This window comes from Triticum dicoccoides, chromosome 4B (assembly GCF_002162155.2).
Source record: "Triticum dicoccoides isolate Atlit2015 ecotype Zavitan chromosome 4B, WEW_v2.0, whole genome shotgun sequence".
NCBI classification, from domain to species: domain Eukaryota; kingdom Viridiplantae; phylum Streptophyta; class Magnoliopsida; order Poales; family Poaceae; genus Triticum; species Triticum dicoccoides.
This window is the reverse complement of record NC_041387.1, coordinates 341537962-341610050: the sequence shown is the minus strand read 5'-3', so window position 1 is coordinate 341610050 and position 72089 is coordinate 341537962. Positions and strand designations below refer to the sequence as shown.

At 45.2% G+C, this 72089-nt stretch overlaps 1 long non-coding RNA gene and 3 other non-coding genes across 4 annotated transcripts in view; 1 reads left to right on the top strand and 3 right to left on the bottom strand.

Moving 5' to 3' along the window:
- Window positions 1-4007, top strand: part of LOC119296113 — a 4560-nt gene extending 553 nt beyond the window's left edge. The window contains exons 3-4 of the long non-coding RNA XR_005144859.1: window positions 1811-1908; window positions 3954-4007. This is a non-coding gene — a long non-coding RNA (uncharacterized LOC119296113). The remainder of the gene's footprint in view (window positions 1-1810; window positions 1909-3953) is intronic.
- A 24219-nt stretch (window positions 4008-28226) lies between these two features.
- LOC119296492 lies at window positions 28227-28305 on the bottom strand. Its single transcript, XR_005145253.1, has one exon. It is a non-coding gene; the product is annotated as a small nucleolar RNA Z199 (small nucleolar RNA).
- Window positions 28306-28479: 174 nt separating this feature from the next.
- On the bottom strand, window positions 28480-28564 carry LOC119296491. Its single transcript, XR_005145252.1, has one exon. It is a non-coding gene; the product is annotated as a small nucleolar RNA Z199 (small nucleolar RNA).
- An 84-nt stretch (window positions 28565-28648) lies between these two features.
- On the bottom strand, window positions 28649-28745 carry LOC119296507. Its single transcript, XR_005145263.1, has one exon. It is a non-coding gene; the product is annotated as a small nucleolar RNA R64/Z200 family (small nucleolar RNA).
- Window positions 28746-72089: the final 43344 nt, after the last annotated feature.

Genomic DNA, 72089 nt, shown 5'->3' with positions numbered 1-72089 from the left:
TGATCTCAGAACGTCAGATCAGGTGTCTGGTGGTCTGCTGTTATACTAGTACTAGTACCTTTGATGAACCAATACTAACCTGGTCCCGAGCTCCGAGGGGATGGAAGGATGCCAGCAACAAATAACGAACGTGTGCCTAGCAGTTTACCAAGTATCACTAGCATGTACGGTGCTCGCAGGCATGACAGCAATGGGGGTTATCTATACTTTTTTCATAATAATTCATCTTGCTGTATTAATTTCCTACTGTATAGTTTATTGAAGCGAGTTTCGTGTTTCTGGTCAGTTTAGTTGATCCGAGTATATCCCCCTTGGACCCAAACGCAGCTGATTAGCAACGCCTAAAGCCTCTTTTTTATTCCTTGGAATCAATAGGCCATTGACACGACACCTTGAGAGCTCACGGCTTCCTTCTTTATCCGTCGGATGGACTTGGAAAGCGGCGTGTAGCAGTTGCATTATTCCACTTGATTACTGGCCACCCTTTCCGTGTTATTTTCACTGTAGCCTTTCATGCTAGCTGATTCCAAATCACATGCTCCCAACCTATCAGTTTACTTTTGAGATTTTCCCCGTATGTATATTCCAATTCTACATGGAGTCTGCATCTTCCAACACATGGCCCGACACTGATTAGGAGAAGCTCCCTATTGTATTCTATATTGGGAGTCATTAATGTGACATGTAATTTGCTAGTACTTAGTTGCTACCTTGGCATCCCTCTAAAAATAAATAGATGGTATAGATGACACTTATTTTACTTAGAAGCACTCTCTACAGATAGTATTTCGTGTAGAAAGAACTCACAGACATGATCTATATTGACAACTTTAGTTTGGACAGAGATGAAGTAATCAATTTTGGACATGTGGATGGCATTCAAATATATCGGTTGCCAAACTGAATCAAGAAGGCCACAACACATAAAAATTGCAAACTATGGCAAGCAGTTTGTAATATCTGCTTATTTGGATGAACAAACCGGTGTGTCCACAATGCAAAATAATATCCCTGCAAGTCATCACAAACAAATATCATGTAAGTAAAACAAGTCTGCGTTGTAATGCTATGAATCCTGGAAACATCAGAAGGACACTCTTAGATTTCGTAAAAGGGACTTTTGAAAAACAATGAAATAAAGTTAGCAAGTTCTCTTATCTGCAAGTATAAACATGACAGAGGCATACACTAATTAGAGAACGTAATTAATTCAGTCTTTCAACTATATTTTTCGCCGAGGAGTCAAGGGTCCAGAGGTTGAGTGGTCGAGGGATAAGATTTTCTCTTCAGATAAGAAATACTGTACTGGAGTTCAGAAATCATATCTCTTCAGATAAGATTTTCAACATTTTCAACGGACTCTTGAATAGATGCGATCTTTGCTTGAGCAGCCATTAATTATACTACTAGATCTTGCTTGTCGTTCCGCCGCCACAGTATCTGTACAAGGACTGCTTAAAATGTCTGTAAACAAAGATATCTTGTATTTATGCTGCTATAACTGATGGTCACCAGTTTGCTCTGGTGGATTCTTCTATGCTTGCACTGTTAACTATCTTTAGAAAAATCTCATGTATATGTAGATTCTCATGGTACGAAATTTCTGATTATAGTTGTGCTTGTCAATTTGTATTCACACTAAATGTATCCTCTTGAATTTGTTGATACTGTTTCATTTGCATGCAACTAGCTACTGTCGGGCACAACACTAACAACGCCGAGTATTTAGACCCTAATTTGTATCTTTCTTTTACTATTTACATAGCATTCTGAAGTTGTTATCGCTGATGGAAAATGAAACTCTACGCAGGTGATGCTCCTGGGTGACTCCAGTCTGAGAAAGAGGGAAATGCAGGTCACGCTAGCTTGCAACCATTTTTGGGATGGATTCATCGATAGAATGCCGAGGTAAATGCGGTAACTGAACTGCTACTAAAAAAGAAACACAAGATGCTCGAGTTTTACACAATTTACAGTATTGCATGTTTCTCTATGTCCAACATTTCACTGTATGTAGCACTAAATGTAGGGCCTGTTTGGGTACAATGGCTATGCAAGCAGTGACAGTGGATTGGGTTGTTAATTCTTCGGGTTTAGGATTTATTCTGACTCTATTAGGATTTCAGTTATATTTGTTCCAATGTGGGTTAAAACTCCTTATTATTTCAGTAAAGTGCATGCCCTTGGTTTTCCCCATTGACCTTTGTTGCTCTGAATTTGGCCACCTGGGTAGTGTAGCAGTACTTGTTACATGCAGAGTGTTAGAAATCAGCACTAATTCTGAATTTTTTTCCATCATTGCTGCTTAGCACTCACATTTCTTCGCCGAAGGATAGAATATGGAGTAATAGAAGCTTTGGGAAAGGGCTGGAGCTCTAGGGCTTATGGTGGTTCTGCCTAGAAATTGTTACAAACAATCTTGTCCCAGAATTTAAACATAACTAAATCTAGGCTCTTCTCAAAAGGCTCTCACTGTTGATATATATTGACATTGTAGTTAACCTGTATCCTGCTTTGAGTAGTACACCTTGTATTGTTAGTATATATAATCACTCAATGGTTTTGAATTAAGTTATGCATTTTTTCTATTACACTCTAGCCAAATCTGATAAAAGAGAACGCTACAATAGCCATATCGAATAACTCTGACAAGGTGTAATGCAAGTTCCTTCCTGGAAGATGTTCTTTTGAGATTGATGTCTGGCAGGCATTATCTGTCTCTGCATGTTGCAGACTCCAATGTATATCTTGAGAAAGAAATTTGCTTGAATAACAAAGAAGTTTTCCATATGGCCATATGATGTTTATGGATTACTTCTAGCAAGCAATCAGAGCTTGGAACCACATGCTTATTCATTGTTATTGTTGGCCTAAAACTTAATATATAATTGCTACTCTGCTTCTGCACTTTTGAAAGCTTAGATTTGTTAATATGATTCAGTTTCTTAAATTAAAGCTGATTGTGGACATCTTTAGTGTCTCTGCCTTATTAGGAGTGTCATTTGATGATAACGTACTTGCATTCAAGTTTTTTCGATGGTAACACCTTCGTAATATTCCGAAGTTTTATATTATTATTCTTAAGATATTTGCAAGCCTGTCAAACTGTTTTCTCAAAATTCCTGCCATCTTGCAGTGATAATCCTCAAGCTGATAAGGATTCAAATTAGTTTTCCTTTTTTGCTGGCTAGTACAGTAACTTTGTGCATGTAACATGATTATACCACTTTCTGCTGTACAAGATAAGTACACGTCTGTGGCTTCCTCCAGTTCCCCACCTTCAGGCTTAAAGCCTGGAAGCAAATGTAACTTCCATATGACTTTTTTTTCTTGCTGAACAATTTGTAAGTCTAACTGGTTAAAAATGCACAGGCTTGGAAATATTCACGAATGTAGGTTCTTGTAGGTGTCCATGCTTAGAAAGATTTGTCAGTTTCAATTTTCTACTTCGTTGTATACTTGTCTAATACCCTGCAAATATACAACCTACTGTCTCTTAGATAACAAAAAGAAATGTGAGAGTTGATAGCAAATATTATGCTTTCGATTTTCTTTGCTTGATTATGTTGGCATGATTGGATGATTTGTTTCTTAATAGGGTCATGTAGCATCATGGAGTAGCTCTGATGACTTATTAGCATGTATTGTTAGTTTCAATGCTATGTAGCATCATGGAATGGTTCCGATAACTTGTTAGCATGTTCTGTTAGTTCTAGAGAAAAAGCAAAATCCCAGCTCATGATGTAATTGTTCAATTTTGTTCATAGTCGAGCATTGGATGATATTGTATTTGTCATGATGTACATGGTTCATGAACTATGCCAACCTGCAGCTTTGTTGTACTAGTGATAGTAGGATAATGCAAGTTTTGACAATCCATGTATATTTCCGCATCATAATAATCTTCTTCTTCTAGTCTTCTTCTTCTAACTTTCTTCTTTCCCATTTTACAGATTTGCTTAAGATCACGGAAGCTTGGGTTGATGGAGTGCTTGTATTTAGTTTTTGTTTTGACCTTGTGAAACTTGCTACCTATGGATGAAACTGTGTAATATTGATGAAACTATGTATATGTACGGATGAAACTTGCTACTATTGGTAACATGTGTTGGATATATATGTGTTCATGACTATTGGTAATATGTGTTGAATATGCTATATTGGTCATATAAATATATTTGTGCTTGATTTTCTGTGAAAAGGAACTGATATGCGAAAAATCAAAATTAAATGGGGCAATATAGTCACTAATTAAATGGGGCAATATAGTCACTTTGCCATTAGCTGGCAGATGGCAAAGAGGCCATGTGTCATCTACATGTAAAATTTGGGCTGGCCTATTTGGGCTCTTTGCCATCTGCCAGCAGATGGCAAAGCTCTTTGCCATCTGCTGGCAGACGGCAAAGTATGCCGTTAGCCTTCTAACCGGTAGGGTTTCAGACAAACTGTTTGCCATCTGCTGGCAAATGACAAAGCCTTTGTCATCCGCCGACCATGCCTTTGCCATCTGCCATGGTAGATGGCAAAGTGCCAGATTCCAGTAGTGACACGTGCATGCAAGTCGTTGTTGGGCTAGGCCCAAACAATGCATAGGCATGTGGCAAATGATAACTATCATAATGTTCTCTTTTACCACGCCTCCCGGCGGTAGTGCAGGTGTGGTGGGAGAGGTGGGATGAAACGACTGCAGCAGTAGTGCGTCTGGGTAGCGCATCCATGTCGAACAGTAAAGAGCCAGCCCCCGCGCCTTTCCCATAAAAAGGAATCCGTGAAGGCCGCTGCTCATTTACCTCCCCTTCTTTCCAATCTAGCAAGCCGCCATCATGTTCTTCCTTGCGCTAGTGCAGAGCACTTTTCCTCCATCCATCGCCTCTATGCCCTTGCTTATCCCCAACCTTCTCTTCTACGATCTCCATGGCACCTAAAAAAAGAGCCAAGACAAGTCGCAGAAAGTCGTCGACTTGGAGGCGTAGGCAAGGACAGAAGCCCTGGCGAACGCATGGAGGAACTATGCCGTCTTCACGCCAGTGGTCAACAAGATCACCTTGATAGAGCGGTATACATACATGTGGGGGAAGGAGATGATGGCTCACACTGCCCCCCATGTACTTCCCTGCTCCACCAAAGGAACAAAGATAAATACCCTTTCTTTACCGCGTATTTCTACTACGGGCTCTGCCCTCCATTCTCTGATTTCTTCAATGAGATCATGTATTCATACGAGGTCCATCTCTTAGATTTCACACCGAACGCCATGGCTTGCATGTCTATTTTCGCCCATATGTGCGAAAATTTTGTCGGGGTAGTCCCCAATGTAGCCATCTTCTGCCACTATTTCATTCCACACATTGAAGGAGATGCCCTTTCTGTAGTGTCACCTAGATTCCCAGGGCATGGAACAAGGACATTTATTCAGAGTGAAAACTACATCGGAAGTGGGATGAGTGGCGAGCGGATTGATGCTGGATAGAAGAGAATTATTTCCCGCCATTCTGTTTGCGTCGGAAAAAAAGGTGGTCCGAGGCGAGGATTGGAGCACTTTTGATACTAAAGACAAGAAGCTCACAATTGCCATCACCAGAATCAACTGTCTCAGAGCTGCTGCTCTCACAATTAAAATGGTGGTTGCTGACTTTCTTCGTCGCCGAATTGCCCCTCTGCATAACGAGGGGAGACTAGCCTGGGACTTCAAGAACGCTGCAGACATCATGAGGTCGCATACTGACCTAAACAAGAACTTGACGGTCCTGCAACACACAGCTCTCTGCCATCAATTGTTCAGAACCAATGGCAACTTCAAGTTTCAACAACCGTAGTTCCTTTGTGCAACAACTTTGTCTTGGGCGCGAACATACAATGATGCTAGATGCAATGCTCATGGTGTCGAAGGGAGTTGGGTTGAACCACCTACAGACCGTGTTCAGGAGTGGTTTGGTACTTTGGTGGAGAAAGTCGTCAGGGAAGAACCAGAGCTCGTCCGCGCCACTACTAACGAAGAGGTGGCATACATTGCCAATAGGGCAGAAGAGGCAGGACTAGCCGAAGAGGCTAGCGGCTCGGGATCTACGGCAGCTGATGTTGGTGAAGAAGAAGGGGTGCCAGAGAAAATTGTTGCAGACCAAGGCAAGGTTGCCGGAGAACAACGTGAGGTGGGTGCCATAACTCCTATTGAAGAGGACACGTCTCATGAACAGTTGTATAGGGAGCCCCCTGCTTCGGCAAAGAAACCCCACATCCTCCAAAAGGCCTTCTCCGGTGACCTATGCATCCACCTTCTTCAAGTGATGAACTTGTTCGCAAGAGGACTACCGGCAAGGCTGCGCAGCGGCAAGGTGTCTGACAGCAACCTGCATGGCACACAAGGCGCACAACCATGTGGGCAACTTGAGCAGTTGGATCTTCTTGACCCGCTGCTTCTGCTACAACCAAGCGTGCAAGAACTCCTAATCCACCTCCCTCCTCTTGCACATCACTTGGAGGGGAGTATGACCTCTCCGTCCTGAGCGAACGTTAGGAAGAAGAAGAGTAAGGACTCTTGTTTTCCTCCATCAATTCTTGATTCCTTGACTTGTTTATTTGATTTGTTTAGTCTTTATTTGCTTCCACAAATATTTAGAGACGTTTGCGTGGAGGGTGGCGAGGAGAGCGAAAACCACACTTGGCGATGAGCCGCCGGCAAGTGTCATGGCCGATCCAGAAGTTGTGATTATAATCCTCCAACACAGCCCCGAGCGCAGCCCCTAGCGTGAGGCCATTACTCATTTTCCACTGGCGAGTGTTGGTGTGGAAATCTTCACTACTAACATCAACGAGAATGTAGGAGAACTGTGGCGTGAAGGAGAATGCCAAAGGTAAATCTTGATGTGTCGTCTTCATCAACCACACTGCTCGGAGACGGCTCTCCGACAAGGGCCTCCCCCACAAGCCTATTCGCGTTGAAGAGGAGACGACAATCACAGTTGCCGACAGCCATGCAACGACAACTAATGTTGTCGTGGGACAAAATGTTCCCCTTCAACAGTCTCATGCGGGTAATCCACTTGGTTTTGAGTGCTTCTTTTTACTTCATTGCTTTTGTTTTCTTGAACTTGATCTTGAATTTTATTTTATTTCTCCTCCATCTTCAGATCCTCCCTCAACAAATGACATGAATGTTGGTGTTGACATCGAGGGGCTGGCATAGGATACCGTTGTCGATGACAGCATGATTTCCGCTGACGAGGCCAACAAGGCTACCGCTAACGAGGCCAGCAGGGCTTCCACTGATGAGGTCAGTAGGGATGTTCATGAAGAGGCCCCAAGAAAGCTGCTGAGGAAACCGACAATGAGATCATTGAGACCACTAACGACACTCCTGCAGTAGGAGCACTTGGTGCTGACCCGGTCATGAGCGTGTCTGCTACTGGCAAGGGAGTTGTCGATGACCACCCTTCGACGTCTGAAACAGCTCTGTAGAAGATATCTAAAGGTTGGCAAGAATTTATTCATTAGCATTCCAGGATCATCAAGCACTAGGGTTCCAACTGAAGGAGAAACTTTTGCTAATGAGGCCATCACCGCTGCTAACGGCTCGAGGTTGTTTATGATCCGCGCACCAGCAACAGAGGATCGAAAGAACAATATCTCCTCAAGACCATGGGCGACAATTTCAAGCAACTTCAAGTGCTTTTCCGCAGCCAAGCAGAGAGCTTGGATTCCAGGGCTGTTGTCATATGAGCGGTGATACGCCCATTTTGCATCATGCTTCTATATTGATATTTATTGCATTATGGGCTATTATTACACATTATAGCACAATACTTATTCCTTTTCTCTCTCACTTCGTTTGGATGTAGACACTCAATGGTTTGGCATTGTGTTGGCTCCAATACCTAATACTCAAGACATTGATATTGAGCTTCAATGCCAATATTAGTGTTTGGATGTTTAGGTATTGTATTGCAGTTTGCACATCTATGCCTAGAGGTAGGGTTGATGAAGTCGTGCAGCTCGCAGATGAAGGCGAGCATAGAGATAAGCGTGAGCACTAGCGCTTCGCCGCGAATATAGGCTTCCATGTGTGGCCTGCACCGGCACCGACTGCCGACATCTCCGCCACGTTCGCTCTAGATCGGCCCTCGCTCCTCGCCGCCAGCGTGGGAGCCGGCCGTTGTCTCCATGTGAGGATCAGCAGGCCTTTGGCCCTTAGTCCTCCAGTGTCGAGCACTGCTGCACCGGCGGAAGGAGCGGGGCCGCTGCACCCATCCCCGATTCCCCATCCAAGATGTTGCCTTCGGCCTCAATTTGACGGATAAGCTGTCGGCCTAGGATTCGCTTGGCGCCGCCTTCGATAGGAGAGAATGAGGAGTGCGGGAGACACACTGCCATGTGCCGCCGTCGAGGATCTGCTTCCGTTTACTCTAGCTAGCAAAGGGTTACGCGAGGCGAGCGAATACAGAGGGAAACAGATGGGTTCAGATCTGAATTGAGGATTGGTTCGCGCGAGTGTTATCGCTGGCCGAGAGATATTCAACTCGAATGCAACGCCCGAATGTCGTGACCATCCAAACAGCGATATTCGGGCTGCCGAATACCAAATCCTAATTCTGGGGCTCAATATATATATATCCAAACAGACTTTCTTATTTTACAAGGTTTACATGAAGAGGGAGAATGCCAACAATTGGAATTCTGGGCTAGAAAAGGAGCAAATATTAGAGACCTATTCTGCGCAACTCCAAAAGTCCTGAAACTTCACAAAGAATCATTTTGGAATTAATAAAAAATATTGGGCGAAGAAAACACCAGAGGGGGGGGCACCTACCATACACAAGGATGGAGGGCGCGCCCAACCCCCCTGGGTGTGCGCTCCTACCTTGTGGGCCACCTGGCAGGCCCCCGATGCCCATCTACTGCTATATGGTGTGTTTTGACCTGGAAAAAATAGGGGGGAAAGTTTTCGGGACGAAGCTCCGCCGTCTCGAGGCGGAACTTGGGAATAACCAAACTAGGGCCCTGCGGAGCTATTCTACAGGGGAAACTTCCCTCTGGGAGGGGGAAATCATCGCCATCGTCGTCACCAATGATCCTCTCATCAAGAGGGGGAAATCTCCATCAAAATCTTCACCTACACAATCTCCTCTCAAGCCATAGTTCATCTCTTGTAGCCGATCTCTGTCTCAAAACCTTAGATTGGTACATGTGGGTTGCTAGTAGTGTTGATTACTCCTTGTAGTTGATGCTAGTTGGTTTATTCGGTGGAAGATCGTATGTTCAGTACCTTATTGATAATTAATACTTCTCTGATTATGAACATGAATATGCTTTGTGAGTAGTTACCTTTGTTCCTAAGGACATGGGAGAAGTCTTGTTATAAGTAATCATGTGAATTTTGTATTCGTTCGATATTTTGATGAGATGTATATTGTCTTTCCTCTAGTGGTGTTATGTGAACATCGACTACATGACACTTCACCATGATTTGGGTCTAGGGGAAGGCATTGGGAAGTAATAAGTAGATGATGGGTTGCTAGAGTGACAAAAGCTTAAACCCTAGTTTATGCGTTGCTTTGTAAGGGGCTTATTTGGACCCATATGTTTCATGCTATGGTTAGATTTATCTTAATTCTTCTTTCATAGTTGCGGATGCTTGTGAGAGGGGTTAATCACAAGTGGTAGGCTTGTCCAACGAAGGACAACACCCAAGCACCGGTCCACCCACATATCAAATTATCAAAGTAACCAACGCGAATCATATGAGCATGATGAAAACTAACTTACAATAATTCTCATGTGTCCTCGGGGGCGCTTTGCTTTATATAAGAGTTCTTCCAGGATTGTCCTTTGCTACAAAAAGGATTGGGACCCCTTGCTGCACCATGTTTACTTTTGTTACTTGTTACCCGTTATAAATTATCTCATCATACAACTATCTGTCACCAATAATTTCAGTGCTTGCAGAGAATACCTTGTTGAAAACCGCTTGTCATTTCCTTCTACTCCTCGTTGGGTTCAACACTCTTACTTATAAAAAGGACTAAGATAGATCCCCTATACTTGTGGGTCATCAAGACTCTTTTCTGGCGCCGTTGCCGGGGAGTGAAGCGCCTTTGGTAAGTGGAACTTGCCCCCGTGAGTGTGCTGAAATTCACTGACACTTGTTACTATGGAAAATAATCTTTTGAGGGGTCTATTCGAGGTATCTTCACCCCGACCAGAAGAGAAAAGAGGTTCCCCTCAACCTACTAAACCTACTGAAAATATTTGTTATGAAATTCCTCCGGGTATGATAGAGAAACTGCTAGCTAATCCTTATGCAGGAGATGGAACATTACATCCTGATATGCACCTAATCTATGTCGATGAAGTTTGTGGATTATTTAAGCTTGCAGGTTTGCCCAAGGATGTTGTCAATAAGAAGGTCTTCCCTTTATCTTTGAAGGGAAAGCCATTGACATGGTATAGGCTCTGTGATGATATTGGATCATGGAACTACAACCGATCGAAATTGGAATTTCATCAGAAGTTTTTCTTATGCATCTGGTTCATCGTGATCAGAATTATATATATAATTTTTGGCCTCGTTAAGGAGAAAGTATCGCCCAAGTTTGGGGAGGATTAAGTCAATGTTATATTATTGCCCGAATCATGAGCTCTCAAGAGAAATTATTATTCAAAAATTATATGTGCGACTTTCTCATAATGATCAATCCATGCTCGATACTTCTTGTACTGGTTCTTTTATGAAGAAGGATATTGAATTCAAATGGGATTTATTGGAAAGAATTAAACTCAACTTTGAAGATTGGGAACTCTACGAAGGTAAGGAGTCAACTATAAACCTTAAGTTTGATTGTGTTAAATCTTTTATGGATACCGATGTTTTTCGTGCTTTTAGCACCAAATATGGACTTCACTCTCAGATAGTAGCTTCTTTTTGTGAATCATTTGCTACTCAAGGTGATCTACCTAGGAGAAGTGGTTTAAATATCATCCTCTCATTGAAGTGAAAGTATGATCCTATTGTAATGTTGATCCTGTTGTTCCTACTCGTTATATTGAGAAACCACCATTTCCTGTTAGAATAAAGGATCATGCTAAAGCTTCAATTGTGGTACGTAAATTAAAGTTGAACCTAGTATTGCTATGTTTAAAGATATCTTGGTTGATAATATTGATGGGCATGTTATTTATTTCTGTGATGAAGCTGCTAGACTCAATGAAGAAACATGAAGGAAAAAGGTTAAAAAAGAGTAAATGCACTTACTTCTCCCTATTAGGCTCAATAAACCACCTCTCGTCGCGGGTCGCCGGCATGGACGGGAGCTTTATACTACCATTCTTATAGACCTTCTTGCCCCCCTCAACCAGCTCGCCATCGCTGCAGCTATCGTCAGACAAGGTGTCCTCGGCACCATCAACATGGCCACTAGTCTCCGGAGTCATGTGGGACGAAGAATCTGGGACCCGAGTCTCCTGGGACGAAGACTGTGGGACCCGAGTCTCGTCGGACATAGGCTCAGGGGCCAGAGGCTCGTCAGCCCGAGGCTCATGGACCGGAGTCCGAGACGGGTCCATGTCTGACGGGTCCACCTGAGACGGAGCACTCCGATGGTCCAAAGAATCAGCTGGGGGTGGCGGCGAGGAAGGCACAACAGCCTTCCTACCTCTCCTGCCGCCACGTCCTCCTCTAGCTTGAAAGTGCTAGTTATCGACTAGACGGGGAGGGTGAATAGGTGATTTTTATCAACATCTTCAAAACGTGAAAGTTTCGAAGACAAACAATAGAAATGACCTAATTGATATGCAGCAGAAGATAAACTACAACAAGCAAGCCATAGTGAAGTATGCAATAGTGTTAACGTATGAAGACTAATAGCAACTAGGTAGTAAGGATCAGGATGGAAGATAGTATAAAGCCAATCAACAATAGTAGTCAAGCAATGAAGTCAAACAGATAAGACATATAAGCAATGACTTCACGAAGACAAACTCAAAGTAAAGGAGGGAAGGGATAGAACCAGTCACTTGTTGAAGACATAGGATTTGTTGGACCAGTTCCAGTTGTTGTGACAACTGTATGTCTGGTTAGGGAGGCTGAGGTTCAACTCAGAAGACCGCGTCTTCACCTTATTCCCCTTGAGCTAAGGACACACAGTCCTCGCCCAATCACTCTGGTAAGTCTTCAAGGTAGACTTCCAAACCTTCACAGACTTCGTTCACCGGGAATCCACAATGACTCTTGGATGCTCAGAACGCGACGCCTAACCGGCTGGAGGATACACAGTCCTCAAGTGTAATAAGTCTTCAGGTCACACAGACAGAAAGACTTCAGTGATGCCTAACACTCTTTGGCTCTGGGTGTTTGGGCTTTGTCCTCGCAAGGATTTCTCTCTCAAAGGCTTCGAGGTGGGTTGCTCTCAAAACGACAAAAGCCGTAAACTAACTCTGAGTAGCCACCAATTTATGGTGTAGGGGGTGGGCTATTTATAGCCACAAGGCAAGCCGACCTGATATGTCCGAAATGACCCTGGGTCACTAAGGAACTGACACGTGTTCCAATGGTCAAATTTCAAACACACACTGCAACTTTACTTGGGCTACAAACAAAGCTGACTCATCCAGCTCTGGATAAGATTTGCTCTCATTGTCTTCGCTCGAAGACATAGGATTTGGGTTGAGCATCACTTCAGTCACTCTGACTTAGTTCACTTGGACCCCACTTAACAGTACGGTGGTTCCTATGACTCAACAAAGAATAAAAGGAAACAACAAAACAACTCAGTCTTCGCGCTCCATAGTCTTCACTCAATGTCTTCTCATGTCATAGACTTTAGTGTGAATATCTTCACACACCACCATTGTCTTCAATGTCTTCATACATTTTTAGGGGTCATCTCCGGTAGGTAAACCGAATCTATGAGGGACACTACCTGCGTTATCCTGCGATTCTCACAAACGCATTAGTCCCTCAACCAACTTTGTCATCAATACTCCAAAACCAACTAGGGGTGGCACTAGATGCACTTACAATCTCCCCCTTTTTGGTGATTGATGACAAACTGGTTGAAGTTTTAAACGGGAAAGAAGTATGTGAAATTGTAAAGGATAACGTGTTGTCTTCATAAGTGGCAAGGGCTCCCCCTGAAGATGTGCATATAAATAATTTGCGTTTGGAATGCAAATGCACATGGCAGGTTGTACTTGTGGAGATCCTCTTCAACTTATGAAGATAATTCATCATGCATGAAATGATATAGCTAAGAGAATGACATGCACAATGAAAATGGACGTCTGCAGAATGATCTAAGTGCATCTACTCGTCCTCATGAGGAGTAGTTGAAGCAGCAGGGTTGTCATTGTCGTTTGGCGGTGCAGACAAACTCGGTGCAGTGTCGATGCGTGCAGAAGTAGGGGGCGGTGAAGTTGCATCGTCTTCATCATCGATCACATTGGCATTTATAGTTGCCGCGGAGGAAGAATAGTCAGAGTCTTCAAGAGATGGAGTTCTTCGTAGGACAACATTTGGTGGAGGAGTGGAGTCAAACTTGAATCTTTCAGTGAAGACATCATCTTGAAGATCAGCTTCATCACTGAGCAGGGTCAAACTCTTCCATGATCGCCGACGAGTTTCGTGAGTGACAAATGCATTCTTGGTGGCAAGGTTTCGAATGCGATTTACATCCACCAAGAGGCTTTGCATCTGACGCTTGAGCCAAAAATGATGCTTATGTTGCTTCTAATGCAAGGCCACAAGAAGTTCTTGGTCATTCAGGACCCGAGAGCGCTTCCGAGGACTTTGAGCAATTGTGCTCTCAGTAGCTTCAGTTGGCGCACGATGAGGTAGACGAGTATTTCCAGCCATCGGATAGACACGCGTGACAGCTTGGACTCCTTCCATAGGCTGAGTGAAGCTTTGATGTTCAGCATTTTGAAGACAAAGAGGCTTCTTGGTAGGTTTAGGGTATATGGCTTCAATTGACATATCAACCTCTGGTAGGAAGATCACATGATTGCGAGCAGATGGTTAATAGTTGACAGCAGAGTGTTGCTTGATGAGGCGCATGACCCATGGAGCATAAAACTTCAGTCCGAAAAGGTCAGATCTAGATACAGCCACTTTCCTGATGAAGAAACCTTGCGCATTGAAGCTGATGCCATTGAGGATGTAAAAGACCAATGTCTTCATGGCTCCTTCAAGTTTTGCAGCTGATGAATGTCCTTTGATCGGCCATAGAGTCCGCCTAATGATATGATATATGGTGCGCGACAGATACTCAAGGTCATCAACAAAGAACTCCTTTGGATATTCAGCATCACGTGGCAAAGGCTTCATCATGCTCAACATCTGGCTCATATTGGGTTCAGGCTTATGGAAGATGCTCTCTAGTGCATTGCGGTGGTTTTGACAACCAGGTTCATATAGCTCTCCGGGAGTGGATAGGCCTGTAAGCTCAATGATGTCAAGAGCTTTGGCTTCATGATGAACATTTCCTGTCATCCACTCGAGAACCCATGTCTTCGTATCTCTGTTATAACCGCAAATGTGGTGCGTAGCATAGAATGGAAGCAATAGCTCTTCATTCCAATGTTCTTTTCTGTCACAAAGCTGAGCAGACCAGCATCATGAAAGCAGTCAAGTGCTTCTTCTAAGCATGGTAGTCCAGCAATGGCTTCAGTGTCGAGGCGCATATGAGGGAAAATGCGCCCTTGATCATACAGAACACAGGAGTAATAGCTTCACTGCTGATGACTCCAGAACCGATCTGATGATATTCTTGGCTTTGTGTAGGGGTTCTTTGAGCTGTCAAAGAATGTGTTGTGGCTCTTGAAGCCATTTGCATTGAAACACCCGACAGATGTGGCAGTACCTGGAAACCTTGGCAGTCTTGGCTTTGGCTTCTGGACCTGAGGCCTATGCTCAATGTGAGACCAGAGACAGTAGGCGGAGGGACTAGAACGGGCCATCTTACTGTGATTAGCTCGCCATGGTTGTATGCTTGCTCAATTGTATAGGGCCTTGGTGGCGGAACAGGAGCAGTGGCAACAACAGTGGCTTCGGGCTGCACAACAGAAGCTTCAGGAGCATTGTCAGCATTGACTTCTGGTACAGTGCTTGGAACAGGCTCCATATTAGCTTCAGCCATGACTATGTCATTGGCTTCATTGGTGTTGGTGGTGGCAGCCTCAAGGTTTTCAACGTCCACTCGCTGAGCTGGAGGGTCAGGCACAGACACGTTCACTTCATGAACAGCTTCTTCAGGAATGGGGGGAGTAGGGACATGTTCTTCTTGTCGTTCGTCATCGGCTGATGCAGCCGGATTGTCTTCAGCAGCTGGTGCTTCAGACACGGAGACATTCACAGCAGGAGTGGCTTCTAAAAACACTTGACGTGCAACAGGTTGATGGTGCACTTCTCCTTCTGGAACGCTCGGAAGAGGGACTTGAGGCCTTGGTCCTTTGCGAAGCCTTTGTAATACAGGTGACACCTTTGGAGATGGAGTAGGCAGGTCCTCATCCTCTTCAACTTGCACGGATGGTGTGACTTGTTGTTGGGGAGTACTGGGGGAGTCTTGTTGTTGCGGGCGATCAGCCCATGAAGCATCCTGAGAAATTGGCGTCAGAGGACGACCAATGCTGATCATTTCGCTGTTCGTGAGAACAGGCGATGATACCACATTGTATTCAATTTGAGGAAGAACTTCATCATCTTCAACATTGTCATGGTGACCAATGTCTTCAGCAGTGATGGGATCAACTGCTGGAATCTCTTCAGCTTCAGGAGCCTTTGTGGAAGCAGGCTCATGAACAGTCATTCGAAGTTCTTGGGTTGCAGATGCAGGACGAACTACTGAGATGGGTTCAAAAACAAGGGGCTCTGTGGGAGCAGCCCGACTCTTCTTGGTCTTGCGCTTCTTCTTGGAGGGAGCAGCATCAGAAGCTTCTAAGGTTTTCCTTTTTCTGGCTTCAGCCTCTGCAGCCCTCGTCTTCTTTTGTTCTGAAGCGGTTGACGTGACTTTTGGCTTCGAGCCAGTCATGCTGCTTGGGAAGACAATGCGAGGTTCTGGCCTTGAAGGTGCAGATTGGATGGTCAATTCTTCTTCTTTGCAGCCATCCTGGGGTCGATGCCAGGACGACCAAGAGCCTTGCGCTTCTCAGCCTCATTGTAGACAAGCACACACTTGTCAGCCAGATTTTTCATGCGCTCTCTAGAGCCTCGAGCTTCTTCACGCTTCTTGTGAAAGGCTTCTTTGAGCTCATGCAGCATGATCTTGAAGTTCTTGACATCTTGCACGTTGAGCGTGGCCACATGCTTCTTGAACTGAGCCTTTTCATAGTCAATCTTGTGCTTCAGTTCGACGATGCGCTGAGCAATAGCTAGCTCAGAAGCAATGGCGCCATTGAAGGCGACGCTGAGGCCAATTGGAAGTTGCAGATCATCAAAGCTGAGATTTGGTGTGTCAAACCACTCATCAATGAAGTTATGGATGATTGCCACGTCAAAGAGAGGCAAGTTGTTGAAGATCTCTGCTTCTTCCTTGCTCTTGATCAGTAGCTCAAGAGCATCATCTGCAAGATCGTCATCGCTGGACAGATAAATGTATTCTTCACACAGAATAGCAGCAGGAGTCAAAGCCTGATCAGTAATCTTGATGATTTTCTTTTTCTTCTCCGTCTTCTTGGAGATGCGTGAAAGATCTTCAGACTGCACACTGGCTTCAGGAGGTGCAGTGGCCAGTGGCTTCACACGAGAAGCTTTTGGAGGTGCAGCTGATGATGAAGCCCTAATCTTCTTAGGCTTCTGCGGCCTTGGAGGAGGAGCTGGGGCTTCATCAGAATCAGCATCATTGTCAGAATGATCCACTTTGGCACCTTGTACCAAGACGTATGAGATGAGGCCATCAAGGTTTGCAAAGGGGCCAATTCTATTTTCTTCAGCTTCACGTGTGCCATCATCACGGGGAGCAGAGGGACCAAGATTGAAGTTTAATCCCCATGACTTCTTGTTTTCCTTTGCCGAAGCCTTAGCAAACTGGAAGTTGCGCTTGAAGAGATTGTTGTCACGACACCAGAGCAACGATGATGGGTCGTCTTCTTCAGGCTGTGGTCCACGGACCACGCAAGGATAGAATTCTTGCGCAATGGCTTTAGCTTTGTTCTTGGGGGGAAGGCCTCGATAGATAATATCACCCCAAGGACTCTTGATAGCATTCTTCTCAGCGTACTCCTGGGTCACGAACTTGTACTTGAACCATTGTTTAGCCCAATAGCGTTGAATCCATTGGATTTGAGTCTTGCGCTGATTATAATCTTCTTCAGGATCTGACTTGTTAATTTCTGCAAGATCATCAGGAAGATCCTTTGATGTTCCCCCACGACGCTGTCTGCCACCCTTCCTAATAGATTTCTCCGTAGCCATGAACTTCAAACTGAACGGTTTCAATATGTTCAAAGGCTTCAAAGGCTTTCGCTTGCTGGTCAGACAGGAACTGGCTTCAGGAGATTCAATGTGTTGCTGTAAGAATTCTGCAAACGAATGCAGACTATGAGAACCTAGGGATTCTCCCATGGACATGTACCTATGACAGCATTAGAGATGCGAGGGAAGGGGAAGAGGTCATATGCATTCTCACAAGATTTTGAAGATAAATCAATTTGAAGACATTGACCTCATGTTGCAAAGACATTCACTTATATGTTGAGAGTCGGTTCCAGATTTGTACGAATCCGTGAATAAGTACAAGTGAGGAATCTAACTAGATGTGAAGCTTAAGTGAATATACTAGGCAGTATGAGATGCAGACAGAATAGATCTAACTTTGTAGAGACAGAAACCAATTTTGGTAAATTGGATGAAACATTGAGGATCAAAAAGCTGGTAAAAATAAAGTTATATTTACCACACGAAGAACTGCTAGATGGGATGAAAGGAGACCGAGAAGTTCAATCCACCGTGCCCTAACTTGGCGACGGAGGACACCTATGGCGGCGGCGGAGAGGACGATGCCCGTGGCCGGCGTGAGGACGGCGTCGGAGAAGTCGCGGTAGCTAAGCGCTTCGTCGCCGGCGTCGTCGAGAGCTAGCGGTGGCGCTAGGGTTTTGACGAGGTGGAGAGGTGGAAGAAGGTTTTCTTGACCGCAGGGGGCACGCATTTATAAGTAGGTGTGCGGCACAGCGCAATTACGCAGGTGCCCCTGTCTGTTCACATCCGTGGGACACGTGGCAAGCATGCAACATACTCAGAGTTGTCCCACGTTCCCACGCCCGCCAAGTTTGTCGGATGGTTGTTCCGTCTTCTCCGGATTTCAACAATAAAGATGAATCATTTAAAAGGACTTGATGTTTGTATCTGTGTCTTCTGCTAACAAGGATGCAGAGAAGACATTCGACAGTTTCAATAGAATGCATATGATTTGGACAGATAGAGTTTGAGATAGAAGGCATGGAAAGATTAGGGTACGATCACATTCACTTAGTTCAAAAGATTCAATAATGAAGACATAGCTATAAGTGAATGCTGTAGAGGACAGAAAACTAGTATATATATACACACACACACACACACACACACACACACACACACACATATATATATATATATATATATATATATATATATATATATATGGGAAAGCAATCAACTCAACATAGTGAAGTAAATCATGAAGATAAGTTGAAAGTTGAAGACAAATCAAATGCGAATGTATTCAACAATAACGCCATGAGTGAAACACTTCAAACCAAGAAATTTGGTGGTGGCGTTACCCACCGTATAGGAAGTATTAAACCCAGACACGGTGCACAATTATCGTGGCGCTCCGAAGTCAAATTCCACGTTAATGTATTCACACTCAGAATGTAAGTCTTCATTGATTGAAAATATACTTTACTTCGTGTGTTGCACATCTAAGTCATCAACATGCATAAGTGTTAGGATGTGTGCCTGATCACAGGACATTTGAGTATTCCAAGATACTTAGCTCACACCATAACTTGCAAAACCTTTTCTCATCCAAGGGCTTTGTGAAGATATCTGCCAGTTGCTCTTCAGTGTTGACGTGAATGATGTCAATATCTTTCTTCATGACATGATCTCTGAGAAAATGATGACGAATTTCAATGTGCTTTGTCTTTGAGTGTTGGACTGGATTGTTGGCAATCTTGATGGCGCTTTCATTGTCGCAGAAGAGAGGGACTTGCTTCAGATTGATGCCATAGTCCTTGAGAGTTTGCTTCATCCACAGAAGCTGAGCACAACAAGATCCAACAGCAATGTATTCAGATTCAGCAGTTGAGAGTGATACACAGTTTTGCTTCTTTGAAGACCAACAGACAAGTGATCGTCCCAGAAAGTGACATGTTCCAGATGTTGACTTGCGATGCACCTTGTCACCAGCATAATCAGCATCCGAGAATCCAACCAGATCAAATCTTGAGCCCTTTGGATACCATAATCCGAGTGTTGGGGTGTAAGCCAAATATCTAAGAATTCGCTTCACAGCTAAGTGATGCGATTCCTTTGGTGCCGCTTGGAATCGAGCACACATGCAAACACTAAACATAATATCTGGCCTAGATGCACATAGATAAAGTAAAGAACCAATCATGGAGCGGTATACCTTTTTATCGAACTCTTTACCATTGTCGTCGGGACCAAGATGATGTTTGGCTGGCATTGGCGTCGTGTAACCTTTGCAATCTTGCATGGCGAACTTCTTCAAGCAGTCTTTGAGATATTTTTCTTGAGATATGAAGATGCCATTTCTTTGCTGACGAATTTGAAGACCAAGGAAGAACTTTAGCTCAGCCATCATGGACATCTGATATTGCTCTTGCATCATGTATCCAAACTCATCACTATACTTTTGGTTGGTGCAGTCGAAGATTATGTCATCCACATATATTTGGCATACAAATAGTTCACCATCATATGTCTTCGTGAAGAGTGTGGGATCGAGGGATCCTGGTTTGAAGCCTTTGCTCTTCAGGAAGTCTTTGATTGTATCATACCAAGCTCGAGGAGCTTGTTTGAGGCCATATAGTGCTTTGTTTAGTTTGTACACCATATCAGGATGTTTTGGATCTTCAAAGCCAGGTGGTTGAGCAACATACACTTCTTCTTCAATCTTGCCATTGAGGAAAGCACTTTTCACATCCATTTGATATAGCAAGATGTTGTGGTGATTAGCATAGGCTAGCAGTATGCGAATAGCTTCAAGCCTAGCCACAGGAGCAAATGTTTCATCGAAGTCAATTCCTTCAACTTGAGTATATCCTTGTGCCACAAGACGTGCTTTGTTTTTGATGACTTGACCATGCTCATCTTGCTTGTTCCGATATATCCATTTTGCCAGTAATGTTATGCTTGCGAGGGTCAGGGCACTTGACAAGTTCCCAAACATTATTCAGCTTGAACTGGTGAAGTTCTTCTTGCATGGCTTGAATCCATTCAGGTTCCATAAAGGCTTCAGCAACTTTCTTGGGTTCACATATTGATACAAACAAAAAATGCCCATAGAAATTTGCTAACTGTGTTGCTCTTGAGCGAGTAAGCGGACCAGGTGCGTTGATGCTATCAACTATCTTCTCAATTTGTACTTCATTTGCAACACGAGGATGAACTGGGCGAAGACCTTGCTCATGCTGATCATTGTCATCATTGGAAGGATTGTCTTCGGTCTGAGCATTGTCTTCAGGTTGGTTTGGTGCAGAAATGATAAGTTCCTCTTCAGGCTGTGCTTCAGACGGCATGATTTCACCAGTTCCCATCAGCTTGATAGATTCGCTGGAAGGAGCTTCATCTAATGTGCCTGGCAGGAGTTCTCGTTGTGAACCATTGGTTTCATCAAATCGCACGTCCACAGTTTCAACGATTTTGTAGTGGAAGAGGTTGAAGACTCTGTAAGAGTGCGAATCCTTTCCATAGCCGAGCATGAAGCCTTCGTGAGCTTTGGGTTCAAATTTTGACTTGTGATGGGGATCCTTGATCCAGCATCTAGCACCAAAAACTCTGAAGTAGCTGACATTTGGCTTCTTGCCAGTAAGGAGCTCATAGGATGTTTTGCCCAGAAGCTTATGGATGTAGACACGGTTGATGATGTGACAGGCTGTATCAATAGCTTCAGGCCAGAATTTTCTTAGTGTCTTGTACTCATCGAGCATTGTTCGAGCCATCTCAATGAGGGTTCTGTTCTTGCGCTCAACAATGCCATTTTGCTGAGGTGTGTATGGAGCAGAAAATTCATGAGTGATTCCCATTGTATCCAGATAAAGATCAAGCCCGGTGTTCTTGAATTCAGTGCCGTTATCACTTTTGATATGCTTGATCTTGACGCCATAGTTGTTCATTGCTCGATTGGCGAATCGTCTGAAGACATCTTGTACTTCAGTCTTGTAGAGAATTATGTGCACCCATGTATATCTTGAGTAGTCATCAACAATGACGAAGCCATAGAGACACGCCGTTGTTGTGAGGGTGGAGTAGTGACTAGGGCCAAATAAGTCCATGTGCAACAGCTCGAGGGGTTGAGATGTCGTCATGCTTGTCTTCGAGGGGTGCTTGGCCCTAGTCATCTTCCCAGCTTCGCAAGCACCACACAAATGATCTTTCTTGAACTTGACACCTTTGATGCCTATGACATGCTTCTTCTTGACGAGAGTGTGCAAGTTCCTCATGCCAGCATGTCCCAGCCTCCGATGCCAGAGCCAGCATTCTGAAGCTTTTGCAAGAAGACATACGGCAAGCTGTGGACCTGCTGAGAAATCTACCATGTATAGATCACCTTTCCTATACCCTTCAAAGACTATAGACTTGTCAGATTCCATTAGTACAAGGCAACGATATTTTCCAAATATCACAATCATGTTTAAGTCACAAAGCATTGAGACAGACATTAAGTTGAATCCAAGGGATTCAACAAGCATCACTTTATCCATGTGTTGATCCTTTGAGATTGCAACTCTACCTAGACCCAATACCTTGCCTTTACCAGTGTCAGCAAATGTGATTTAACTCTTGTCGGATGGACGTAAGGTTGAGTCCATGAGAAGACTTCGATCACCAGTCATATGATTAGTGCATCCGCTGTCCATAATCCATTCTGAAGCACGAGGTGTCATACCCTTAAGTGCAGTTAGGAGGATAGGCTTCACAAGGTATGTTGTGAAGCATAAGCATTTGATGCATACTTGGATTATCACAGCTTAGATGAAAGTTAGCATACAGTATGACAGGTAAGCGATTCATATGTGGAATACATAGTAAGTCATTTTATCATGCGTCCCTTTGTGTTTTAGGTCCCCAGCAATAATATCGGACGCCTTTGATTGCTGGCTGGAGACCATGTTCTGCAAAAGAGAGTTAGTTCTTCTTCACCACCCACATCTTTAGGGGTGGCTTAGAAGCAATGAGTCTAAGTGCAGCATCTGAGAATTTCGGCTTTGGAGCCCTAGCAAATAGCCTTGCAGGAGATGAATGATACTCATATGAATAAGCATAAAAGTTCTTAGTCCTATGAACATAGCGGTTTGAAGACACACGTTCATATTCATAAGTTTGAGTACGATTTCCCTGCAAAACATTGGCGTTAGGGTGACTCAGGTGAGTCCTATTTCCGTATGAAGCCGTTGGACCATGTGACGCCTTTGGTCTGGGGTTTGTCTTCTTCCCTGGTGGTGTCATGACAACATTCACAGGAAGATTCTCAAGACAGCTTTTGGGAACCCAGATCTTCTTCATTGGCGGTCCATTCCTGCAGTTAGTACCAATATACCTGGCAAACACTTCACCATTCTGATTTTTGAACAGTTTATAGTTTGCATCAAAGGATTCATCAATGATAATAGGATTAGCACAGGTAAAGCCAGATAAAGTGGATGGATCCATTGAAGGTTTCTTTGCAGCAACCCACGTGGTTTTGGGATACTGCTCAGGCTTCCAGTAGGAACCATCAGCATTCATTTTCCTCTCGAACCCAACACCCTCTTTCCTAGGGTTTCGGTTCAGAATCTGCTTTTTGAGGACATCACAAAGTGTCTGATGCCCTTTCAGACTTTTATACATCCTTGTTTCAAGCAATGTCTTCAACCAGGCATTTTCATCAGCAATAGTAGCGGTATCCTCAACAGAGGGGTTAGTTACCACATCAGTAGTTGAAGACAGAGCAATAGTAGCAGCATTGGAACATTCAGCAACAGAGGCAGCGTTATCACACTCAATGCATTTTAAACATGGTGGTTCAAATCCATCCTGAGCGGAGCTGATCTGTTGAGCGCGAAATGACTCATTCTCTTTTTGAAGATCTTCATGAGTCGCTTTCAATTTCTCAAGCTCTTGCTTCCATTGAAGATAATCATAGGAGAGCTTTTCATAAGTGGTTGAGAGCGTCTCATAAAGACTTTCAAGTTCTTGATACTTAGCATGAAGATTTTTTATGTCTTCAACTAAGGACTGTGAACGTGTCATTTCCGTGTCCAACAGGTCATCGCTTTTGTCTAACAGTTTTTGAGTATGTTCCATAGCCCTTTGTTGTTCAGTAGCAATTTTAGCAAGTGTTTTGTAGCTGGGTTTAGATTCACAATCAGAGTCATCTTCACTTGACGTTTGAAAGTAAGCATCGCATGATTTTACCTTGGCACTACATGCCATGAAGCAGTAGGTGGGAGCAGGATCGTCCTTGTCATCATCAGCGTTGGTGTGGGAGTCATTGTTTTCAGTGTTGAAGATGGACTTGGCAACGTAGGCTGTGGCTAGAGCCAGACTTGCAACGCCAGAGTCGGACTCAGCTTCCGATTCCACCTCTGCCTCCTCAGAAGCAGACTCCTCCTCTGAATCCATTTCCTCTCCAGATGATCTCTTCTTATGAGATGAAGACTTTGATGAGGACTTGGAAGAAGACTTTGATGATTTCTTTTTCTTCTTGTCATCAGAGTCATATTCCTTGCTCTTCTTCTTCTTCTTCTCGTTGTCCCACTAAGGACACTCAGAGATGTAGTGCCCTGGCTTCTTACACTTGTGACAGGTTCTCTTCTTGTTGTCTTGAGTGGAAGCATCATCATTTCTTGAACTAGACCATGAAGACTTTCTGAAGCCCTTCTTCTTGGTGAATTTCTGGAACTTCTTCACAAGAATAGCAAGTTCCCTACCAATGTCTTCAGGATCATCAGAACCGCAGTCAGATTCTTCTTCTTCAGATGAGAAAACAACTTTGGCCTTCAAAGAACGAGTTCGGCCATAGTTGGGGCCATAGATATCTCTTTTCTCAGAAAGCTGGAACTCATGTGTGTTGAGCCTCTCAAGTATATCAGACGGATCAAGAGTCTTGAAGTCAGGACGTTCTTGTATCATGAGGGCAAGGACGTCAAAGGAGCTATCAAGAGATCTTAGCAGCGTCTTGACGATTTCATGCTTGGTGATCTCAGTGGCGCCGAGAGCCTGAAGCTCATTTGTGATGTCGGTGAGGCGATCAAACGTGAGCTGGACATTTTCATTGTCGTTTCTCTTGAAGCGGTTGAAGAGATTGCGAAGAACACTGATCCTCTGGTCTCTCTGTGTAGAGACGCCTTCGTTGACCTTGGATAGCCAGTCCCAGACTAGCTTTGACGTTCCCAGAGCACTCACACGGCCATACTGTCCTTTGGTCAGATGACCACAGATGATGTTCTTTGCAGTCGAGTCCAGTTGAATGAACTTCTTAACATCAGCAGGGGTGACACCTTCACCAGTTTTTGGAACGCCGTTCTTGACGACATACCAGAGGTCGACATCAATGGCCTCAAGATGCATGCGCATCTTATTCTTCCAGTAGGGATATTCAGTTCCATCGAACACGGGGCAAGCAGTGGAGACTTTGATTATCCCTGCAGTCGACATAGCTAAACTCTAGGTGGTTAAACCGAATCACACAGAACAAGGGAGTACCTTGCTCTGATACCAATTGAAAGTGCTAGTTATCGACTAGAGGGGGGGTGAATAGGCAATTTTTATCAACGTCTTCAAAACGTGAAAGTTTCGAAGACAAACAATAGAAATGACCTAATTGATATGCAGCAGAAGATAAACTACAACAAGCAAGCCATAGTCAAGTATGCAATAGTGTTAACGTACGAAGACTAATAGCAGCTAGGTAGTAAGGATCAGGATGGAAGATAGTATGAAGCCAATCAACAATAGTAGTCAAGCAATGAAGTCAAACAGATAAGACAGATAAGCAATGACTTCACGAAGACAAACTCAAAGTAAAGGGGGGAAGTGATAGAACCAGTCCCTTGTTGAAGACACAGGATTTGTTGGACCAGTTCCAGTTGCTGTGACAACTGTACATCTGGTTAGGGAGGCTGAGATTCAACTCAGAAGACCGCATCTTCACCTTATTCCCCTTGAGCTAAGGACACACAGTCCTCGCCCAATCACTCTGGTAAGTCTTCAAGGTAGACTTCCGAACCTTCACAGACTTTGTTCACCCGCAATCCACAATGACTCTTGGATGCTCAGAACGCGACGCCTAACCGGCTGGAGGATACACAGTCCTCAAGTGTAATAAGTCTTCAGGTCACACAGGCAGAAAGACTTCAGTGATGCCTAACACTCTTTGGCTCTGGGTGTTTGGGCTTTGTCCTCGCAAGGATTTCTCTCTCAAAGGCTTCAAGGTGGGTTGCTCTCAAAATGACAAAAGCCGTAAACTAACTCTGAGCAGCCACCAATTTATGGTGTAGGGGGTGGGCTATTTATAGCCACAAGGCAACCCGACCTAATATGTCCGAAATGACCCTGGGTCACTAAGGAACTGACACGTGTTCCAATGGTCAGATTTCAAACACACACGGCAACTTTACTTGGGCTACAAGCAAAGCTGACTCATCCTGCTCTGGATAAGATTTGCTCTCATTGTCTTCGCTCGAAGACATAGGATTTGGGTTGAGCATCACTTCAGTCACTCTGACTTAGTTCACTTGGACCCCACTTAACAGTACGGTGGTTCCTATGACTCAACAAAGAAGAAAAGGAAACAACAAAACAACTCAGTCTTCGCGCTCCATAGTCTTCACTCAATGTCTTCTCATGTCATAGACTTCAGTGTGAATATCTTCACACACCACCATTGTCTTCAATGTATTCATACATTTTTAGGGGTCATCTCCGGTAGGTAAACCGAATCAATGAGGGACACTACCTGCGTTATCCTGTGATTCTCACAAACGCATTAGTCCCTCAACCAACTTTGTCGTCAATACTCCAAAACCAACTAGGGGTGGCACTAGATGAACTTACATAGCTGCACCCCTCTTTGTCTTCCCCTACCTCTCCCGGCTGAAGAAGAAGCGCCCGCCGGTGTCTGCATGCTGTCTACCAGCGCTCTCGGGAGGTGCTGGGGTGGAATAACAACACACCTCCCAGCATGCACCGAGGAAGGAGGCTCTAAGTGGTCTCGACCCGTGCCCGCCATCTGTCAACACCTGCAATGACAAAGAGTAAACAAAATTAGTACAACCTAAACATAATAAGAAAATTAAGTGTGTATCATCATCATCAACCTAATAAAAAATTGAATACCTAATAACATGAATTAGTTAATAATATATATATATATATATATATGTACATAATAATAATTGAATATCTGACCTAACTAATAATTCACAAATATATGACCCCCTCGGCCTTTGGAAGGCCAAAAGCACCTTTTTCAGAAGGTGTTGGGTGTCGTGTTGGGGTCGCGGTGCTGTGTCGGGGTTGGGGGTGCCATGTCGGGGTCTCGGGGGTGTCGTTTCGGGGTCGGGCTGCTGCGTCGGGGTTAAGGGTCACTACAAGAAATATGCTATCTTGTGACCTCCACTATTGGTCACTGAAAGGTCATAGTTTTTCATTTGCGACCTTTTTGTGACCAAAAACAGAAGGTCAAAAGCTGACGGTCGTAAATTGACTATTGCGACCTTCTCTGTGAGAAGGTCGTAGACATTTACGACCAAAACAGAAGGTCATTGAACCCATGACCTTTTGTTTTGGTCACTGGCTGTCTGCCCAGGCCACATCGGATTCGACGTGGCAATCTGACGTGGCAAAATTGAGACCAATTGAAAAGGTCACTGACAAGATTCAACCCGGTCCGATTCAGTGTTTTACATGGGCCGAGCCCATTAATTTAGCCTATTTGTGTTTTTTTCCATCAAATTTTGGTTGGGTTCATGGGCCAAGCCCAATATTGTAGCCTTTTTTATTGTTGGGTCGTGGCCTTCTTACCATCAATTGATTTTCTATGTTTCAATCATTTATTTTAGAGCTGGTCCCACTAGTCAGATGGTGGTCCCACATGTCAAAAATTTCAGAATTTCTCAAATTATATTCATAAGTGGGACATAAATTGGTCCCATTCGTCATGTTTCCATTTCACATATTTTTAACATACACAATCACAATTTCAAATAGGACAGGACAAATATAATTCATCAAATAACACTACATTAGTCTTTTCCAAACTATTACAATATTACAATTTACAGTCAGACAGATCAAAAACTCTTTGCTAAATAGGGCTTCACTGCTTGCTTGGCTTCACGGCTTCACACTCCAGAAAGAATAGGCGGGGACCTCCTGTAAGAGAGTGAACATAAAGTAGCATTAGATTGTACTGCTGGTGAGACCAGAACCAAACAACTTGAATGGCAACACTAATGTAAGCAGTAGAGAAGATCTAAGATGTGATAAATGTTTGGCAAAATTGTTCATGGGAGTAACCTTAGTCGTTTAAAATCAGAGTTGAAAATGCAAGGAAATTAAGTTACATAAGACAATTAGGTATTCTATGTACGCAGCATTGTCAACAACAAATACAATTCTCTATGAGCGACAAAATTCGTTTTCTTTACATCCTTAATCCAACCAAACCATAAGCTTTCTGGTTATTAAATACTTCGAGTTTCCTTGATGGTAATAGCTAGTAACTGGCATGGTGAGGTAACAACCATGATCATGATCACAAGAAGTGATCATTGGTAGTTAAGACAACACATTCGGAAATGATCATGATAGAAGTCAGAGAAGACAAGTGAAACAAGATTGCAAAACAGAAGGCAAAGGAAAATTTTGGATAGAGAAATCAAACAGAAAACTAGTACAAAACATGGTCCTGTCATATTGCTGAAATTTATTCAAGAACACTAGACTTAGAAATTGCATCAAGCAATTCATAAGAAAACAAGAACGTGAGCAGAATTGCATTTCACAAGACAACGGTTATTTGAAGATAAGAAATCATCAGACTTTAAACTACGAATCACAGGAAGGTAACTCCTATCATGTTGTTGCAGTTTCTCATCATCACTTGAACCACAAATGAAATCAGGCAACACTTTAGATTGGAACTACAAATGGTAAGTATCTTTGTTGTGGAGATAGTTCAATTTATAAACTCGTTCAAGAAAAATTATATTTGTTGTGAAGATAGTAGGACTTCCTTTAGTATGTGGACATCATAAAAAGCCACAAACATATCAGGGTGTTGAGGTATCATCAGAGACTTAAATACTAAGAATCAGAGCAGCATAGCTCCATCATATTGTTGATGGTTTATTCCTCATCACTTGACCCTCAAACATATAAGCATGCATGGACAGCAAGAAAAAAGGCTATAAAAATTTATAGATTGGCAACTATCGGTATGAAATGCAAACATTATTGCTCAGAATATGAAATATCTTCTCATCAATGCTAAATGGCATCTCTGAAGTCTGACATACGTTGTAGATTTCATGATTCATCACAACATTTTGCAAACCAAGCAAGTAGGCATATAGCAGGAACAGAGGGAATATCTGCTACTATCCCAACATGTACGTATATGCATGTGTGCTTGCTTGACCGACGCATGCATCACTGTAGCAGCCAAGCAAGTAGGCATCATTGACGTCTACTCACAGCTTTCCTCGCACCAGAGAAAGAGTCAAAACAAAGAATATTAGACCATAATATGACACCAGACCACATATTAGTAACTTTAAATCAGAAAGTATATCCACATCACCATAAAATAGTCCTAGAACATCACAAGGAAGCCAAATGCTATTAACTGATGATTAGTAGACACAGACATGATTCAGCCACATAATGGCTACCACAAGCAAAAGTGACAACTATGTAAGCAAGCTGCTAGTGTACACAAGGTGATTGAAATCCTACTGTTTAGTACATATACATGGTAGGCTACTGCTGCTAGTGTTCTAAACCAACAGAGCATAATAATATAGGAGCAGAAAATAGGGTGCTAGGGCTAGAAGATGGAGCCGACTCACCAGAGAGCTTGTGGTCACCGCCATACACAGCCGGCGTCACGCCGGTCGCCTCCGGCTCCTGCCACCCGCTGCCGTTCTTCTTCAGATTCTTGTACACGTCCTCTACACATGGGTTAAGCAGAAACCAATCAATGGCAGACACGAGTGAAGCTACCAAGACAATATAAAATTTATATAATCAGTACCACAGCTCGATTTTTGCAATAGTTTAGAAAAGAACAATGAGTTTTCAGTAAGAGGAATATGTTTAAATTTAGGGGCACTTCTATTTTTCTTGTCATAAGAAATGGCTAGAACCTTTTCTTTTTGGTGAAGGAGCCAATGGTATGCACACTTGTATTTACAAGAACAACAGTTGGGCGTTTTGTATGAGCAAGGAAAGCATAGGTGATTTTTTTAAGATCCACAAACCCAGGCACAACAAGTTTGTTTTTATGTGCTGTAAAAATAAGGAAAAGGAGCTAATATAGAAACTGAAAGTGCCCACAATTTATCATTTTTTGTATAGCCACACAATCATGCTGTTTCGCAGAACATTACAAGTGCACCTATTAATCCACAATCAACATCTGATTTCACAAGAGATCTACAAGTACATCTGAGACAAACAAATTTTCTGGTCAGGAACTCAATTCTGGAAATTTGGAATAAGTAGCCGATAATAATTTCATTCGGCAGGCACCAAACAATGAATCAACACATAGACATACTACTTTCAAAATGGAATAATGCCCAACTATTCCATCAATGAATCAACACTTCAGACTACTTTCAAAATGGACCAATGCCCAACTGTTCCAGCAATAAATCATCAGCACGCAAGGCCTTGACTGCTAATAGCTAACATGACTGATAATACTAATTCAGCTATCCTAAACACAGCAATTCCCTTACCAGATTGGTCCGTTTAAAACCCGCAATATCGCTTCCGTATACAGCAAAGGTTTCCTTGAAGGACGCGAGAGCGCGGATCTTCTTGGGCAGTTGAGGTCCTTAAATCGCAAAGAAAATTCAAGCACCATGAGCGGGAGAGCTAAAAAAACACTGAACATAAGAAACAGAGGTACTGAATAGCAGGCTCACCGGCAAGGACCAAACTAAGCTTGGCACACTGCACAACAAGAACAGAAAACAACGTGATTAGTTATATCGCAAAATGGAAGTCGTCTGCATCAGAGTTATATGTAAAGCCCTGACCCGAAGTAGGTACTGCTTCCATGTCCTGCGGGAGGGAGAGAGGGATATAATAAGTTACCTGATCCGAAGCTCCTGGTGCTCCTCGGTGCCATCATTGTCGAGGACGAGTGGATCAGGAGGCATTGCTGTCGGAGAGGAGGGGATCAGGTGGCGGCCTTGTCAGAGAGGCGAGGATCCACCGGCGAAGAGGAGCTGATCCGGCGGCGGCCTTGTAGGAGGATCTCACGCGCACCGCCACCACCGCCGAGGAAGTTCAACTCAGCCGTGCGCAATGAAGAGGTCTACCCCACCACCAAAACCCTAGCGGGAGGAAGTGATGCAGGCGACCACATGAGGCGGGGTAAAGCAAATCGACGCGGCGGTGAGGAGAGAGCGCAGCGAGAGGAAGCTGTGGGTAGGCTTGGCGACGTCGGAGGATGCCGGAATCAAGCGGGATCCGTAGATGGTTGTGGCAGATAGGACTGGTGCATGGGAGAGGGAGAGACGAGCGAAAGAGGGGTTGCCTGAGGTGGGAGGAGAGAGAGATGGATAGGTGGTGGCTCTGCCTAAGGTGGGAGGAGAGGGAGAGGCCACCGGCCGGCGAGGTTTGGATTGGTGGCAGCGGCGAAGTGGGAGATGAGGGGAGGGATGGGATCATGGAGAGAAGGGGGATGAGGCGGAGGACTGGATCGGGAGGGGGCGGCGGTAGCGAGGAGATGGGGGATCTGAGCTAGGGTTTGGGCTGCGGATGGGGTATCTCCTTTTCAGTTTTTTTCTTTTTTTCTGTAGATGGATGGATGGATGTATGGATGGATGGATGTGGGATGGAGAGATGGATGGATGGATGGATGGGCGCCATGTCATCGATCCGTGGGAAGAGTTTTGATTGGTTTGGAAAAACCAGTGATTTAAGTAGTTTCCAAGTACTAAAAATTCATTGATTTTGTGAAGTAGCTATCGAAAATAAATTGCAAAAGGGCATCACACAAATTTTCATTAGAGTTAGACCACATTTCATGGGTAAGGACCAATTTGTATGCATTTCTGATCTTTGTAGCTATTTTTAATCATTTTTCGAGTGCCTAAAAGGAGGTTTTTTTGTGAAGGAACTACCAAATAATTGTTGCAAAAATGGACCTAATAAATTTTCTAAAATACTAGGACATATTTAATGCACAATTGACAAAATGGTTGGGTGCAAAAAGTTTTGATCCACCTCTCGTGAAAAAGACATATTTCCGCCGATTCAGCTAGAAGCGGGTCAAATTTGAACTGCAGCTGCCTCATGGTTTGCTATTTATTTTTTCCAAAACTCATTTCTAGTTACATAAGTACCTATTTAATTAGAGAAACACCAAAAAAATTCCAAGATTCAACCACTAGCTAGGAACGGTCATTCCCGTCGTTTTGACCGCATTTTGAAACGAGCATAAAAAATTCAAAAAAAAATCAAAAAAATGGAAAACCTTCACATTGTGTCATATATGTGACCAAGTTTCCAGGAAAAATAACAAACTTGTAATACGGTAATTATTTTAAAAAAGTGTTCTCATAAATGAGCTATCATGCGTGAAGATTCATGGCGTTCAAGCCAAATGATCAATCTTATGGCCACATTCATTGCATAGTTTGTTTAAATGATCTCATATTGTGCACAAGGGTACATCTTGGAATTCCAAACAATGTTGCCTAAGGAAGTTTTCATTTTCTTTGCACGGAAAATTCATTTTTCATTTTCTGAGTGCCCAAAAGGAGGTTCTTTGTGAAGGAACTACCAAATAATTGTTGCAAAAGTGGACCTAGTAAATTTTATAAAATACTAGGACATATTTAATGCACAATTGACAAAATGGTTGGGTGCAAAAAGTTTTGATCCACCTCTCGTGAAAAAGGCAAATTTCCGCCGATTCAGCTGGAAGCGGGTCAAATTTGAACTACAGCTACCTCATAGTTTGCTATTTATTTTTTACAAAAATCATTTATAATTACATAATTACCGATTAATCAGAGAAACACCAAAAAAATTCCAAGATTCAACCACTAGCTAGGAACGGTCATTCCCGCCATTTTGACCGCATTTTGAAACAGGCATAAAAAATTCAAAAAAAATCAAAAAATTGGAAAACCTTCACATTTTGTCATTATATGTAACCAAGTTTCCAGGAAAAATAATAAACTTGTAATACGGTAATTATTTTAAAAAAGTGTTCTCATAAACGAGCTATCATGCGTGAAGATTCAGGGCTTTCAAGCCAAATGATCAATCTTATGGCCACATTCATGGCATAGTTTGTTTAAATGATCCCATATTGTGCACAAGGGTACATATTGGAATTGCAAACAATGTTGCCTAAGGAAGTTTTCATTTTCTTTGCATGGAAAATTCATTTTTCATTTTCCGAGTGCCCAAAAGGAGGTTTTTTTGTGAAGGAACTACCAAATAATTGTTGCAAAATTGGACCTAATAAATTTTATAAAATACTATGACATATTTAATGCACAATTGACAAAATGGTTGGGTGCAAAAAGTTTTGATCCACCTCTCGTGAAAAAGGCAAATTTCCACCGATTCAGGTGGAAGCGGGTCAAATTTGAACTACAGCTACCTCATAGTTTGCTATTTATTTTTTCCAAAAATCATTTATAGTTACATAATTACTGATTAATCAGAGAAACACCAAAAAAATTCCAAGATTCAACCACTAGCTAGGAACGGTCATTCCCGCCGTTTTGACCGCATTTTGAAACAGGCATAAAAAATTCAAAAAAATCAAAAAATTGGAAAACCTTCACATTTTGTCATTATATGTGACCAAGTTTCCAGGAAAAATAATAAACTTGTAATACGGTAATTATTTTAAAAAAGTGTTCTCATAAATGAGCTATCATGCGTGAAGATTCATGGCTTTCAAGCCAAATGATCAATCTTATGGCCACATTCATGGCATAGTTTTTCAAATGATCTCATATTGTGCACAAGGGTACATCTTGGAATTCCAAACAATGTTGCCTAAGGAAGTTTTCATTTTCTTTGCACGGAAAATTCATTTTTCATTTTCCGAGTGCCCAAAAGGAGGTTTTTTTGTGAAGGAACTACCAAATAATTGTTGCAAAATTGGACCTAATAAATTTTATAAAATACTATGACATATTTAATGCACAATTGACAAAATGGTTGGGTGCAAAAAGTTTTGATCCACCTCTCGTGAAAAAGGCAAATTTCCGCCGATTCAGCTGGAAGCGGGTCAAATTTGAACTGCAGCAGCCTCATAGTTTGCTATTTATTTTTCCCAAAAATCATTTCTAGTTACATAAGTACCTATTTAATCTGGGAAACGCCAAAAAAATTCCAAGATTCAACCACTAGCTAGGAACGGTCATTCCCGCCGTTTTGACCGCATTTAGAAACGGGCATAAAAAATTCAAAAAAAATCAAAAAATTGGGAAACCTTTGCATTGTGTCATTATATGTGGCCAAGTTCCCAGGAAAATAACAAACTTGTAATACGGCAATTATTTTAAAAAAGTGTTCTTAGAAATGAGCTATCATCTCTGAAGATTCATGGCTTTCAAGCCAAATGATCAATCTTATGGCCACATTCATGGCATAGTTTGTTCAAATGATCTCATATTGTGCACAAGGGTGCATATTGGAATGTCAAACAATGTTGCCTAAGGAAGTTTTCATTTTCTTTGGACGAAAAAACCATTTTTCATTTTCCGAGTGCCCAAAAGGAGGTTTTTTTTATGAAGGAACTACCAAATAATTGTTGCAAAATTGGACCAAATCAATTTTCTAAAATACTAGGACATATTTAATGCACAATTGACAAAATGGTTGGGTGGAAAAAGTTTTGATCCACCTCTCGTGAAAAAGACAAATTTCCGCCGATTCAGTTGGAAGCTGGTCAAATTTGAACTGCAGCTGCCTCATAGTTTGCTATTTATTTTTTCCAAAAATCATTTCTAGTTACATAAGTACCTATTTAATCAGAGAAACACCAAAAAAATTCCAAGATTCAACCACTAGCTAGGAACGGTCATTCCCGCCGTTTTGACCGCATTTAGAAACGGGCATAAAAAATTCAAAAAAAATCAAAAAATTGGGAAACCTTCGCATTGTGTCATTATATGTGGCCAAGTTCCGAGGAAAACTAACAAACTTGTAATACGGCAATTATTTTAAAAAAAGTGTTCTCAGAAATGAGCTATCATCTCTGAAGATTCATGGTTTTCAAGCCAAATGATCAATCTTATGGCCACATTCGTGGCATAGTTTGTTCAAATGATCTCATATTGTGCACAAGGGTGCATATTGGAATGGCAAACAATGTTGCCTAAGGAAGTTTTCATTTTCTTTGGACGAAAAAACCATTTTTCATTTTCCGAGTGCCCAAAAGGAGGTTTTTTTTGTCAAGGAACTACCAAATAATTGTTGCAAAATTGGACCAAATCAATTTTCTAAAATACTAGGACATATTTAATGCACAATTGACAAAATGGTTGGGTGCAAAAAGTTTTGATCCACCTCTCGTGAAAAAGACAAATTTCCGCCTATTCAGCTGGAAGCGGGTCAAATTTGAACTGCAGCTGCCTCATAGTTTGCTATATATTTTTTTCCAAAAATCATTTCTAGTTACATAAGTACCTATTTAATCATAAATACATGGTTTGGTGGTGATATGTCGAGGTTTGGGCGGTGGCCGAGGGCCCCAACTCTAGAGCGCGTAAACTCGCATGCCCGCCGCGTGGTCACCGCGTGACCGTGGCGTTGCCATGTGTTCTGGGTGGCCTAGGTATGTCTAGTGGGTTGGGCACTCTCCATGTAGGTGCTAGGAAGAAAATCACAACATAAGATTCTCACGAGGAGACCGATCGATGCTCAAACATGAATAAGTAGCCAAGTGTTTGATTTGCGGTACGGGAAATGCACATGGCTAATGGGCGTGAGTTTTGGCTGAGGATGATCAGTTACTAAGAAGACCGTCTTCACAAATTTTCAACTCAAAAGGAGGAGCCTATGTGGTACTTGCTTTGCAAACTACCACACTGGACATAAATATGAATGTTGAAGCTCGGCTCAAAATAATGAATGGATTGAGCTGGCATTTGGTGGAGGATGGTTATTTGGGCATAGAAAAGCACTGTAGAAAATGGATACTATTTGGACATGCCAAAGTGGTACTTCCTTCACAAACTGTTGTTCTGAACAAAATAGGAAAATGAATATTTTTGAATTATTTTTGAACTAGGCAAGGAAGGTTTTTACATATTTGACGAAGATATGACCCAAAGAATTTATGAGATTTTTTGGGAATTTTGGGAATGACAGAAATATAGGCTGCTTCACAACCTAGGGCAAAAACCGCCACATGGACATGACACATAGGCAAAACTAATGAGGTGGCGCCTAGTCATAGCAACCCACCACAATTTACAAGGCTATGACCATCTATATTGGTTGTTAACAACTAGAAATAAGGCAGCGGACTAGCGCTGTTTGCTTTATGACCTTTTCATGTAAGGAAATTATGACCTTTCTGACCAAAATGGTCGCAATGGTTTAGGGTTTGGAGCCCCTCGAACAGCTTTTGACCAATTGGTCTAAAATGGTCATAGATCTATGACCAATTCTTCTAGGGTCACTGACAGAAGGTCACTAGTTGACATATTTCTTGTAGTGGGTGCCGTGTCGGGGTCTCGGGGTGTCCTGTCGGGGTGTCGTTGGTGTTCTGTCGGGGTCGCGGTGTCAGGGTGTCGAGGCGGGGTCGGGGAGTCGTGTCAGGGTCAGGGTGTCGGTGTCTGGGGTGCCGTGTCGGGGTCTCGGGTGTCGTGTCAGAGGTCGGGTGTCGGTGGTGTCGTGTCGGGGTGCTGTGTCGGGGTCGGGGGTGTCGTGTCAGAATAGGGGTCGGGGTGCGGCGTCGGGGTCATAGTGTCGGGGTGTGGAGGCAGGGTCGGCGTGTCGTGTCGGGGTCAAGGTGTCGGGGTTAGGGGGTCAGGGTGTCGTGGTCGGCATGGCAAATCTTCGACCCCTTGACCCCTCGGCGACCCTCGACCCCTCGACTCCTTTTCCCCTCGACACCTCGATCCTCTACCCCTAGACCCTCGACTCCTTTTCCCCTACTTATTTTTTTCATCTTCTACTACTACTTATTTTTTTCATGTCCACTTCTACTTGTTTTTCTTCTTCTTCCTTCTTTTCCCCCTTCCTCTTGTCTTCTTTTTGTTCTTCATTTTCTTTATTTTCCTTCTTCCTCTTGTCTAAAATATTTATGTTGGGTTTCTAAAATCAGTTGTGGAGGGACAACTTCTATTTTCTTTTCTTCTTTTGTTCTTCTTCTTCTTTTCTTCTTTTTCTTTTCTTCTTTTTCTTTTCTTCTTTTTCTATTTTCTTTTTTCTTCTTCTTCTTGTTTTTTCTATGTTTTCTCCTCCTAGTCCTTTTAGGTCTTCTTTCTTTCTTTTCTTGTTCTTTGGCTTATCTAACAAAATAATTAACCTAAAAAAACTAACTAAGTAATTAAGCTAAAAAATAACTAACTAACTATTTAACGTATGTACAATAGGGTAAAACAACTAACTAATTAACCTAAAAAAATAACTAACTAACTAATTAACCCAAATCAAAAAACAGCAACAAAAAAGACAGGAAATAGGAAAGGAACCTCACCAGGGCGGAGCGGCGTCGGGCAGCGGGGGGCAGAGTGGCGACAGGCGGCGGGGCGGCGGGGGTCGGGGGCATCAATGTCACAGCCCTAGAAGTTGTTTGCAAATAGTTGCATCAGTGAGCATCATGCATCCTATTAAATTCAAGAAACCTTAAATGGGGAAAGTTAAAGCCTCAGAAATCATTTTATTTAAAGAGGGCAAGAACCCTAAAATCTCATTCAATGAACCAAAAATGCCCGTCTAATTCCTTCAGCCAGTAGGCAGAGGAGAGGCGTGGCGCGCACACGTGCGGCTTCGGCCACCTCCTACTTCCACCTGGGAGCCCCGATCCTTCCCTTGTTGACGCTTTGGACCCCTCTCTGCACCTCTACTCTCACCCCCTCCTCTAACCCTCTCTCTCGCGCACACCCGAGAGCAACGCCGCCGCCATTCATGTTTTCCATGCATACCACCGTCCCGTTGCCCCGTGGCCTTGTCCTATAGCTCCGCCTCAACACCGTGGAGCTCCAAGACAAAGAACGCGCCGTCGGATGCCTGGAGTCGTCGCCTTTGAGCTCGTCACCGCCGCATCTGGCCGCCGGGGGTCGTCGTCGAATTCATGTGCTGGAAGTCATCCCCGAGCCCGCTGAGACTGCCGTCGACCCCTTTGTGAGCTCCCCTGTCATTTCACACTCTTCCCTGTGTCATTTGCGACCCCTAACCAATCCAGCCACCCAGCCGAGAGCTCACCGCCACACGGTTTTGTTGCCGCCGTGGCCTGAGCTCGAATCACCCGCGCCCTTTCACCGCATCGCACTCCTGGTGCCTCCAGGAGGCCGCCTAGCCCCTCTACTTGCTCGCCTCCTTGCTCTAGCGTCGAGCTCGCGCGGAGCCGAGCTACGGCCACCGATTCGCTCACCGCTATTGATGCCACAACCCACCCCAGCACTTGCTATGGCCACCACCCAAAGCGCCACAATAGCCGCTCTGGAACGCACCCAGCCGCGCAAGCTCTCGTGGCCAGAGATGGCCGGACAAGGAGTGTCGCCGCGTCTGCTTACCACCAGTGATTAGTCACTGGATTAGGGGACGTGGAACCGGTTTAATTAGCCTAATTACATATTTGTTTAACTCTAAGGGTCAATGACAAACGGGCCCCACCGGTTTAATTAACCAGCTAGCAAAAATAGCTAGAACTAATCTAATTCAACTGGACCCACGCGTCAGCATTGACTGTGCTGATGTGGCCGTGGACCGGTCCGACCTGTCAGTGACCCTGGCCAACACTGTGTCACTGACCAGTGGGACCCACTAGTCAGGTTTGACCCGGCTGACCTCAGTTGACCGGCTGACGCAATGTTGTTGTCATGCTGATGCAATATTTGTTTTCTGGATTTAAATAATCTAGGAAATCTCAGAAAATAGTATAAACTGAAAAAATTCATAGAAATTCAACCATATCTTCAAATGAAAAGATTTGTATATGAAAAATGATCAGAAAAATCCAATCTATCCATCTGTACTGGTTTCAAGCATGATAAAGCAACTCAACCTTGCTGTTGAGATCAAAACATGATAATGCACTTTATAAGTTCATAGTTTGAATTTGAATTTGAACATTGGGTTCAAAATTACTCAAACCTCTGATTTTAGTTGCATTAAATCAAATCACAGGATATTGCCATTTCATTATCATGCATCTTAATTGTTGCATTGCATTGATTGTGTTCTTCCTTGTTTGCCGGTATTTGTCCCCTCTCAGTAGACGTGGTTCCGACAATGAGTTCGATGACACCGATGAAGAGTTATTACTATCTTCAGAAGTGCCACCCAAGCAAAACCCCCTTGTTCATTTCGATACAATCCCACTCTCTCATTACTACTCTCTTTTACTGCATTAGGAAATCAATGATTCATCTGTTACCTGCTGCGGTAGTTCAACCCCTTTCCTCTTCATGACCTGTCATTGCCACAGTAAATAGATGAAACCCACTAGGATGAGTAGGATTTGTTTGAGCCATGATGTGCCTACTCGTTCATACTTGTTGTCATGCCTGCTACTGCTTAGAGTTGAGTTAGGTCTAATTCATCGAGGATGAATTGGAAAGTTGTGAACATGTCCTACTGTTGAGAGCTAAGTGTGTGAACATGATTTGGTAAAGGTAGCAGTGAGAGGCCATGTAGGAGTACATGGTGGGTTGTCTCATTGAAACTGTCCTCAGGAACTGAGTTATGTGTTTGTGATCCATGAACAGTTACGACCACACGTTGGAATGCTTAAGTGCCCCTCTCGGCTTATTAACCCCCTTGTCCTATGTCCAGGAGTTGCAAGTAGTTTCTAGTGTTTGTAGTATGCTGGAGGCCGTGCGCACCGCTGACCCGAGGGGTGGGCTATGATGTGGTAGGCATGTGGCTCGGTGTAAGTCAGCCGTTTGGTGCCTCGGGAACCCCGCACACATCATTCGGGGCCGTATGTGGATACCTCGGTCAGACTCCCTGCGGATGGAACCTGAATAGGCGATAAACCTGGACTAGAGACTTGTGGGGTTAGTCAGGTCATGGCCGACACCCTCGCCAGGCTTCCACTTGAAGGTTGCCGAGATACATGATGTGTACACGGCAGTAAGTGGCGAGAATGTGTGTGAATAAGTACACCCTTGCAGGGTTAACATCATCTATTCGAATAGCGGCATCTGCGGTAAAGGACCTCTGGGTTGCCTATACAGTTCATAGACAAGTGAAAGTGGATACTCTAAAATGCGCAAGATAAGCATGAGTGCTATGGATGGCATTCTCGAAGGGAGACGGGAGCGGATCCATAGTGTTGTATTGATATGGGGAATATGTGGACTCGTGTGTGCCACCTCAAAAGAGTTACTTGCAGTCGTAGTTCAGGATAGCCACCAAGTCAAAGTTGGCTTGCTGCAGTTAACCTCCACCACCCCTTTTTTTGATACTGATGCATATGTAGCTAGTTCTGATGTATGTCTTGCTGGGTACATTTGTACTCACGTTTGCTTAATTTATGTTTTTGCAGAGAGACTTCAGTCTCGCTAGTAGTTCCGCGTGAATTTGATGTTTAGCTTGTTACCTCAGCTACGATCTTGTGCCCTCGGCAGGATCTTGTAGATAGTCTAGCTTCCCAGCCTTTTTCATTTGTAGTTGTCTCTACTCAGACATGTTTATGCTTCCGCCTGTGCCTGATGCTTGTATGACTTGAATGTTGGGTCATCAGACCCATGTTTGTAGTATCTGGCTCCTCGAAGCCTAATGAATAAATACTTTGAGTCGTAGAGTTTTGTTGTGATGCCATGTTGTATTTGCACATATCAAGCATATTGTGTGTATGTTATTGAAATGCTTGGTATGTGTGGGATCCGACAATCTAGTTTTTTTAATTATTGGTAGCCTCTCTTATGGGGAAATATCTCCTAGTGCTTCCACTGAGCGATGGTAGCTTGCTACTGCTCTGGAACACTTAGGCTGGCCGACAAGTGTCCTTCTTCGTTCCTGTGTCTGTCCCTTCGGGGAAATGTCACACGTAGTTCCTTTAAGTCTGTGTAGCTTGCTACGACTTGGGTTCATACGTTGTTGATCGACACATTCATTGCTGGGTCATGTATGCCTGTCCCTGTAAGTTAAAGCCACCTTGGGTTTACGACTAGTCATGTCGGCCCGGGTTTTTGTCATATGGGTGCTAGCGCCACTATAATATACACGAGCCAAAAGGCGCAAATTGTCCCGTGCCAGGTAAGGTGGCACCCGTGGGAATACCGTGCGTGAGGCTACAAAGTGATACGCTGTGTTACATGCTAGATTGATGTGACTTGGGATTGGGGTCCTGACAGCTTTGGTATCAGTGCTTGATTGCCTGTAGGGTTACCAAGCCAAACTGGTTAAAGTTGAGTCTAGAAATTATTTAGTTATATAAGGGAATTGATTGTGGATGAGAATGTAAGGCTCATTTTACTCCTTTACTGATGGCCTTTTGATCCGAGTCATCCTATATTTCCTACGGGGTTAAGGAACTAGGCTTTCTCTTATTTTTATCAGTATCACGTGTTACTGATCCGTAGACTTTTAAGGTTGGTGAATTCAAGCCTCAGTTCAGTTCCTACTATCCCGTGTATTGACACTTGATCTCGGAACCTTGATATTATGATGATTGAGTGGTTATGCCACCATTTTTGCAGGATGTCTCAAATATTTTTGAGCATTTATAGCTGTTATGCCATCCAAGTCGTCCGAGGTTTCTAATCAATCTGATGCATTTGCAAAACCCTTTCCCTCTCGTTTCGATGTTCTTTTTGGCCAGGTTAATCACACTAATTGTTGAGTTGAGGTACTATTATTATGGACATAAGTGTCTTATAGAACCATCTAGTAATCTAGCCATATTTTGTCTTCCCAGTGTGATGATTCTGGCCATCATTCTCGAAAGCATCCCGTGATGCCATTTAGTTAGTAGGCATTCTATTCCTGGGTTCTTGAACTCGAGATTCATCCTACTTACTTCGTGTTGATAGTTTTTGCTCGTTCCTTTAGGTTATTAGTAATCTTTGCAATAGTCCTCGAGGTCTATGGTATTTCCTTCTTCCAAATACCATGAACCGCTTATGGCAGAAGTTCTTTTGAACCGAAAGATCACAATATGAGTGCTCTTGATGAGTTCTTGATTCTATGTTGTGACTCTGCCAGTTCTACCTTTCTGCATGGGTTATCCAGAAGAAATATGTTGAACTCGTTTGACATGCTAATCTATGCATCCATAACTCAAAAAGCCATATGTTCCTCTGAGTTGTTCCTCTGTAGTTGTATTCTGATCCTTATCTATCGGTGCATAGTCAAGTTTACGTGTGTATTTGTGTTTCTCGGTGCATATTATTCTCATGGTCCGTCAAGACATTCTATTCCCGAATGTCTAGGAGAAACAAACTTCAATACCTTGATGTCTACTACACAACGTTCTTCTTGTAGACGTTGTTGGGCCTGCAAGTGCACAGGTTTGTAGGACAGTAGCAAATTTCCCTCAATTGGATTACCTAAGGTTTATCAATCTGTGGGAGGCGTAGGATGAAGATGGTCTCTCTCAAACAACCCTGCAACCAAATAACAAAGAGTCTCTTGTGTCCCCAACACACCCAATACAATGGTAAATTGTATAGGTGCACTAGTTTGGCAAAGAGATGGTGATACAAGTGCAATATGGATAGTAGATATAGGTATTTGTAATCTGAAATTATAAAAACAGCAAGGTAACTAATGATAAAAGTGAGTGTAAACGGTATTGCAATGATAGGAAACAAGGCCTAGGGTTCATACTTTCACTAGTGCAAGTTCTCTCAACAATAATAACATAGATAGATCATATAACAATCCCTCAACATGCAACAAAGAGTCACTCCAAAGCCACTAATAGCGGAGAACCAACGAAGAGATTATGGTAGGGTATGCAACCACCTCAAAGTTATCCTTTCTGTTCTATCTATTCAAGAGTTCGTAGTGAAATAACATAAAGCTATTCTTTCCGCTCAATCCATCATAGAGTTCATACTAGAATAACACCTTAAGACACAAATCAACCAAAACCCTAATGTCACCTAGATACACCATTGTCACCTCAAGTACCCGTGGGCATGATTATACGATATGCATCACACAATCTCCGGTTCATCCAACCAACACAAAGTACTTCAAAGAGTGCCCCAAAGTATCTACCGGAGAGTCAAGACGAAAACGTGTGCGAACCCCTATGCATAGGTTCATGGGCAGAACCCGCAAGTTGGTCACCAAAACATACATCAAGTGGCACGTGATATCCCATTGTCACCACACATACGCACGGCAAGACATACATCAAGTGTTCTCAAATCCTTAAAGACTCAATCCGATAAGATAACTTCAAAGGGAAAACTCAATAAATCACAAGAGAGTAGATGGGGATCAACATCATAAGATCCAACTATAATAGCAAAGCTCACGATACATCAAGATCGTGGCATAGAGAGAACACAAGAGAGAGAGAGAGATCAAACACATAGCTACTGGTACATACCCTCAGCCCCGAGGGTGAACTACTCCCTCCTTGTCATGGATAGCACCGGGATGATGAAGATGGCCACCGGTGATGGATTCCCCCTCCGGCAGGGCGCCAGAATGGGCTCCCGAGAGGTTTTTGGTGGCTACAGAGGCTTGCAGCGGCGGAACTACCGATCTATCTTCTTCTTCGATGTTTTTAGGGTACGTAGGCTTATATAGGCTAAAGAAATCGGTCGGGGGAGCCTGGAGGGGCCCACGAGAGGGTAGGGCGCGCCCAGGGGGGCTGGGCGCGCCCCCTGTCTCGTGGCTCCCTCGATGCTCTTCTGACGTGAACTCCAAGTCTCTCGGATCATATTCTTCCTAAAAATCATGCTCCCAAGGTTTCATTCCGTTTGGACTCCGTTTGATATTCCTTTTCTTCGAAATACTGAAACAGGCAATAAAACAACAATATGGGTTGGGCCTCCCGTTAATAGGTTAGTCCCCAAAAATGATATAAATGTGTAAAATAAAGCCCATAAACATCCAAAAGGGGTAGTATAATAGCATGGAACAATACAAAATTATAGATACATTGGAGACGTTTCAAGCATCCCCGAGCTTAATTCCTGCTTGTCCTCGAGTAGGTAAATGATAAAAATAGAATTTTTGATGTGGAATGCTACCTAGCATAATTCGCAATGTAATTTTCTTTATTGTGGCATGAATGTTCAGATCCAAATGATTCAAAATAAAAGTTCATATTGAGAAAAGAAATAGTAACACTTCAAGCATACTAATCAAAGTAATCATGTCTTCTCAAAATAACATGGCAGAAGAAAGTTCATCCCTACAAAATCATATAGTTAGGCTATGCTTCATTTTCGTCACACAAAGATGTTCCCAACTTCTATACCCCCGATGATAAGCCAAGCAATTGTTTCATACTTAAATAATCTCAAACTTTTTCAACCTTCACGCAATACATGAGCGTGAGCCATGGATATAGCACTATGGGTGGAATAGAATATGATGATTGGGATTGTGTGGAGAAGACAAAGAAAAGGAGAAAATCTCACATTGACGAGGATAATCAACGGGCTATGGAGATGCCCATCAATTTTTGTCAACATGAGGAGTAGGGATTGCCATGCAACGAATGCACTAGAGATATAAATGAATGCTCAACAAAAGAAATCTAGTGGGTGTGCATCCAACTTGCTTGCTCACGAAGACCTAGGGCATTTGAGGAAGCCCATTGTAGGAATATACAAGCCAAGTTCTATAATGAAAAATTCCCACTAGTATGAAAAAGACAACTTATGAGACTCACTATATGAAAAACATGGTGCTACTTTGAAGCACAATATATGAGACTCAGTACATGAAGAACAAGGTGCTACTTTGAAGCACAAGTGTGGAAAAAGAGATAGTAACATTGCCCCTTTTATTTATTTATTTTTTCTTTTTCTTTTTTTTCTTCTTTTTTTCTTCTTTTTTTCTTTGGCCTTTCTTTTTTTGGGGAATGCTCTAATAATGATGATCATCACACTTCTATTGATTACAACATATGAATTACAACTCGAAACTAGAACAAGATATGACTCTATATGAATGCCTCTGGCAGTGTACAGGGATGGTGCAATGAATCAAGAGTGACATGTATGAAAAATTATGCATGGTCGCTTTTCCACAAATACGATTTCAACTACATGATCATGCAATGGCAATATGACAAAAGTAAAGTATGTCATGATGATGATGAACGGAACAGTGGAAAGTTGCATGGCAATATACCTCGGAATGGCTATGGAAATGCCATAATAGGTAGTTATGGTGCCTGTTTTGAGGAAGATATAAGGAGGTTCATGTGTGATAGAGCGTATCGTATCACGGGGTTTGGATGCACCGGCGAAGTTTGCACCAACTCTCAAGGTGAGAAAGGGTAATGCACGGTACCGAAGAGGCTAGAAATGGTGGAAAGGTAAAAGTGCGTATAATCCATGGACTCAACATTAGTCAAAAGAACTGATATACTTATTGCAAAAATTTAGAAGTCATCAAAAATCAAGCACTACGCGCATGCTCCTAGGGGGATAGATTGGTAGGAAAAGACCATCGCTCATCCCCGACCGCCACTCATAAGGATGCACAAGCCAGGTACACTTCATATTTCAAATTTGTTACACAACTTTAACCATACGTGCATGCTACGAGACTTGCTAACTTCAACACAAGCATTCTTTAAATTCATAATCACCCAACTAGCATGACTTTAATATCACTACCTCCATATCTCAAAACAATTATCAAGTACCAAATTGATCATAGCATCCAATTCACTTCCTATGATAGTTTTTATTATGCCCAACTTGGATGCCTACTATTCTAGGACCAATTTTATAACCATAGCAAATACCATGCTGTTCTAAAAGACTCTCAAAATAATATAAGTGAAGCATGAGAGACTAGAAATTTCTACAAAATATAACCACCGACGTGCTCTAAAATATATATGTGAAGCACAAGAGCAAATGACAAACTACTCCGAAAGATATAAGTGAAGATCACTGAGTAGTCGAATAATTGTGCAACTATGTGAAGACTCTCTAACATTAAAGAATTTCAGATCTTGGTATTGTATTCAAACATAAAACAAAACAAAATAAAATGGCATTGCAAGGATAGCACAACTCATGTGCAGAAGCAAAAACTTAGGCTCAACCGATACTAACCGATAGTTGTTGAAGAAGAAAGGTGGGATGCCTACCAAGGCATCACCAAGCTTAGATGCTTGAGAATTATTAAAATAATATCTTGGGGTGCCTTGGGCATCCCCAATCTTGAACTTTTGTGTCTCCTTAATTCCTCTCATATCATGGTTTCCCTTTTTATCAAAAGCTTCATCCACACCAAACTCAATAAGAACTCGTGAGATAGGTTAGTATAAACCAATGCAAAACCCTATCATTTTCTACTGTAACAAATCACTAAAATTATTATTCAACATTGCATAGTAAATGCCTTTGCATATTTAATACTCCTATCCTCAAATAGAGTCATTAAACAAGCTAACATATGCAAACAATGCAAACATAACAACAATCTGCCAAAACAGTATAGTCTGTAAAGAATGCAAGAGTATCAATACTTCCCTAACTCCAAAAATTATGAGAAAAATACTACGCTGTAGAAGATTTATCAGAGCTCAATATGCAAAAGGTTTCATCATTATATCATTCTCTGACCTTTCTGGGGAATTTTTGCAACAGCGGTAAACTTTCTGTTTTCAAACAGCAACAAGTATACTAGCAAAATAAGCATGCTAAAGGCCATCCTTGACATTTTTATTGAAACTAAAGATGCAAAACACTATTCTAAATAACAGAAAACAAATACTAACAAAATAAAATGATGCTCCAAGCAAAACACATATCATGTGGTGAACAAAAATATAGCTCCAAGTAAAGTTACCGATGAGCGAAGACGAAAGAGGGGATGCCTTCCGGGGCATCCCCAAGCTTAGGCTTTTGCCACTTCTTATTCCATAGTCCATCAAATCTTTACCCAAAACTTGAAAATTTCACAACACAAAACTCAATAGAAAACTCGTAAGCTCCGTTAGTTTAAGAAAATAAAACCACCACTTAGGTACTGTAATGAACTCATTCTAAATTCATATTGGTGTAATATCTACTGTAATCCAACTTCTCCATGGTCCGTACACTCCGATACTACTCATAGATTCATCAAAATAAGCAAACAACACAATGAAAACAGAATCTGTCAAAAACAGAACAGTCTGTAGTAATCTGCATCAAACGTATACTTCTAGAAGTCCAAAAATCTTACCAAATTAGGAAGTCCTAAGAACTTTGTGTACCAATCGAGAGCAAAAAGAATTAGATCAGAAGCACGTTTCTGTGAATTAACAAAACTAAATTACTGGGTGCAAAAGTTTCTGATTTTCAGCAGGATCAACACAACTATCACCGTAAGCCATCCTAAAGGTCCTACTTGGCACTTTATTGAAACAAAAGCTATAAAACATGATTACAACAGTAGCATAATCATGTGGACACACAAAAACAGTAAGGGTAAATATTGGGTTGTCTCCCAACAAGCGCTTTCCTTTAATGCCTTTCTAGCTAGGCATGATGATGACAATGAAGCTCACATAGAAGATTAGAATTGAAACATAACAGGAGCATCATGAAGCATATGACTAGCACATTTATGTCTAACCCACTTCCTATGCATAGGGATTTTGTGAGCAAACAACTTATGGGAACAATAAGCATAGGAAGGTAAAATAAGTATAGCTTCAAGATTTTAAGCACATAGAGAGGAAACTTGATATTATTGCATTTCCTACAAGCATATATTCCTCCCTCATAATAATTTTCAGTAGCATCATGAATAAATTCAACAATATAACCAGCACCTAAAGCATTCCTTTCATGATCTACAAACATAGAATTTTTACTACTCTCCACATAAGCAAAATTCTTCTCATTCGGAATAGTGGGAGTATCATAAGAGACTTGAACACTAAAAATTGTTTCCACATTAAAAGAGTAATGTTCAGAAAAAGGGTAATCATAATCATGACAAGTTTTATAAATATAATCATCGCTACTTTTTATAGCATAAGTTTCATCACAATAATCATCATAAGTAGCAACTTCATTCTCATCATAATCGATTGAAACCTCTCCCAAGATAGTGAAATCACTAAATAAAGTTGACACTCTTCCAAATCCACTTTCATATTCATCATAGGTAAGAGGCATGCTATCATCATAACAACTTTGCATATCAAAACATGGGAGGCTAAAAATATCAACTTCATTAAACATAGCATCCCCAAGCTTGCGACAAACATTAATTTCAGCAAATATATTCTCAAATATTTCATCCTCATCAAACATAGCTTCCCTAAGCTTGGGCCCATTCATATCATAAGCATAATCACTCTCATCATTAAAAATATGGATAGAACCAATAGTATAGCAATTATCATCATCACAATGAGTAGTAGGGGCAACATCATTTGGGAGGGATACCTTTTTACCCTTGTTGCTCCTTCTTTTCTTTTTTTTTCTTCACATTATGTGTGGGTTCAATCTTCCTCTTTGAGCTCCTTATTGAAGAGATTGGTTGAATAGAAAGCTCCTCCTCGTTACCTGATTCATCATCAGAAATAATAGGAGGATATTGGGAAATCTCTTCCCTTTCATTAGTGTTCTCTTCTTCTTCTATTTGATTTCTTTTCTTTAGGTAATTGACAATATAAGGATTTTCAATGCAATTCTCCGCACAAAACATATAATCGTCTCTAGATCAAAACCAAGAAGGTTATAACGGGCAAATTCTGGAAGGTGCTTAATTAAATGATTCATTTCTTCATAACCCATAAGCAAACTAAGTTCATTATAATGTGCAAGGGAAATCAAATCATCACAATTTTTGGACACGATTCGATCATGAAACAACTTGCATCGGAGATGTAAATGACCACTTTCATTGCAAAGTTCACAAGTACGGCCAAGGAAATATAATTTTCCAGCACTCTTATATAGCCTTTCTTGCAACAATTTAGTTTCTACAAGCGTATGCCTCTTGCAATATCTATCTTCTCTATTTGGTGTATCTATGCAAACCCAATGCTCTCCACAAAAATCAACAAGCTTATAAGAGATATTTTCATCATAACTAGTGCAATCATCATTAGTACTATGGATATTCAAATAGTTCATACTAACAACATTGCAATCATGCTCATCATTCAAAGATTTAGTACCAAGCATTTTAATGCATTCTTCTTCTAGCAATTGAGCACAATTTTCCTTTCCATCGTACTCAGGAAAGATATTAAAAAGACGAAGTGTATGAGACAAACTTAACTCCATTTTTTGTAGGTTTCTTTTATGAACTAAACTAGTGATAAAACAAGAAACAAAAATATTCGATTGCAAGATCTAAAGATATACCTTCAAGCACTCACCTCCCCGGCAACGGTGCCAGAAAAGAGCTTGATGTCTACTACACAATGTTCTTCTTGTAGATGTTGTTCGGCCTGCAAGTGCACAGTTTGTAGGATAGTAGGTAATTTCCCTCAAGTCGATAACCTAAGGTTTATCAATCCGTGGGAGGCGTAGGATGAAGATGGTCTCTCTCAAACAACCCTGCAACCAAATAACAAAGAGTCTCTTGTGTCCCCAACACACCCAATACAATGGTAAATTGTATAGGTGCACTAGTTCGGTGAAGAGATGGTGATACAAGTGCAATATGGATAGTAGATATAGGTATTTGTAATATGAAATTATAAAAACAGCAAGGTAACTAATGATAAAAGTGAGTGTAAACGGTATTGCAATGATAGGAAACAAGGCCTAGGGTTCATACTTTCACTACTGCAAGTTTTCTCAACAATAATAACATAGATAGATCATATAACAATCCCTCAACATGCAACAAAGAGTCACTCCAAAGCCACTAATAGCAGAGAACAAACGAAGAGATTATGGTAGGGTACGAAACCACCTCAAAGTTATCATTTCAGTTCTATCTATTCAAGAGTTCATAGTAAAATAACATAAAGCTATTCTTTCCGCTCAATTCATCATAGAGTTCATACTAGAATAACACCTTAAGACACAAATCAACCAAAACCCTAATGTCACCTAGATACTCCATTGTCACCTCAAGTATCCGTGGGCATGATTATACGATATGCATCACACAATCTCAGATTCATCCAACCAACACAAAGTACTTCAAAGAGTGCCCCAAAGTTTCTACTAGAGAGTCAAGACGAAAACGTGTGCCAACCCCTATACATAGGTTCATGGGCGGAACCCGCAAGTTGGTCACCAAAACATACATCAAGTGGCACGTGATATCCCATTGTCACCACACATACGCACGACAAGACATACATCAAGTGTTCTCAAATCTTTAAAGACTTAATCCGATAAGATAACTTCAATGGGAAAACTCAATTCATCACAAGAGAGTAGAGGGGGAGAAACATCATAAGATCCAACTATAATAGCAAAGCTCGCGATACATCAAGATCGTGCCATAGATAGAACATGAGAGAGAGAGAGATCAAACACATAGCTATTGGTACATACCCTCAGCCCCGAGGGTGAACTACTCCCTCCTCGTCATGGATAGCGGAGGGATGATGAAGATGGCCACCGGTGATGGATTCACCCTCCGGCAGGGCGCCGGAACGGGCTCCCGAGAGGTTTTTGGTGGCTACAGAGGCTTGCGGCGGCGGAACTCCCGATCTATCTTATTCTTCGATGTTTTTAGTGTACGTAGGCTTATATAGGCGAAAGAAATCGGTCGAGGGAGCCTTGAGGGGCCCACAAGAGGGTAGGGTGCGCCCAGGGGGGGGGGTGGGTGGGCGCGCCCCCCTATCTCGTGGCTCCCTCGATGCTCTTCTGACGTGAACTCCAAGTCTCCCGGATCACATTCTTCCTAAAAATCACGCTCCCAAAAGTTTCATTCCATTTGGACTCCATTTGATATCCCTTTTCTTTGAAATACTAAAACAAGCAATAAAACAACAATATGGGCTGGGCCTCCGGTTAATAGGTTAGTCCCAAAAAATGATATAAATGTGTAAAATAAAGCCCATAAACATCCAAAAGGGGTAATATAATAGCATGGAACAATCAAAAATTATAGATACATTGGAGACGTATCATACCTCATTCATATCTAGGATTAGGTCAAAGCAGTTGTATTCCACAGATCAAAATGCCAATCCAGCTTTTGATTCTGCTCTACCCTGAAGTATTACTCACCAGGAATGTCATGATAGTTGCACAACCTTTTATGGATTCTTGACGAGTGATACTTTTTGCCATCATTGTCCATCCCTCGGTCCCCGTGTTATTGTAACCATAATGCCGACAAGTGAATCGCGATGTGTGAAATCAATACTCCTAGCAACTCCGTTGCTTGGTAGTTAAAGGACAAAAATTTCATTCTTAGCGTGTTGGTTATTGAATTATCATTCTAAGAGATCGTGCTACCTAGTCCTTATTTCCGGTGCACTCTTCGATTGGTGAGCTAGGATTTTGTCAAAACCCTTGATCTTCTGATCATATCGTATTGCCTGAAGAGCAAGATTGATCTCGATCTTAGCAACATATCGGTGGTTCGTGTTTTTCTGAATATCTTCTAGGAAGTGTCACCATGTTGTGCCCTGACTGTTATGTTGAGCTCGTGATAAAGTTGGTTTCTTGTAACCACCCCTTCTCCAAGAATCTGTGTTGGATACCCTGAGCTAGTGGGTTAAGCTAAACAACAACTTGGAGAGTTCGAAGATGGAAGCTTGTCCAAATTAGCTCATTTTAAGGGATATCTTGTATGTGTGTTGAAGAAATATGGTATGTTCATCGATTGACCCTTGTGATTAGTTAAGGGACATATCATCTTATCCAATCTTTTATTTGGGTATGGGATATTGTCAAATCAAATCAGAACCAATGATGTTCGTAATGTTGTCTTACTCATAATTGTTTCCTTGAGTATACACCATTATATCCTTTGGGTCTGACCAATGCTATCACCTTGTTCACATATTTATGGAACTCGATTGGTATGGAAACCTTGATAACTTGTTCTTGAGCCCGTTGGCAACATCTTTATCTTCTCCATGATTCGTGTTGAACATCAAGTTAGTCTTGGAAACTTTTGTAAGCATTACCTTCATGCCCCGTGCATGAAGCATATGTCCGGATGAAAGAAGTTACTTCCTCTAACTCACGTGCATTTGATGCAAGTTGTCGTCGTGGATTCGAGAAAATCGATGTTCCTCCCTCTAGAGTCATTCTAAGTCAGTCATGCATATGTGTGAAGCATTATGTGGTTTGAATACTTGCAACCTTCATTCTACATGTATCCCTAGCACACCAAGCCACTGACTGATTTTTTCGAGGAAAAGGAGTTGTTGTGCGAATACTAGTTCATGCACAAAATTGTGATATCCTCAATGATGGTTCCCTACGAGAACTCGGTAGTGTTTTGCTGTAAGACTACCATGTGATCATGCTTGTCTGGGACAGCGTGTTCACATGTGTGTAGCAGAACCAGCTCATGTTTTGGAGATTGCTATCGTAGTTAGTTCCTCAAGAATCTTGCAACGTCATCCTGTCGATTTGTGTTGCAAACTTTCATTTTTCTCTAGACTTGATGATTCTGGAATATCCTGACACCAACTAGATCTGAATCTCAGGTAGACATGATGGTTGGAACGTATTCCAAGAACTATAATATTGGTCTCTCTGTTACCCGGTAAAGTGGACGTCGTGGCCAACACACCTAGCCGGAAGACCTATTATTGTAGTATCTTGATTGAGGAAGTTAGCCACCTCCCCATAGGGATTTCGTAAGATTTACTCTAGTAATTGGCTTTATGGATTCTTGTGCTCCCGAAGTCCGACCCTTTTACTTGATGTTCTAGATACCAAACCATATCTATAAATGGGTTACGCTAGCATGTCAAGTTGAACATTAGAAGCAGAGCGCTAAATTTCTCTCGGTTGACCATTCAGATTTTGTTTCCTTGGCTTTGCTAAGGTAAAATCTGAGAAAGTGTTATCTTCCTTTGCATCTACATCGTCCATCACTATTTATCATGGTAGCATGTTGTGTTGCAAGGATCCTTGACATGGATGTTGGCAAACCCTGATGAATATGGAAGTGCTCAAGTTCTTGAGAGCACGCGCAAGCATTAGGTTTTATCGTCGGCATTTATTGGGATTTGCTCTCAGTTTCTTCTATTACGCTCTAACCATTCAAACAGTGGAATCATTATCGACTGTTGTGCTTTTTCCCATATAATAGAATCATTCCAGCATTTGCATTTTGTTCCTAGCTTGCACCGCCATTGTGCCATCTCACTATGGTCTACCCTTTTAGTGGTTGTTATTCAGGATCATCTTCAAAAGTGTTTGTCGGGGAAACCAATCACCTATGGGGTCACAAGGATCCGTTCTACATTCGGCGGGGGGTTAGTTGCACGAAGAGCGGGTCGAGCCATTAGCACAAAGAGGATTTTTATCCAGGTTCGGGCTGCAAAGATGCGTAATACCCTAGTCCTGCTTTGTCTGCTTATATGTGTGTTCTTGAACTTTTGAACTAGCTATGATGCGTGATTTGTTCAAAAGTGTGAATCCTCTCTCTGTGCGCCTTTGGCCTCCTTTTATACACAAAGCGGTTGCCAAAGTGGCACACAAGAGGAGGCAAGCTATAGCGGTACGAGCTTATCGCTCGATCAATGTAGGAGAAGTGCATTTATGTGTTGCCTACGTGTCCTCTCACTTTATTGCGGACGGAAACAGGGGACATCACATCCTTCACAGCTCCTCCTCGGCTCGCCAAGCGTTCGGCCCGACAAGGCACGCAGCGCCACGCTGGCCAACCAGCTACTGTGTTGGTGAAATGGTAGGGTTCCACGAAGATCTGCATGCCACCATGGAGGCGCCTGCTTAGCTGGCACGCATATCATCGCATTGGTGTGGTGGTGAATTGGCGAAACCTTGCTGGGCGCGGGTCTGTCCGCGGCCCAGTGATCGTCCTCGGCAAGCCTTTCCGGGGGTCCTGGAGTCGTCCCCCGGCAAGGGTCTTGCCAGGGGTCTTCGTCTTCTGATCCCACATGGATTCGTGGGTTGCCCATCTTCCTGAGGGGCTGCATACTACCAGGCACATGTGCTCTCCAGATCTTGGTCTTAACATTGTTGATGGTGTCAGAGCTCTGGACCCCAATGGTGGTGGCCCTACTTGTATCTTCGCAAGCTGTCCCGACATGGAGCTTGCCGGGGGACTCGTAGGTCGCCTTGGCAAGGCTCGTTACCGAGCGTGGCCCTGCCAGCCTTCTGCTGCTTGTCACTTGGAGCGTCTGTTTTGATATTCCTTGTACTTGTCCTGTCTCCTACTGTCCTCCTCTGTTTTGCCAAGCCCTGTTGAAGGCGTGGCTGCGACCGTCCGTGCATAAGTAAGGGGTACAGAAGTACCCATACTTTTGTACACCGACAGGACGCCCCCAGGTCTGGGCCACATATAAGCGCAAGGCGTAGTTGGGCCAGGTCCAAAGCACTGCGCGGGTGGGTGTTGGCGTTCTGGGAACGGGGGTCCCCAGACTTGCCTACCTGCGGCCTGCGGCGTGGCTCAAGCGGAGGCCCAGTGCAACCCAGCTTTATTAGCTCAAGCTCAAGACCCTCGCGAGGGGCCAAACCTCGTGGGGCGGACGACAGGAAGCTTCCTCAGGAGCAGCCTCATCAGGAGGGCTCGCGAGGAGGCGGAGAGATCAAGGCAGGATACTTCACGAGGTGCCCATGACGCAAGCCATGACGATCGAGACCAGGCGGGCGCCAGGCGGGCGCCGGCCTGCGCAGTGTCCTTGTTTCCCCTTTGGTGCAAAGGGGGCAAGCACAGGCCAAGGCATCAGGCAAAGGTTACCGTTTTGGTGCAACAAAACCAAGACCAGCGGGACGGCAGGATGGAGGTCACCGTGGATCCCGTGACGGTGTCACCGTTAGAGTCTTTGGCAGTCGAAGACCAACTTTAGTCAGGATAAGTGTACTAGATGTTCCCCTTCAAAATGGCCAATTGTTGGCGCCCTTCCCGCTCATTATTTGGGAAGAGGCCCAGGGTCTCCCTCTATAAATAGAGCTAGCCACCATAGAGTAGGCATCCAGACTTTGGGTAGACTAGAGAGAGAGAGGCGACTGAACTCACCCAAGCAGTTCATCGTGCCAGTTCAAGAACACCTCTCGCGAGGTTGTTCTTCCTCTGTATTATTCATCAGCCCCCTGAGGCAATCCACCGCACCACACACTAGAGTAGGGTATTACACCACAATGGTGGCCTAAACCAGTATAAACCTTGTGTCCCTTGTGTGTTCATCTTCCTAGCCTAGATTCCTTGCGAGGCTTTGAGACGCGGCTTGGTAGGGGAAAGATCTTCGTGCGCACCCCAGAGTTCGAACCTCAAGGGTCTGCTGGTACCTGAAATCCGACATTTGGCGCGCCAGGTAGGGGTGCGCAGGAATCTTTCTTCCGCCGCCTCGCGTTCCGTCGCCTCGCCGTTCTGATGTCAAGCGACCTGACTACCAACACCGACCGCTGGGCAGCGTGGCCCGCCCACGCCGTGCCGCCGGCCCAGGGCGACCTCAACCTTGCGCCTCAGGCAGCTCGCGCTCCGCAGGGCACTGCAGGGCGCGGGCAATGCGGCCAAACGCCGCCTGCCCTCACACCGCGGCAGGTGCGGACAGTAGCAAGAGCCTCAAGCAACGCCGCGGCCACATCACCGCACACCCGACGGGAGCAGGCGAACTCAAGGGCCGCGCTCACAATGGCCCAAGAGCTGCTACGGTGCCGGCTGCTGGAGGGCGGCCGTGACGTGTTGTTAGAGCGAGTGGCCGAACTACTGGACACCGCCGCCTCCGGAGCACCTCCTTTATGCATCCAGGTGCGACCCCAGATCCAGGGTGGGCCGTATGGCGGCCCCGTATGTGCCCACACAACTCCGAGCGGACTCCAGGGCCTACTCAACGCCAACCCAGCCGTCAGCACTGGGCGACAAGTCGCGCCGGCCCCATCTCCGGCCGGTGAAGGAGTGCTCGCCGCGGCCTTCGACCTCGGCGGGCTACCATGCCACCACCCCCAAGACAGCGCTCCAAGCCGGACTGCGTGGCGTATGGGGCACTACCGCGAGGCCCACGGGGCAGTGGCCCCGGAAGCTTATGTGCCCCACATGGTGGATCAAGAGTGCGTACTAGAAGACCATGGCTCGTTCCTCGGGCTAGGCTGGGGCGAGGAGACACCAGAAGCTGAGCTCTTTCAGGAACCCCAAGAGAGCCTCGACAACCGCGCTGGTGGCAGCAACTATCGGGTACCACTAATTCCTCAGGAGCAAGCTTATGCTAACCACGGGTCGCAGGAGGTACAGGTCGCTGTAGGAGATGGATGCCCCAATGTGGCAGCCTCCTACCCCTCAGGAGGAGGGCACCGGGGGCTGCAGGATAGGGGCCGAGATCCGGGTTCACCCCCGTGGCACTTGGAGCAAGGCGTTCTCAGAAGGTAGACCCTCTACCGGGGAGGTGCCTCAAGGCCTGCCCCTGGCAGAGGACTCGTGGTCGTCGGGGGAACCGCTGGCGACGGCTCTACCCCATTGGCGTCGTCCTTGGTCTCCGGTCGCCGTCAATGGCGGTAGAGTGTGGTGCAAGGCGGGGCCCTCATCTGGCGATATGAAGCAAGGCCGGTACCTGTGAAGAAGGCCAAGTGCCTGTGAAGGTCGCTGCCCGTGACACTCTCACGTAATAATGAGTGGGGCTGTACACGCCCCGGAGTCTCTAGAGAGCCGCCCTCGGGCCTCGGGGCTCCCGCCCATGCCCAGTGGCAGCACTTAGCTCCGCGCTGGTGAGAAGACGTCGAAGACTAGACTAGGTGCCGGATGCGGCTTTTTTCCTTTTGCCTTTCCGTCTGTTGTCAATGTACTTCTATTCGAATTTAAGTTGGATTTGAGCTTGAGACTTCCATGTGTTTGGGGAAGGGGTGTTTAGTCTCGTTCGAGTAATCTCTCATGTTCTGAACTCGGCTTTGCGTCCAAAGTTAGCGTCAGCTGCCTCCCCTCGCGAGCCCCTCGCGAGCCGGGCCGGGCCAAGCACGTCTACAATCTGGACCGCTGTCGCCGCACCCTCTCAGGAGGTTCTCTTCGCAGGATCAATGGGTTCACCCAGAAGACACTTGAGGCGCTCCGGCTCCCACGGGCTCGCTCGGGGCCCGTCAAGATCAAAAGGGCCGAGCCCAAACCTTTTTCATACAGGGTAAACAGCAGCGACATACGATCAGTCGGACATATCACTCACCACGTCTTCTGGGGCACCTCCAGAAGCGTCGCTGGCGTCACTGACATTGTCACCGCCACCGCCATGACCTCCATCAACGCCAGGCTCGTCCACAATGCCACCTTCATCGGCAGCCACGATCAGGCCATCATCATCAAACGCGAAGGCCCTGAGGAGGGTGTCCACGTTGTCCTCCACCCACTGCGCCAGATCACCCTGGATGGCTACGGGCACCGATGCGATAGCGCGTCAAAATTGAAGTGGGGATCTCTGTCCTAAAGATAGCTGAAGACATGGGACAAGGCACGCCCAAGGAAGGCTCGGTTCCTCTCCTCGACAAGCCAACGGGCCCTGTTAGAGTGGGTCTCCAGCTGTATCACCACATCCATCAAGAACCAGAGGTTGCCGACGTAGTTGATCATGCGAGGCTCAGCAACAACCGCCTCGCAAATGTTGCCCAGGGCCGCATTGGCCCTTTCCCTGAGCGTTCGGAGCATGGGGGCATGCTCATGCTCCAGAGTCTGCCGCTGACGGATCTCGTCCTCATTCCGCTGCGTGACGGCCTCGGCACCGTCAACCCTCTGTTGGTGAAGAAGCAGCTCGGCGCAGGAAGAGGCCAGCTCCGCCTGCGCTGCGCCAAGGACGGCTACGGAGGAGTCCGCACTCCGCGTCACTTCAGCCAGCTTGGCCCTGAGGGTCGCGGTCCTACCCTCAGCTTTGGCCCTGATCAGCTCCAACCTCACTTCGTATTCACGCTCAAGATCCGAGCGAGCTTCCGCCACGCGGCGGTCGACCTCTTCTTGGACTCGGGCTTCCCGAGCGGCGACGTCATCCTCTGCCTGAGTCACCAGGCACTCCCTCGTCTCCAACCACTCAACGTCAAGGTTGCGCTCGGCGGCCTCCAGCATCAGCGCCTCCTCGCATTTCAGGAGCTCCGCCTTGTCGACGGAAGCCCCCTTCAGTGACACAAGGTCCGCCTTGCGTAGTTCCACTTGCCGCTACAGAGAGTTGCTCCAGGCTTGGAGCTCCCACGCGCGCTCCTCCGCATCCTTGCGCCATCGGTCCGCTTCCCGGGCCTCCTCGACGGCTTGTGAGCAGGCCTCCCGCGAGGCCAGCAACGACGCTTCAGCCTTCGCATTATCAAGGTCACGCTGGTGACGCGCAAGGGCGACGGCTACCTTCAGCTTGCGCCTCTCCTCAGCAAGGCGCAGGCCTTCGGCCTCAAGGCGTGTATCCTCGCCAGCAAGCTCTGCACCGAGCTGGCTCACCACATCCGCTGCCCTCTGAAGGAACTCTTGATGAAGGCGCGATGATCCCGAGCACGCCTGAGCACGTCTTCCGCGTCACCCTCCGCCACTGGTGTATGCGGAGGGCCCTGAGGCGGCATGCCCCCTCCCGGCGCGGGGCTGGGGGCTGGCGCTCCAGCGATCGCCGGATGGACCTTGCTAGGAATCCAGCCTGGCGCCGGTCCATCCCCAGAGGAGGAAATCAAGGCCGACTTCAGCCAGTCACCATCCACGATCAGGGAAGGAGCACATGGCAAGCTAGCTGTGCCCCAGGAGAGCTCGTGAAGGGAGGACAGCAGGCGCGCAGGCTCGAGGTGCCCAACGGGACGGACCACTTCTCCGACCGGCTCAGCGGCATGGGCGCTGCTCGAGCTCAGCGCGCCTAGGGTCAGTGGTGAAGACAAATCTCGGGGGGATGGCTCATTGGCCGTCTCCACGAATTTGGCAGGAAGGGCCCTGAAAGGCCGCAGTCGGCTGCAGGAACAGTGGGGTAAAGGAGCAGAGGGAGAAGAGAATTACTCGTCCATGGCAAAGTACTTCCTGTGCTTCAACAGGCGGCAAGGACGATCATCACCACCCAAGGCATCCTTCCTCTTGCGGAGGGCCTCGAAGTCTACGCGGAACCGACCTGAGAGCTTGGCGCAAGGTTCGGCCTGTGGCATGGAGGAGGCGTCAAGGTGATCAGTGCCAAGGGGACCGGCCTGGGGGACGTCGCCAGGCGCCGCCTCATGAGGAACGACCGGGGCCTCAGGAACCGTAGGCTGCAAGTCCATGCCTGCCACTGCTCCAGGATGGGCTTCGGGGGATGCCGCCTTCGGGGCTCCGCGCGGCATCAGCATCTCGACATCGGCCCCCTCAGCTCCCGGCGGTCCTCGTCTCCCCGCTCCATCGCCGGAGGCAGGACAGCCGTGGGAGACCGGAAGAGCAACCACAACAACTTGGTTCTCGCGGGGTCCCGTGAGGCCAACCGGACGCAGCCCCCACTCGTCAAAGCTGGGTATCTGCCTCATCAAATCGGCCCTGCCCGAGCAAAGATACAAGAGGGCAGCATCATGTGGAAGGCTGCCTGGGGAAGGATCGCCAGTTAGGACCCTGAGCACCGTCCTCAGCACTTCAGGCGCCAGATCCTCCTCCTGGAGCCGCATGCGGTCTTTGTGGCCTGCAAAGGCCCAAATCCGACGGGAGTGGCGCTGGAGAGGAGCAATGCAACGTTGGAGGAACTCCTTCACCACCTTGGGCGCCGTCACATCGAGCGCCCTCAAACTCTGGAAGCGGCCCGACGAAGGCGAGCCGGGGGCTTGCGAGCGTCTCATGATCCCAGCCTGAGTTGGGAACAGCGGGCGAGGGGTGCGAGAGCAGGGGCTGGGCACTCCGACATCCACATACAGCCACCGCTCTCTGAACCTGGCCTCGGGAGGAGGAAGGCCGAAATCGATCCCCGAAGTAGCCGTCTTTGGCACGATGAGGAAGCTCACAGACCCCAAGCATTGAGTGGGGTCACTCAGGCGCAAAGAGAAGAAGTGGCGCAGGAGGGCAACGGAAGGTGGAATGCCCACCATTTCGTTGCAAACAAAGGCGAAAACAGCCAGGAGGGTAATGGACTCAGGCCCCAAGTGCATCATGTGGATCTGATAATGGGAGAGCACCGCATTGAAGAAAGCAGAAAAGGGGGGTACCAGACCCGCCCACAGGGCAATAGCGAAGAACCGGACCTCCGTGACAACCCTGTCAAAGGAGGCATGGGACGCGGGCCAGACTGTGGTCCTGCCGCACTCGTTGAAGATGGAGGCAAGAGCGGAACGGACCTTGCCCAAGGCTTCGGGGTTGAGTATGATTGACCGATCAACGGCGGGGGCCGCCGCCAGAGATGAGCGGGGCGAAGGTGCGGGCTCCTTCCCCCTTTCCTTCTTCGTTGGCGCCACGGCGATGGAAAGGGGGGAGAGTTCGAGTTGGATTGGAGGCGGTGGTTGGAGCTCGATGAAGGAGGAAGGGCAGGAAGCGCGCGAACGGCAAAAGGGGAATGGATGTGTGCAACCACGGGTCCGCCTAGCCGGGCGCGTAATGAGGCATCGTGGGGAAGCGGAAACACCCACGTCCAATCAATCGCCACGCGGCGCCCGAGGCCGCATGCTATTGGGGCCCGCGGTGCTTCGCACTTGCCCCTTCGCTTCTCTGATAAGCCAAGTCCGGGCAGGCCTTGGGCCCGGGGGCTACTGTCGGTGTTCTGGGAACGGGGGTCCCCAGACTTGCCTGCCTGCAGCCTGCAGCATGGCTCAAGCGGAGGCCCAGTGCAGCCCAGCTTCATCAGCTCAAGCTCAAGACCCTCGCGAGGGGCCAAGCCTCGCGGGGCGGACGACAGGAAGCTTCCTCAAGAGCAGGCTCATCAGGCGGGCTTGCGAGGAGGCGGAGAGATCAAGGCAGGATACCTCGCGAGGTTCCCGTGACGCAAGCCATGACGATCGAGACCAGGCGGGCGCCGGCCTGTGTAGTGTCCTTGTTTCCCCTTCGGTGCAAAGGGGGCAAGCACATGCCAAGGCATCAGACAAAGGTTACCGTTTCGGTGCAACAAGACCAAGACCAGTGGGACGGCAGGATGGAGGTCACCGTGGAGCCCGGGACGGCGTCACCATCAGAGTGTTTGTGAGTCGAAGACCAACTTTAGTCAGGATAAGTGTACTAGATGTTCCCCTTCAAAATGGCCAATTGTTGGCGCCCTTCCCGCTCATTATTTCGGAAGAGGCCCAGGGCCTCCCTCTATAAATAGAGCTAGCCACCATAGAGTAGGCATCCAGACTTTGGGTAGACTAGAGAGAGAGAGAGAGAGGCGACTGAACTCACCCAAGCAGTTCATCGCGCCAGTTCAAGAACACCTCTCGCGAGGCTGTTCTTCCTTTGTATTGTTCATCAGCCCCCTGACGCAATCCACGACACCACACACTGGAGTAGGGTATTACACCACAATGGTGGCCCGAACCAGTATAATCTTGGTGTCCCTTGTGTCTTCATCTTCCTAGCCTAGATTCCTTGTGAGGCTTCGTGACGCGGGTTGGTAGGGGAAAGATCTTCGTGCGCACCCCAGAGTTCGAACCTCAAGGGTTTGCCGGAACCCAAAATCCGACAGCGGGCATGGCAGAGGTGAACCGCCACTATCTTTTTGTATTTTGCACTTCCCCACGACTCGCTTCGAGTACGTGACGTGGGGGTCGTGCGTGGGATGGCATCAACATGCTTGCGTCATCTCGTAGTCGATAGCAAAGAGGCGGCCCGTGCTTCCTTTATTAAAAATGGGTCGCAGCTTGGGTCGAGCAGCAGCTTGGCGCCGCACCCCACGATCACGGTGTAGAAAAAACACCCCCACCTGGGGAATGGAAGGCGGTGGACACGGAGGACGTGGGCATTAACACTGAGGCGGAAACCCAGACATTTGCTGATTGGGGAGCGGGTCGGCTCCGGTTCCCTGTGCCTCCAGAGGCCGCATTAGCCACGCGGGGCGGCTGCATGTTGGGCTGGGTGGCCCAGCCCTGGTCCTGCTTTTCTATAAGGAGGGAGGGACGGTGCTTCTCCTCATTCGCCCTCTTCTCTTCTTCTCGCTTGCTATCTTCCTCTTATTTGCCATGGCGAAAGGGAGTGTCGGCGCCTCGACGGCGGTGACAAGGGCCTCGGCTCGATAACGCATTCCTCCTCCCCCGGAGCCCCCGGCGGTGGAGCCTGCCACGAGGGAGAGAGGAAGGGGACGGGGCCGAGGTCGTCATGGCGCCCGGGGAGGAGGTGGACGGGGCAGAGCTCCAGCAGCGCCCCCGCTGGCGGCTCCACCTCCAATGGGTGGCCACATCAGGGACCAGCCCTAAGAGTTATTCATCAGGCTGTATAGGCCTATGCGCAGTCACCTCCGGCTTCCGACCCTGTTCGCCCGGGTGATGGAGCAAGAGGCCCCGCGGTCCTTGAGGCCTCACATGAGGGGATGCGGGAACGGCAGGATATGGGCTGACGTTGAGTTTCCTCCCCCTCATGTCGTGTATCTTCGAAAGGGGTAGAAAACTTTTGCACGTGCCAACAACTTGATGGAGGGACACGTTCTCCATTTTAAGTTAATGGAGAGTGGCCTGCTCTCCGTCAAGGTCTCTGACTCCGGCTGACTGCTAGTGGCCGCACCATTGTCTGGCCTGCTCCCTCCCCCGGCAACACGGCTTGTCGGGGGCCTTGTCCTGCTGTCCCTGGCGACGGTGGTTGGCGGGCTTCCTCGTCAAGTTCTCCATCGCCCAGTTCCCCATGCCCGTCACCTTGTGCGACATGCCGTACCTGGGGAGGAATAGGGCAAGAACAGGGATTACGGGGCACTTATCTTTTTCTCAATTGGTAGGCACTTGCCAAATCTTAGTTTTCTAGGAAATGTAATCTATCGATCCCATGCTTATGTTCTATAATATCTGTACTTGCATCAGCATATAAATGAAAAAGATGAGATTTCGCCGGAACTCATGCACGTATACGTTCGTGCAGAGGCAAAGTGCCCCTTTAATGAAAATAAATGAGTCTCCCCAGCAAGCTACCTTGTCGGCGCTCCTATGCTTGCTGGAGAACCACAACTGCCGGGTTACAGGCGTAGGGTCCAACCCCTGCCAAACTGTTCTTTTGCCCAAGATTACTGCAACTACCCCGACCGAAGCAGCGTTCGAGTCGGGGATGGGAGCACCCAAGTCTAGACAGAGTGGCGACATTTTCTAATGCGCAAGTCACAAATTACGAACATGAATGGGCAGGGGAGAAACTTTATCTGATTAAGTTGTTGATGGAGATGCCGCACCAAGTAGTCTTCTTAATCTCTTGCCGGGGTGTTGTTATTGCAGCTGGAGTGAAGAGAGGACAGGGGCATGGAGCCTTGGCGGTTTCCCAACACCTGTTAGAATCTAAGGTAGCACAATATCCTGGACAAGTAAACATGCATACATATACATATATAAACATAGAAACTAGTAGGAAAACTATCTAGCTGCGCGCAGGGTCTGCGCCTGGATCTATACATAGGGTTACATGCCTTGCCGGCAAGGCTAGTACAAAAAGGGGGTTGCCGGAGCTCCCGGCAACCGCGCCCTATGGGTAAAACTTGTGAAGATGTTCGATGTTCCAGGAGTTGCTCACTGGAATGCCACCTTCGGTCTCCAGGAGGACTGCGCCGGGCCTGGTGACTCGTGTTACCCGATAGGGGCCTTCCCACTCTAGCGTAAACTTGTTTGAATTCTTGCTGGACTGAACATGCCGAAGAGCAAGGTCACCTTCCTCAAGGCTTCGGGCATGAACCTTGCGGCTATGATAGCTGCGCAAGGCCTGCTGATAGCGAGCGGCTCGCACAGCAGCTCGAAGACAATCATCCTCAAGGAGCGTTGCATCATCTTGGTGCAAGTGCTCTTGCTGAAGCTCATCATAAGCGAGCACTCGAGGTGATCCATATATGAGTTCAGTGGGGACAACTGCTTTTGCCCCGTAAACCAGGGCAAAGGGTGTCTAGCCAGTGGCTCGATTTGGTGTCGTTCTGATTGACCAAAGAACCATTGGCAATTCATCAATCCAGCGCCATCCACTTCATCGTTTGCCCTTTTGTGCTTGGCCATTGCTCCTTGGATGGGCAATAGAAGAAAAGCATACCTTGCTACCAAGGTCCTGGATATACTGCATGAAGGTGCGGCTCATGAACTGTGTGCCATTGTTGGTGATGACTCTATTTGGCACACCGAAACGGAAAACGATTCCCTTAAAGAACTTGACAGCTGACTGCGCTGTCACCTTCCTCACCGGCTCCACTTTCGGCCACTTTGTGAACTTGTCAATCGCAACGTACAAGTACTCAAAGCCCCCGACAGCATGGGGAAAGGGGCCCAGTATGTCGAGCCCCCAGACCAAAAATGGCTAGGAGAGGGGGATTGTTTGAAGGCCTTCAGCTGGTTGATGAAGCTTCTTTGAATGAAACTGGCACGCTTCAAACTTGGTTAGTAGTGTTGTTGCATCCTGGAACGCAGTGGACTAGAACAAACCATGCGGGAATGCTTTGCCGGCAAGGGCTCTTGACCCTATGTGGGAGCCACATATGCCTCTTTGTATCTCTACCAACAACTCCAGTCCGTCCTCCCGAGGAATACACTTCAATTTCACTCTGTTTGGCGTTCTTCTGTAAAGGGCATCATCCACAAACTGGTACATGCTAGACCAGCGGCTACTTTCTCTGCTTCTTCCTGCTCTTCGGGGAGCTCCCCTGTCTGGAGGAAACAGACTGTATGTTGTGCCCATGCTGGAGCCTGGGGCTCGGCGGCAAGGACCAAAGGCATGGTTTCCGCTGTGGGGGCAGCTGCCTCGACAGCAAGGGCCTGGGCCCCTGTCAGGGGCTGCTGCTCTCCAGCAAGCTTAGGGTACCAGGTAAATTCCTTGTTGGCGCCTCCAGGGAGCTCTGCGGGAAAGTATTTGCCTGGGCCCACTTTCCTTCGCTTTGTTCTTTCCTGCTTATGGCTCAACGGATGGCTGAGTTAATTGAAGCACAAAGGTATCTGGTTCCACAGGTAGCTTGAGGGCAACGCGTTTTGACAGGTCATCAACAATGTTGTTCTCTGCTCGAGGAACTTGCTCTGCTTGTAGACCGTCAAAGCACTCTTCCAAATTCCTCACTTCGTCCACGTATGCCTCCATCAGCGGGCTCTGATAATCCTTGCTAACTTGCCTAACGATAAGTTGTGAATCTCCTCTGATAATAAGCTTCCTAGTCCCGAGGTCTGCCATGATCTTGAGACCAGCAAGCAGCCCCTCGTATTCTGAAGTGTTGTTGGTCGACCTCTCACGGGGAAAGTGCATCTGGATCACGTACTTGAGGCATTCTCCGGTGGGCACGACGAGCAACACGCCGGCACCTGCACCTTGTAATGAGAAGGCTCCATCAAAGTACATAATCCAATGACTACTTGCCTCTTTGCTAGGAAGGGTGGTTTCTTGAACTTCTTCATCGGTCGTGGATGTCCATTCTGCTATGAATTCCACCAAGGCTCTGCTGTTAATCATTGAGGTGCTCTCGAACTTAAGGCCAAAGCTTGACAGCTCCAATGCCCACTCCACAATCCTCCCAGTTGCATCTGGGTTATGCAAGATCCATTGTAAAGGGAGGCGTGTGACAATGGTGACTTCATGTGCATGGAAATAATGACGCAGCTTTGTCGAGTCCATAAGGAGGCTGAAAAGAAATTTTTGCATCCCAGAATACCTTGACCTAGCTCCCTGCGAGAGGGAGCTGATAAACTAGACTGGGTGCTGCATCACCTTCTTCTTCTACTTTACCTCGCTCGCTTGCGCAGACGCTGTCTTGCCGGGATTGGATCCTACCGGGGGCTCTCCCTTGCCGAGATCAGATCCTGCCGGGTCCAGCTCTTCTCCTAAGGGCTTTGTCTTCTCCAAAGGGCTTTGACGCTGCTGTCGCCTCTTCCTCAACTTCTCTCTGCGCCACCATCGTAGCACTGACCACTTGATTTGTTGCCACCAGGTATAGCATCAATGGCTCTTGTGGCTTAGGCGCGACCAATATTGGTGTAGAGGAGAGGTATCTCTTCAACTCTTGCAGTGCTACCTCTGCCTCCGGGGTCCATTTCATTGGACCCGCCTTTTTCAGAATCTTGAAAAAGGGGAGGGCACGCTTAGAAGATTTAGAGATGAACCTACTCAGGGCGGCAACGCAGCTGGCAAGCCTTTTTCCGACATCTTTGACCCATCTTGGCGCCTCAATCTGCTCAATTGCTTTGATCTTGTCAGGATTTGCTTCGATTCCACGTTGTCGGATTATGGGATCTGCAAATCCTTAAGAGGTTCGAACTCCGGGGTGCGTGCGGAGATCTCAACCTACCCAGCCTGCCTACTCGCGATCCTCCTAAGCCTAGCGCGTCAAACTCAGAGAGACAGAGAGACACATCCGTTTATCCTGGTTCGGGCCACCTTGCGGTGTAATACCCTACTCCAGCGTTTTTGTGGATTGCCTCGGAGGGCTGATGATGAACTAATATAGTGGATGAACTAGCCTCAGGAGGTGAGGTGTTCTTGATCTGGTCTGCTATGAGCTAGCTCGACCCATCCCCCTTTTCTATGGTGGTGGCCAGTCTTATTTATAGTGGCCTTGGTCCTCTTCCCAAATGTTGGTGGGAAGGGATCCCAGAACGGCCGGATTTGAAAGGGGACAAGTAGTATAGCTTATCCTGAAAAAGTAGTCTTCGCCTGCGAAAAGCCTCTAGTTGTGACGCCGTGGTGGGCTCGTCGATGACCTCCATCCTGCCGTCCTGGCGGTCTTGGTCTCGTTGCACCAGAATGGAAACCTTTGGCTGATTCCTCGGGACTCCACGCCCGTGGCTTGCCTCTTTTGCACCGAAGAGGGAACCCGCGCTCTACGCCCGCCTGGCCTTGGTCGTCATGGCTCACGTCAGCTGAGCCTCATGAGGTGAACCTTGCATAGAACTCTCTGCCCCTCCGGAGTCAGCCTGGTGAGGCCCATCCCCTCGGGGGTCTTGGCGTTGCCCGCCTCGTGAGGCTTGGCCCCTCATGAGGGTCTTTTTTTGTTGATCATGAAGCTGGTCCGTACCAGGCCGTCGATGGAGCCACGTGGTGGACCGCAGGCAGGCAGGGCTAGATACCCCCAAATCCAGGACGCCGACAGTATCCCCTAGGCCTAAGGCGCGCTCGAACATAGCTTAGAAGAGAAGCCAAAGGGCAAGTGCGGCCTTGATGATGCGTGGCGATTGATGGGACGTGGGCGACTCCGCTTCCCCATGCTGCCTCGGCAACTACTCGACTTGACAACTGCATGCTGCATCCAGAGAGAATCATCATTACTGTAGATTGTGGGAGGCCGATGATTTACCTTCTCCTCACTATAAATGCACGAGCGGGCGGAGCCCCTGCCCGTCTCTCTTTTGTCTTGTTTCTGCCTGCTTCTCTCTTCTCCACCTTGCTCCCATGGCCTCGCCGAGGAGATTTTCAGCGGCCGAGAAGGGGGGAGCTTCTAAGGAAGGGCCAGCCTCTCGCCCTACTAAGAGGGGCCGCGGTCGTCCCCGCAAGCACCCCGCGGCTCCTGCGGCGGCTTCCAGGGGGCGCAGGCGTGCACCCTCTAGAGGCAGCGTTGCTCTTGGTGCCCGTGATGGCACCTCTTCCCGCGTCGGGGGCCACCAGCTTCGGGGCAGCTCCCGTGACGAAGGGAGGCGCGCCGTGATCGTGCACCCGCCTCGGCCGCGCTTCTCGCTGGACGTGCTCCCTGAGTTCGTGGTGTCGTCGGGGAGCCTGACCGGCACCTCGTTCCGACTTCCTCGCTTCTTCTCCGGTGAGTTTCCTTCTTCGGGGCTCGATGGCCTCTGGCTGCAGGCTGACGGGTGCTGCAGCAGAGCTTTGTGGGTTGGGGCCAAGGTCGCCGCTTCTAGCAGCGTGGTCCTGACCCACGGCTGAAGGTGCACTCTTCACTTCAATGCAACGGCCAGGCAACCCTCTACGTGAGGGTGTTCAGGGAGGACGGTCGCCGTGTGGCGTGCTGCCCGGAGGACGACAGCGATGACAAAGGTGGCGATGGCGAGCTTGGCCCTGGTGGCTGATACGTCTCCAACGCATCTATAATTTTTGATTGTTCCATTCTATTATATTATCTGTTTTGGATGTTTAATGGGCTTTATTATACAATTTTATATTATTTTTGGGACTAACCTATTAACCCGAAGCCCAGTCCAAATTGCTGTTTTTTGCCTATTTCGGTGTTTCGTAGAAAAGGAATATCAAACGGAGTCCAAAAGGAATGAAACCTTTGGGAGAGTTGTTTTTGGAATAAACGCAATCCATGAGACTTGGAGTGGACGTCAAGGAAGCAATGAGGCGCGCCCAGGGGGGTAGGCGCGCCCCCACCCTTATGGGCCCCTCGTGGCTCCCCTGAGTGACTTCTTTCGCCTATATATATTCATATACCCTAAAAACATCCGAGAGCACCACAAAACCCTATTTCCACCGCCGCAACCTTCTGTACCCGTGAGATCCCATCTTGGGGACTTTTGTGGCACTCCGCCTGAGGGTGAATCGATCACAGAGGGCTTATGCATCAACACCATAGCCTCTCCGACGAAGTGTGAGTAGTTTATCTCAGACCTTCGGGTCCATAGTTATTAGCTAGATGGCTTCTTCTCTCTCTTTGGCTCTCAATTCAAAGTTCTCCTCGATCTTCTTGGAGATCTATTCGATGTAATACTTTTTGCGGTGTGTTTGTCGAGATCCGATGGATTGTGGGTTTATGATCAAGATTATCTATGAATAATATTTGAATCTCCTCTGAATTCTCTTATGTATGATTTGTTTTCTTTGCAAATACTCTTCGAATTATCAGTTTGGTTTGGCCTACTAGATTGATCTTTCTTGCAATGGGATAAGTGCTTAGCTTTGGTTTCAATCTTGCGATGTCCTTTCCCAGAGGCAGCAGGGGCAGCAAGGCACGTATTGTATTGTTGACATCGAGGATAAAAAGATGGGGTTTATACCATATTGCTTGAGTTTATCCCTCTACATCTTGTCATCTTGCCTAATGCGTTACTCTGTTCTTATGAACTTAATTCTCTAGATGCATGCTGGATAGCGGTCGATGTGTGGAGTAATAGTAGTAGATGTAGAATCGTTTCGATCTACTTGTCGCGGACGTGATTCCTATATACATGATCATGCCTAGATATTCTCATAACTATGCACTTTTCTATCAATTGCTCGACAGTAATTTGTTCACCCACCGTAATACTTATGCTATCTTGAGAAAAGCCACTAGTGAAACCTATGGCCCCTGGGACTATTTTCCATCATATAGGTTTCCGATCTATTTTATTTTGCAATCTTTACTTTTCAATCTATATCATAAAAATACCAAAAATATTTATCTTATTATCTCTATCAGTTCTCACTTTTGCAAGTGGCCGTGAAGGGATTGACAACCCCTTTATCGTGTTGGTTGCAAGGTTCTTATTTGTTTGTGCAGGTACGAGAGATTTGAGTGTAGCCTCCTACTGGATTGATACCGTGGTTCTCAAAAACTGAGGGAAATACTTACGCTACTTTGCTGCATCACCCTTTCCTCTTCAAGGGAAATCCAACGCATGGTAAGAGGTAGCAAGAAGGATTTCTCGCGCCGTTGCTGGGGAGTCTACGCACAAGTCAAGACATACCAAGTACCCATCACAAACTCTTATCCCTCGCATTACATTATTTGCCATTTGCCTCTCGTTTTCCTCTCTCCACTTCACCCTTGCTGTTTTATTCGCCCTCTCTTTCCCGTTTGCCTTTTTTTTCGCTTGCCTCTTGTGTGCTTGTGTGTTGGATTGTTTGTCACGATGGCTCAAGATAATACTAAATTGTATGATTTTTCCAATACCAACAACAGTGATTTTCTTAGCACTCCGATTGCTCCTATTACCAATGCTGAATCTTGCAAAATTAATGCTGCTTTGTTGAATCTTGTCATGAAAGATCAATTCTCTGGCCTTCCTAGTGAAGATGCCGCTACACATCTAAACAACTTTGTTGATTTGTGCGATATGCAAAAGAAGATAGATGTGGATAATGATATTGTTAAATTAAAGCTATTTCCATTTTCACTTAGAGATCGTGCCAAAACTTGGTTTTCGTCTTTGCCTAAAAATAGTATTGATTCATGGAATAAGTGCAAAGATTCTTTTATCTCTAAGTATTTTCCTCCCGCTAAGATCATCTCTCTTAGAAATGATATTATGAATTTTAAGCAACTTGATCATGAACATATTGCACAAGATTGGGAGAGAATGAAATTAATGATACATAATTGCCCTACACATGGTTCGAATTTATGGATGATTATACAAAAATTTATGCCGGATTGAATTTTGCTTCTAGAAATCTTTTAGATTCGGCCGCGGGAGGCACTTCTATGGAAATCACTTTAGGTGAAGCTACTAAACTCCTAGATAATATTATGATTAATTATTCTCAATGGCACACCGAAAGATCTACTAGTAAAAAGGTTCATGCGATAGAAGAGATTAATGTTTTGAGTGGAAAGATGGATGAACTTATGAAATTGTTTGCTAATAAGAGTGTTTCCTCTGATCCTAATGATATGCCTTTATCCACTTTGATTGAGAATCATAATGAATCTATTGATGTGAATTTTGTTGGTAGGAACAATTTTGGTAACAACACTTATAGAGGAAACTTTAATCCTAGGCCGTTCCCTAGTAATTCCTCTAATAATTATGGTAATTCCTACAACAACTCTTATGGAAATTTTAATAAGTTGCCCTCTGATTTTGAGATTAGTGTTAAAGAGTTTATGATTTCTCAAAAGAATTTCAATGCTTTGCTTGAAGAAAAATTGCCTAAGATTGATGAGTTGGCTAGGAACATGGATAGAATTTCTGTTGATGTTGATTCTTCGAAACTTAGATCTATTCCACCTAAGCATGATATCAATGAGTCCCTCAAAGCCATGAGAATTTCCATTGATGAGTGCAAAGAAAGAACCGCTAGGATGCGTGCAAAAAAAGATTGCTTTGTAAAAGCGAGTTCTTCTAGTTTTCATGATAATAGGGATGAAGACCTAAAAGTGATTGATGTGTCTCCTATTAAATCTTTGTTTTGCAATATGAATCTTGATAATGATAGGACTAGAGATGAGTCAACTATAGTTAAGAGGCGTCCCAATGATTCGTAGTTTTTAGATCTTGATGCAAAAATTGGTAAAAGTGGGATTGAAGAGGTCAAAACTTTACATAGAAATGAACCCACTATTTTGGATTTCAAGGAATTTAATTATGATAATTGTTCTTTAATAGATTGTATTTCCTTGTTCCAATTTGTGTTAAATTCGCCTCATGCTTGTAGTCAAAATAAAGCTTTTACTAAACATATCGTTGATGCTTTAATGCAATCTTATGAAGAAAAATTTGAATTGGGAGTTTCTATCCCTGGAAAACTTTATGATGAGTGGGAACCTACTATTAAATTAAAATTAAAGATCATGAATGTTATGCTTTGTGTGATTTGGGTGCTAGTGTTTCCACGATTCCAAAAACTTTGTGTGATGTGTTAGGTTTCCGTGAATTTGATGATTGCTCTTTAAACTTGCACCTTGCGGATTCCACCATTAAGAAACCTATGTGAAGGATTAATGATGTTGTCATTGTTGCAAATAGGAAATATGTGCCCGTAGATTTTATTGTTCTTGATATAGATTGCAATCCTTCATGTCCTATTATTCTTGGTAGACCTTTCCTTAGAACGATTGGTGCGATTATTGATATGAAAGAAGGAAATATTAGATTCCAATTTCAATTAAGGAAAGGCATAAAAGAAAATCAAATTACCTTATGAATCTATTATGAGAGCCACCTATGAATTGAATGCCAAAGATGGCAATAGTTAGATCTATTCTCGCTTTTATGCCTAGCTAGGGGCGTTAAATGATAGCGCTTGTTGGGAGGCAACCCAATTTTATTTTTGTTCTTTTCTTTTTGTTCCTGTTTAGTAATAAATAATTCCTCTAGCCTCTGGTTAGATGTGGTTTTATGTTTTAATTAGTTTTGTGCCAAGTGAAACCTATAGGATCTTCTTGGGTGATAGTTAATTTGATCTTGCTGAAAAACAGAAACTTTTGCGCGCATGAGAATAATTCTCATAAATCAGAGAAACGCGCTTTTCAGTTGATTATTTATTCAGAAGATTGATAGACAAATTATCTAGGACTTCCTATTTTGGTGGAATGTTTGGGCTTACAAAAATATTTGAAAGTTACAAATTGCTACAGTCTGTTCTGTTTTTG